This window comes from Myzus persicae, unplaced genomic scaffold, assembly GCF_001856785.1.
Source record: "Myzus persicae strain clone G006 unplaced genomic scaffold, MPER_G0061.0, whole genome shotgun sequence".
NCBI lineage: Eukaryota > Metazoa > Arthropoda > Insecta > Hemiptera > Aphididae > Myzus > Myzus persicae.
The window spans coordinates 156,364-216,805 of NW_019102520.1; the positions used below are offsets into that span (position 1 = coordinate 156,364).

General features: G+C 27.4%; 3 protein-coding genes and 1 long non-coding RNA gene across 10 annotated transcripts; 2 read left to right on the forward strand and 2 right to left on the reverse strand.

Annotated features, from left to right (window-relative positions):
* The first annotated feature begins 2,162 nt into the window (after nucleotides 1–2,162).
* On the forward strand, nucleotides 2,163–14,600 carry LOC111032351 (branched-chain-amino-acid aminotransferase, cytosolic). The gene is made up of 8 exons (XM_022312640.1): nucleotides 2,163–2,372; nucleotides 2,958–3,038; nucleotides 4,836–5,066; nucleotides 8,867–9,097; nucleotides 9,462–9,650; nucleotides 11,863–11,977; nucleotides 12,135–12,289; nucleotides 14,015–14,600. Exons 1-8 carry the CDS (start codon nucleotides 2,316–2,318, stop codon nucleotides 14,246–14,248), a joined length of 1,293 nt encoding a protein of 430 aa, XP_022168332.1. The 5' UTR covers nucleotides 2,163–2,315; the 3' UTR covers nucleotides 14,249–14,600.
* Nucleotides 14,601–20,085: 5,485 nt separating this feature from the next.
* On the forward strand, nucleotides 20,086–20,782 carry LOC111032357. The gene is made up of 2 exons (XR_002604303.1): nucleotides 20,086–20,482; nucleotides 20,544–20,782. It is a non-coding gene; the product is annotated as an uncharacterized LOC111032357 (long non-coding RNA).
* A 2,688-nt stretch (nucleotides 20,783–23,470) lies between these two features.
* Nucleotides 23,471–25,606, reverse strand: LOC111032391 (zinc finger BED domain-containing protein 5-like). 3 transcript variants are annotated; one of them, XM_022312694.1, is made up of 3 exons: nucleotides 25,505–25,606; nucleotides 23,731–24,942; nucleotides 23,471–23,564 (listed from the first exon to the last, which is right to left on the reverse strand). In XM_022312694.1, exons 2-3 carry the CDS (start codon nucleotides 24,546–24,548, stop codon nucleotides 23,507–23,509), a joined length of 876 nt encoding a protein of 291 aa, XP_022168386.1. In that variant the 5' UTR covers nucleotides 24,549–24,942; nucleotides 25,505–25,606; the 3' UTR covers nucleotides 23,471–23,506. The 3 variants fall into 3 exon arrangements, with proteins under 3 accessions (XP_022168386.1, XP_022168387.1, XP_022168388.1); XM_022312695.1 differs by lacking the exon at nucleotides 25,505–25,606 and having other exon boundaries at nucleotides 23,731–24,633; nucleotides 24,721–25,031; XM_022312696.1 differs by lacking the exon at nucleotides 25,505–25,606 and having other exon boundaries at nucleotides 23,731–24,397; nucleotides 24,491–25,031.
* A 762-nt stretch (nucleotides 25,607–26,368) lies between these two features.
* Nucleotides 26,369–58,549, reverse strand: LOC111032328 (tudor domain-containing protein 6-like). 5 transcript variants are annotated; one of them, XM_022312605.1, is made up of 37 exons: nucleotides 58,305–58,549; nucleotides 57,921–58,255; nucleotides 54,521–54,690; nucleotides 54,284–54,422; nucleotides 54,136–54,210; nucleotides 53,930–54,021; nucleotides 53,304–53,372; nucleotides 53,041–53,118; nucleotides 52,761–52,969; nucleotides 51,580–51,770; nucleotides 51,344–51,454; nucleotides 50,929–51,040; nucleotides 50,635–50,817; nucleotides 50,385–50,566; nucleotides 49,254–49,358; nucleotides 47,893–48,010; nucleotides 47,608–47,829; nucleotides 46,551–46,744; nucleotides 46,378–46,488; nucleotides 46,079–46,313; nucleotides 45,377–45,574; nucleotides 39,543–39,730; nucleotides 39,309–39,419; nucleotides 38,525–38,639; nucleotides 36,490–36,708; nucleotides 34,749–34,933; nucleotides 34,550–34,666; nucleotides 33,194–33,359; nucleotides 32,725–32,859; nucleotides 31,477–31,685; nucleotides 31,273–31,377; nucleotides 31,044–31,203; nucleotides 30,797–30,976; nucleotides 30,526–30,725; nucleotides 29,878–30,003; nucleotides 26,819–26,945; nucleotides 26,369–26,527 (listed from the first exon to the last, which is right to left on the reverse strand). In XM_022312605.1, exons 2-37 carry the CDS (start codon nucleotides 57,984–57,986, stop codon nucleotides 26,457–26,459), a joined length of 5,274 nt encoding a protein of 1,757 aa, XP_022168297.1. In that variant the 5' UTR covers nucleotides 57,987–58,255; nucleotides 58,305–58,549; the 3' UTR covers nucleotides 26,369–26,456. The 5 variants fall into 5 exon arrangements, with proteins under 5 accessions (XP_022168297.1, XP_022168296.1, XP_022168298.1 ...); XM_022312604.1 differs by having other exon boundaries at nucleotides 57,921–58,549; XM_022312606.1 differs by lacking the exon at nucleotides 53,304–53,372 and having other exon boundaries at nucleotides 57,921–58,548.
* Nucleotides 58,550–60,442: the final 1,893 nt, after the last annotated feature.

The window sequence follows — 60,442 nt, forward strand, 5'->3', positions numbered from 1 at the left end:
TTGATGACGTATACAAGATAGGCCACCGCATGGTGAACTAGACCAATATGACGTCAAAATAATATTTTACACACCTAATTCACGACTCATTGAATAATATTTATTTCACCGGATATCTACTAAATTGTTTTATCATTCTTACTATATTAAATCAACATAACTAACTATTATTTGACAAAAACATTTTATTTTGACGTAGCTAAATATTTATATTTTATTCATAGATTATAAAATTAGTAGTAGGTACTTCAAAATACTTAAACAGCGAAACCTCATTATTACGGAAACACTAGGAATTAATATAAACAAAATAAAAAATCTTTTATGTACAGTTATTATAGTATAAACAATGATTTCGCTGCATATAAATGTTTGTAAAAATATGGAATAAAAATGAGAAATATGCACACAAAATGATCAGATGATGACTAGTGTTTACTTAAAACCGGAATTCTGTAGCAATATGCCAATATACAAAAATACTGAACATAGATCAATATTTATGAGGTAAAAATATTTGATTGACTATTGAAAAAAAATATATAATAAAGAAAATAAACATTAAACATTTTTGTAAAACATCAAATGAGAGGAATAAATTAAAAAATAGCTGAAGATTCGATAAGTGATATTTGATTAAAATTGAAATCTAACTAAATTGTTGAGTGTTAAAAAACAAAATTATATGATCAATATTGCTAAAATAAAATTAGCTTTCCATGCTATATTTCTTGTAAATTTCTTAAAAATATGCAAATGATTCTCATGACTATTAATTGTATTGTGTTTGAAAAAAAATTATTATTATTTAATACTGTTTGTAATAATTTCTTCATTTTTGTAATGGTCTCTAGCCAGTTATTGTTACCGCTGGGTGTTAACTTCATCATGTCAATCATGTCAGTATAAATGTAAATCCTCAAACATGCTTATTGTAATATTTATTTATGATTGTATGTGTTAAAAATAAAAAAATAAAATTATTGTAACGGACTCGCGGATTTCACAGAACTTATTTAAATATGAAATATGAATATTCGAGAATAGAATCATGATTATTGAATAATAATGCTGGGTTATTGCGTTCTCAATCAAATATTTGATGATCAAAACAAAACTGTCAGCTTAAATGGAGCCAATAATAATCAAGTATATGTATATGGTACGTAAAATTGATATCTATGATGTCCCGTTATGCAGCCATTTTGTATCTGATGATAACAATCCAAGCCTATATGCAATAACCAATGAATAACCAGTGTATTTCAACCATGAACAGAATGTAATATATAGGTCCCTTTTAGACCATGCATGATTATGATAATCGTGGATCCGAGCTAACTATTACTAGAGCATCGAGGCAATCATTTTTCGTGCCTCGTCTATTCACTTTATGAATAAGACATTTTATAACATTTCTTTGAGGATGCTAAGATTTTAAATACATTTAAATGTCGAACAAAACAATCCGCTATGCTCCTGAATAACTGCTGCATAATGACAATAAGAACGCCTCATTATTTACCTAATTAATTTATATTATCAATCATAAATGCAATAAATATTTTTCAAAATTAATTGGAATATCAGTTAATAGATCCGTAATTTTATTTTTATCTGTACAGATAATTTATAGTTTCTTGGTTACCCTCATATTTCTTTCTAAATAAAAAATACTAATTAGGTACAAATAAAAATAATTAATGTCAACGAAACATTTTATACTCTAAAATTAAAAACTATTCAATACTATTTATAAAGCAAACTATAAATTCCAAATTATCAAACAAGAAAACTTCGACGAGTGTATATTACATAAATTATGTCAAACATATATTATCAGCTCTAAATTATTAAAATTAAGTTGAACCCAATTGCTCTCGGTCAGCATGGTATTTCAAAACGTAATTATTAGCTCTAAAAATATAGACTAAGTGACTAATTTTCAACATGCTATTGTCATTAGTATTATAATATATGTTTGAACTTTTCTGACCTTTGTTGAAGCGAACGCTTGATATACAAGTTATTAGACATGAATAGTGTAATCTCTATCGTTGCCCTATAAAGAATATTAACAACTTATACACATATTCAATAATACACAATTAAAATAACTGATAATGATAAACTGATAACTGTCTATTTATTTAGATTGCTATAAGAATTTGTTTTCAGTTCCCGACTATTGCTCCAGCATTCACATTAATATTTAATATTTACATAAATACTAAAAAGTGCGTCTCTGACAGTCATAAGTAATTTTTTTGTATTGAATAGAAAGGTTCACTAATCGTGATTATTTTTTTTCGAATATGGCGAGTATAGATGCTTGTTTATCGGTTACACAAAAAATACTCAAACAAAAGAAGGTAAGCAAATATTTTTTTTTTAAATACATTCATCAATAATATTAATTTGATGAGAAATTTTTATTTAATATTTTATTGGTAAGAACATGATTTAGGTAGGTACCAATGTGATATAGGTACCTAATCTATTTCAATACATACAGAATTGTTTGACAAACATTAGTTTATATTTTTAAATATGTAAGTAAGAAAATAAATTTATTTTTTTTATTTATGTATTTTATTTTAGCAGGTACCCACTTTTTAACAGAGTACCAATATAGTCTACATTTTGATATTCAAACAATAAAAATCAGTCGATGTGCTAAGAAAATCTTAAACTGTTAGCCATTTTTCCATGGATGTGCTTTTTAAAACTTTACGAATTTTAATTGAAATAGTTTATCATTAATATTTTCCACATTTCAAACGAAATAACCCTCCACTGACACTTATTTATGTGGTCTCAACGTTTAAAGTACCTATACAATAAAATAACTTTAAATAGTGAGTCCATACTTCCCTATACCTCTAAATCGTTATTAGAATATTAATCTCAGTAGATATTTTATATAGATTTTTAAATAAATAAATAATTTTTTCCAGACTTGCAGAAAACTTTATAGTATTCAACATCTATTGTCTAAAAGAAACCAGTCATCGTTATCACAAAATGACCCTGAAAAGGTAAATATTTAAATTTATATCACCAAACACCACTATCTCGGATTAGTAACCATAACACCATGATATATCTTATACCCGGCACCATAAATAATTAAGACGGAGACAACACATGTGGGTATAATATCCTCTTAACAAGATCAATTAGCCTGATCATTTGTTTTCGTCACACGTGGGATATAGAAATATTCAGAGATGCAATGTAACCATACATCAAAATTATTAATAACTAATCTTTAGTTTAAATTCTAGATATTACGTATCATTGGTAGAATATAAAAATGTTGTCATAAATCATAGACAAAGCCAAAATTTGAAGAAACTTACGAGTTGATTAAATAAGATAAGATATTTTCACATAGGATATTTTTATCCTCTTCTTTACTTTCTTAAAAACAGTACATTTTCAAATAATAATCTATAATTTAAAATTTTTGAAAATATTTTAAATATTTTTTTTTATTGGTCTTGAAGTTATAGAAAAAATCTGCTTTGACCACTAAGACTATATTAGTATTACATTTATATACATATAAATTGAAAAATGTTTAGATACGCATTAGTTTAATTTTACTTCCGACTTAAGACTTATAAATTATGAATATTTAACATTTCGGCGAGAGGGTCCATACACTTCGAATATTTCCTGATATATGACTGATTCATAATAAAAAATAAAATCAGCCCCCGTGTTGGTAAAAAAAATGGTACCCAATAATAATAAAATAATACAACATATTCCGAGTAAAAAAATATCTTTCTAATTTCTAATGGTTAACTGTCGACTTACAAATTATAAATTAAATAAAAAATACTCTAACTGCTAATGTTATCATAGTGTTAATAATGTATTACTAGTAAAATACATTAATTATTTCTCCATTTATTTATTGAATCCTATATGCACTTAATACAATGCTCAGGACCGTTTAGATTTCAAGTATTTGAACTAAATTCAATTCATTAAACTTTTTTAGGGTTTAGTCACCTTGACCGATTTCTTACTTGACCCTTCACATATTCCGATATTAAGCTAATATAAATATTACATAACTATAGGTTATATGTTATATATTATGTTACTTAAACTAAAATTTCAATGTATGGAGTTGCTATTTTTCCACAAATACTCTGAAAAAAATGATTAAATGTAAATTGTAACACCGTAACCCGAAATAAAGGACTTCTTGTAACAAGCCAATATTGATATTTGATGTAAATTTTTACTATAATATCTAACAATTTTTAAAGACTAATAAACATTTGATATTTAAGACTTTTTAAACAAATAGTAGGTAGTATGCATATAACATATAGTATAAACTCTTCCACCTTACAATTTGCATAGGCCCATTTTTTTAAATAGAATTATAGACGTGTTTTTATAACAATATTGTGGCAAGATCGGAAATAATCTACAATAATTTCGAATACATTATTCAATTATGTATCATTATGCATGCTTATTTCAACAGATATATTATAATATGCATTATAAGTATTTTTATTGCATCGATAACAACTACCTACATAATTCATATTTCAATGAACTCTGCTATCAATAATTGAATTAATTATTATGTATACACTATATACATGAATACAAATTACAAATATTGAAATATATAATAATAGTACTAAAACAATATGTAACTAATTAATTAAATGTACAAATCTAAATTTCACAACTAAATTATATTTTATTGAATCATAATTTAAATTGTCTGTCATACATACCTAATATTGTTATTTTATTACAAATATTTTTTTATATACGAGAGTATTTTAATAAATTTACAGTGTGTGAAACCAGATATCGATATCACATTATGCAAATCCACAAAGCTTAATGATAATGTCACCAACATTCTAAAAAGCGGCACTCAAATTAAGTTTGGCACTATTTTCACTGACCACATGCTCAAAATACACTATGACAAGCATGCAGGTGGTTGGCAGAAACCATACATCACACCCATGGAACATCTAAGCTTACATCCTGCAGCCAAAGTTCTTCATTATGCCACTGAGGTAAAATATATATTTAAATGTAAATGTTTAATCTTTACTTCTATACATTGGTGATCATTCAACAAGTAAGCAGATGCATTACTTGTTTAACAAAGTTTACAGAAATCTATTATAATATTAAAGGTCAAAAAAGTAATCTGCATGATAATCAATTTGCTATAATTAGTACTCGCCGTCTACTGTGTAACAAAATGGTGGAATAGTGCCGAACTTGTTTTATATTATTTATTATTTCAATTTGTAATATCACTAAAATTTAAATAAAGGGTATTGTGTAAATACCTACCCGGTTAAGATGACGTAACAGTGACATTTGTCGTCTCCATAATCTTACAAGTGCATAACATAGCAAATTTATACGCTCAACTGAACACGTATTAGCAAGTTAACACCAGCTTCGTTAGCTTAAAAACTAGAGTGAATCGACCTATAATGAAACTTAATGGTTAGAACACTATCTGTGTTTATATATGAATATATATGTTGGTTTTTTACGATGGTTCAATATTTTAGCAAGTTTAGCTAATATAGCGTAAATTAAAAGTTCTCATAACTCACTTAAAAATTGAAACCTTGTATAAAACCCACACACAAACACAGGTAATTTTTTTACCATCAAGTTTCATAATAAGTCGATTCACTCTAATTTTTAAGCTAACGAAGCTACACGTGATCTTCTGAGCTTAAATTTTGCTTTGTTACTCTCTTATAAGAAAGCGACCACAAATCTCAGTATCCTAGTATCCCTTAATATCATAATATTATGGTTATTTGGGGTATATAGGGTTCAAGGAGTGAAGTCTCGGAGACACCTTAGCTGGTGATTGACCATTTACACCATTTTTATTGTTATTATTATTCCATCATATTTTAACAATGAATATTTTGGGAAATCATAAGATTCTTTTATAGAAGTTCTATCGACGAATTTATTTTAATTACCATACTAAGCGTTGTGATTTATAACGAAATAAATCCCCTCACAAGCAAATATGGGTATGACGTCATCTTAAAGTCTAACGATGTGCGTATATAATTACATTAATATAATATTAAAACTCATAAGACTGAGTTTTTATGTAAAAATTGTACAACGACACATATTAGTATAATACATACAAAATTATGCGTTACAAAAACGGCCATACAATGGTTACAGTACCTACCTAAAGCATGGCTCCGAAAGTTTATGAGTAAGTGGTCCCTACATTACTCATTAGACATAACTATGAAAAAAATAAATAAAATATCATGCCTTCGCAGATATTTTTCTTGGGAGCAATAATTTCAAATAAAAGGTAACTACAGGGCTACAAATAGTAAATAAGATAGAATTACCTATACCTATAATTTATATAATAAATAATAATTTAGGTTTGTAAGTAGGTATATTGTAAATACTGATAAGTGATAACATAAATAATAATGTAACGATTAAATCTAATTTCAAAGCCTTTTCATTTTTTTAAATAATAATAGTACATTTTTTTTTCTGTAAGACTATTTTTAACTCATTTGTCAATACTCAACAATATACGTATAATAGTATATGTACCAACGTATGATACATTTCTAATGTTTATGTTTTTAATCCACTAAGATCGTTCTATAATTTGGCACAATCTTCAAGTTAAGTATATATGGTAGATTATAATGCATAGGTATTATATATATTCCATTTTAGGCGTTAAGATAGCGCTATTTGTGAAGGAGCAAAATAAATAATGTTACTTAGGCATAATAAAAATACGGTATTGCTTATCAATGACTAGTGCATTATCACTGGACTAATAAACATTATATATTTATTTCTGTAAATATTATTTTAATGCCAAATTCTAAATACAATGGTAAAATTCACAATATTTCATTAGGTAATAATATTTATATTACATGATAGAAAACACAAGAACTATTAGCTACAAAAGCAATTCCTAGAATTAATTTTTAAGTAACTAACAAATTATAATACTATTCGTATTTTAAATTAGTTTTAGTACCTAATAAATTCAGTAATAATACAGTAATTATTTAGTACATCCTTGTATTACAAGCCAAATAGGAAATTATTTTAAAACTTAAAGATAACATAATATATTATACCAACTACGAATAATTTTAATCATTATTGATTACATATAGACATGTGTGATGAGTACAATTGTTAAGATAATGTAAAAATGTATCAGTAGATAACAATCATTAGAATTAAATGCTAAAAATATAGCAAACACGATGAGTATGCGTGCTCACTGCTCACATTATAATATATGTAACTACGTCATAGTTTAATACAATCAGAGTAATAAGAAGATAACAATAAAGGACGAGCAAACACAAGCCTAATACCTAGTACCTAATAGCAAGATACCTTTTTTTTTTTTTGTGGTATCGAGAACCAGAGGGGGGACCGCGTTAGCATTACTTCCCCAATAGCAAGATACCTGTGTTAAATGAATACACAATTGTGTATTCGGCTTTCGAATTCAAATTCTAAAATGTCTATACCGTATACTAAATAGTAAATATTAACATACATTGTATGAATACCTACGAAAAAATAGTAACTAGACATTTACAACTAATAATACCAAAAATAATTATCAATAGAATCTAGATAAAAATGTAATCGTGTAAGGTACCTATATTATTTTCTGCGTAACTCATAACGTTATTGTATAAAACATTTTTGAAAACAAATGGTTTCAAAAGAAATTTATTTTAATAAAACATTGAATTACATTTTTCTCTTGTTACAAGGATATTTAATTATTTCAATATGGCAGTAAATGCAGAAGTGACCTAACCTAACCTATAATTCATGGTATGTGTGTTTTGAACAAATTCTACAATTTTGAGAGCAATCCTTTAGACTAAGGTTTTTTTTTTGATTAATCATTGCTGCAATAGCGAAGACCTAGCAATTAGATCAGCTCCACTGAGTAAAGTTCAGTGCAAGTGTGCAACTGCACCGCATATACACCCTATATTAATAATATGAATATATCCATGGTCACAGTATTACGCAAATATTAAAAAGACGATAACAAAGCGTTATAATTTATGATATAGGTACCTTATTAATAACGTATATGAAAATTGCATACACCATATATCACACTCGGAAATGGAACTTTCAACTTAAATATATAGGTTCCTACTATGAGACATGATTAATTACGTTGAAATAAATCCCGTACACTTTTAGTCAACAAAATTATATTATTAAGATGACGCTACACCCGCTAGTTGTAAATAAGTAACGTAGGACATAGCAACAACTGTTTCACGTGGAAAAGAACAGAGTAGGTTACAGTTATAACTAAGAAACTAAATTTTCATCATGAATAAAGGAAATATTTAACTGTGGAGTAGAGTTTTTATTTTTTTGATAAGACCAATATATCAAAAGTTATTTAAGTTTGGAAAACGTAAAAATATCAGATTTTTAAAAGTATTATAACTTTTGTCTTATTAAAGATATCGAACAAATAAAAACGCTGCTACACAGAAATATCATCTTCTATATTGTGCAAACTTTTGGTGTCTCTTCCAGAACTACAGATTGAGTAGTTCCACCCCCCACGCAAATCAGTTTTTGCTATATGTTGTGCATTTGTAAGACAGAAACAACACATGCGGGTGTAGCGTCATCTTAAACAAAGTATACAATTACCACATCACTTTGATACCCCTAAAGCATTTAAAACTAAAGTATGGCGATAAATAATTAAAAGTGTAAGCCCATTTTAATAGGTAATAAAAATCATAATATAATATATTTTGTTCTGTTGGTTTAGGTATTTGAAGGAATGAAGGCATATAGATCAGAACATGGTCACATGAATCTATTCAGACCGGAACTAAACTTGCAAAGGTTAAACTCGTCGGCTGAACGAGTAGGCCTACCATCAATAGACAGTGGCATATTGCTCAAAGGTATTGAACGCTTGGTGTCTATTGACAACGAGTGGTTACCTGTGTCTGCGCCGCTCAGTTTATACATTAGACCTAACCTCATAGGCACAGAAGTAAGTACCTAGTTCAATTAGGAAAATTAAATCTTTCCAGACAAAAGCATTTGTATATAATTTCACAAACAGACCTAATTGGCAATTATTTATTGCCCTTCACGCTGTACTCAAATGGCGTTATTAATTCGTAGTTTGTACCTAGACTCCTTCCCGTTGAAAAAGATTATTTGAATTACAATTTTAAACCATAAGTGAATACTTGATTGTTTTTTCATATATTGATGGTTTGATTAACTCGTTAGAATAAGTTGGCGAAGTACATTTTTAGATAACGTCACTGTCAAATGTCAATGAATTATAAATCCAAAGTTTTTGATAGACACAAAACGTATTTTATACATCTAATAAAATGAATTTTTAGGGCACACTTGGCGTAGCACAAGCAAATTCAGCCCTACTCTACGTAATAATGTGTACAGTGGGATCATATTTCTCTGATAAATTCAAGTCTATCAAACTGATGGCCAACCCGAAATTCGCCAGAGCTTGGCCAGGTGGCTGTGGTGACTTTAAAATAGGCGCAAACTACGCCACCACATTATACCCTCAGGTAAGTGCATGACGACATACACTTTAATTTCATAATAAGTTACAGTGCAAAGTAATAGGTACATTTTGTATAAGACAACTAGTACATAAATTTACAAAATTGTATTGATTCTTACACCATAAAAAATAAACTGATAATAGTTTAGGAATATTTATGTTTATGTTTTGATTAAATGTTTGATTTAATTTTTCAATTAGGTATTCAGTGTTAATCTTACGTATTATTATACTAGTACCTATATTCTAGTCTGACTAATTTTTTTTTTTAAATAATATTTTTGTTAGATATTTTGTGTTTGGACTCATCACTAAATCGTACGACTCTAATAAAAACATTATAAATTTAACTATATAATATTAAATCATAACTTTTCGGGGTATTGCCTTACAATTATAATTGGTAACATAATTTTATGTAAAATACCAACGAAAATTTCTAAGTTCAATAACATACTTACAGTAGCTTAAAAACATATAGGTATTAAATAAACTTAATAAATCAAACTGTTAATATGGAAATAAGATTCTTCAGTGTCCATCTTCAATTTTTTAGTTCGTTTTAAACTCGTGTTTTTATATTTGGTATGGGAAATAATTTTTGAGTTTTTTATTTTACTTTCTAAATTTGGAAAGGTTATGTATTTTATTTTATGAAATATGTTGTAGATGTACCTACTTTATATAGGTAATCACAAATCTATTGTTATTCAAAATTAATATTTTAAATTAGGTAGGTACCTATATATTAACTAATAATTTTATTATATTACGTAAGTACAAATAAACAACGATAAACTATACGCTATTCCAATTAAATTTAACAATTTTCAATATAATAATGCTTGAACGTTTTAGAACTTATCACATTTACTGTAAACTTGTTTAAATACTTACGATTAAAACATTAAATATAATTTAATTAGCTCACATGATACTGATAAGTAAAAAAATATACTCCATATTATCTCAGACTTAGAATATAATTGATAGAAGAATACAATTATTTTATACTGACGCACTACCATTTAAAAATTAATTCATTAATGTTGAAATAATTATTTAAATAACTATTATCATATTTTTATCAGTTTCAGTTGGTAATACCAAACTAACGAGTAGGTATGTCTATTTCATAAAAAAATTTACTTACATTTTCAAATTCCATTAAACGTTTAACATCTATTAATTTCCTAATTTGGTTTTTTCATTGTAAGAAAATAACTACCTATATTATATGCTTAAGAACCATGTTTGAAAAGTTACCAAACGTCAAACAATTTTCATTTCATAAAAATAAGGCATGTTTCTAATTTGTCTAGTGTTGAAATACACAAATTATTCAAAAAAGACATCAAAAGTAACTAATACATCACGGGTAGTAAAAAAATATCAAACTATATTATAATGTAGGCTCACTATTTCAGAAACCTATAATATCATACTTTCTGCTTTATTTCACAAGTAACTACATTAGGTTAGAAAAAATAAACATTACAGTGAAGTGAATTGAAATAATTAGACAGAAAAGTCTATTCAGTTGGTACCTACCTAAACACAGTAATAATAATAATAATTATTATTATTATTTATTAAATTGTCATCAACATTACATTAATAAATAAATGATACATAATACATTGAAAATACAATTTTATTATATCAATATATTTGTATACCTATATATAATATATATATTTTCAATTTACAAAAAACAAAATGATGCAGCCCTAAAAGCAAGCTTGTAGTAGGGGACAGCAAGTCAATTACAGTAACAATTATGCAGGCTTGAAATATTAATAACGGTCCCTTTCAAATGCACATGATGATACACACGGTCTGTGGACTATGGCTAATAAATTAGCTTATCATAAAATACGTATGGATCCTAGATATAAATTATGATCTATGGTAACTTTCCCAAACTGTCCTTCTGCCAGACCTCTTAGCACCTATGGTAAAAATTATTGCGGACAATGTAATGCAAATAACCTAACCTAACAATAATAAATAATAAGATACGTGGACCCCCTTCGGTATACAGAGGACCCCTAGGAGTCCACGAACCTCAATTAGGGAAACTCTGATCTTAAGTATGGATGTCCATTCTCTCACCCATCATCATCAATTGTTTATACGCCATATGTATTTATAAGAACTTAAGCCTTAGCAAAAGCCGATATGTATATTTTATTTTAAAATCTTTTCGATTGCAGGAATTAGCATCAAAATTAGGTTGTCACCAAATGCTGTGGTTATTTGGTGAAGACCGACAAATCACAGAGGTTGGTGCGATGAACGTGTTCATTTTTTACAAAAATCAAAATGGAGGTAATTTAACCAAAATAACATCATATAATTTTAATCCAACCTCAATTACTATTTACTATATATTTACTATTTTTTTGACATTCATTGGAAATATTATGAAAAGTATTGCTTATGAACAAAAATATAATATTATGTTTTTATAATATGTAACTTTCAGAAAAAGTATTAGCCACCCCAGCATTAAACGGTATGATATTACCAGGCATCACCAGGCGGTCAGTATTGGACTTAACTAAAGAGTGGGATGAATTTCGTGTTGAGGAGAGGAAGTTCACAATGGATGAATTAATTGAACTCAATAAGAATAACCAAGTAAGCGATTAATAACTTAGTACCTATATCTAAAATTATAATATTTTGCACAAAACTGCTCTTCTTTTCATCAGCAAGACTTTTCTCACATATATATTAAATAAAACTAGGTAGGTAAAATTAACATTATATATTTTTTGTTATAAACTATGTTTAGACCGTTGGATGATACAATCATTGAACAAGTGTCACTTACTCAGTGGCGTACACAGCTATTTTCAATGGGAGGGGCTTACATATAAAAAATTATATACATGTATATATTATACATTGATAAATCAAAATAATATGTTGTTTAACTAATATTTATTTTCATTATAAAACAATGTCTATTTTCCTGGGTTTTTGTCCCAACTCAATGACTTCTTCAGGAATTAAATTTATATCACGGTATACCGACAACATGGTCAATCCATTTAATCTATCCTGTGTAAATAATTATTTTTCAGTTTAAAATATAATGTTATAATATAATGGAATATAATTTGGAATATCCCATATCTAATAATAATTATTATTAAATAATAATTTCGGTGACGACGGTCTTCTCGCCGTACATTTTTAATCGAAACTCGATTGTGACGGTAACACTGAAATTCCCTTAATTTAATTTTGTATTTATTTTTATTAGTACTATTAAATTTTTTTTAAATTGTCATCATTTTTACTATACATTTTTACATAATTACGTAGACTGAAAAAATACTAAAGGGGGGGAGGGGTTTGAACACCCAACCCCCCCCCCCCCCGTGTGTGTGTACGCCACTGCTCTTACTACACAAATGAAAATGTATCCTAATAACTAATAAGTATAGTAGGTACCTACTACCTAGTACCTACATACACTCAATTCTGTCAACGTCCATTGATAAATATAATTCAATTTAAAAGCATATAGGCATACGGTATAAGTAAAAACTAGTACTAACTAAAACTTTACATTGTTTTCCGAATGCTTGTTCAATAATATATACACGTTTCATGTATATCTGAATCAGAATAAGACATTTTTATTTTGTATAGTTTGACAATTTTCATTTTTAGGGTCATCATTTCATATTTTGTTTCGAGTATTTTAGGGATTTTAGGGCATTAACACTAAAGTACAGTTTTTTTTTAAATTGTATTTTAATAATTTTACATAAAAAAGTAACTTTCAAAAGTGCCAGCAAGATTTTTACATAATCAATTATTACTATCCATTATTTTTTAATCATTATGTTTCAAATGGTTCCTTACTACGTAAAATTCGAGATTACGAGTGGTGTCAATTTAAATGAGAATAATTATTTTTTTGGATTAAAATACCACGTAAAAGACTTGACATTGCGTAGTTCTAAAAAACTTTTTTATTTTTAATTTAATATACAATAATTTTTGATTCAAAACTATTATTTAAAATAATAATAAATTTATTTTATTTTATATGGGTCAATTATTTTGAAACTCTTCCTAACTTTTAGGGCATTATTTCCTAACCCTTTTAACTATATTATTCTCCACTTATGACGAATAATGATTGTGAAATTTAAATAAATACTTGGCTGAATATTGTCCCTTAATTCATGGTGTTGAAACATTCGAGCCACGTAGGTACCTATTTAGCATAATTTTTATTTAATAACGTAATTACCAGCTGTGTATTTATACCCACTAAAAATTAATGTAAACGAAAGTAAAAATAATATGATTATTCCACCTTAAACTTTCTTTTTAATGTTTCAGATACTTGAATTTTTTGGAACTGGTACAGCAGCAGTCATTAGCCCGGTATCGTCAATACTATACGAAGACGAATGCGTGGAGTTACCAACCATGGAACAATCAAACCCATTGTACGGAAGGCTCTTTAAAGCAATTACTGACATACAGTACGGTCGGGTAGCTCATCCGTGGACCAGAGTAGTGGACGAAAGACCACATCTGTACGAATCTCAGAACTATAAATATGCCAACTAGAATCTATGTAATATCAATAGATCGCACGACACTTGATAACGGTCAATAGATGATAGTACAACAAACGACAATTCATGAAGCGTTTATTTTTATAATAAATGACTACTGCTATTACTACCAATTAATATAATAATAGTACGTTTAAAGAAAAAATAATAATGAGATAAATCAATTTACTTTAACAGTTGAGTCTGCTAAGTAAAAATTAGCCGAGCACCAAAATTGTATTAATTTCATTTTAGAATGTTAAGTCATTTCATTCTTGATGAACTTGTTTAGTCTGCCAGTCTACATTATCTTCAATTTAAAAATAATAATAAAATAGTTTATTTTTTTATGACAAACAAATATTTCTATAACAGTTTCAAAACCTCACTGATAAAATGTTTATATATTATTATAAATATATGTGTATGTAATTGTATATAATTGGAAGTAATGAAAATGGCTTAGAGAATAAAGTCATTTAAAATAAATTATTCCATATTATATTAATTTGTTGTACTATAGAATTTATTGACCGCTATCTATTGACGGTATAACTGTTAACTAATGTGAAGTTCATTTGTTTTGTTCTTGAAAAATTATATTTTAAATTTAAGTTATTCATCAAGAATAACGAACTATTAAACCAATAGGTACCTGCAACAATTAACTATTTGTACTAAGTCACCACTTTATACAATTTTTTTATCTCAATAAAAATGATAATTTATCATATAATTATCGCACTCATAAACACAGTTGTTTTTTATTTATTAACAACGGCAAACTATAACGAACAAATATATGTTATTCACCTGTAAATATTGGTGGGTAGCTTAAATTAATTGATCAAATATCTACAAGTTGCAGTGTTTGCACCAATGACTAAGTAATATATTGGTATACCTAGGTGTATTGCACCTATGTGTATAATATAATATATGTCTAATGTCTATATACCTATAAGTAGGTACCTACAAATTCTGAATTGTAAATAATATCAAAAAAAACATGTAAGTAAATATGACTCTGCTGTACAGTAGGTTACAAGTGGGTCACTCTAATAGATGGTGTTAAATTTGAATTCAATGATATAAAATCATTGAATACGAAAAACGATTCTGAGTGAAGACAGAACTGGTCCATCAGTCTATAATATTAGTAATTTATTATACTTGATGATATTATTGTGATGAAAGTAATTTATTTTACTAGTAAGCATTAGTACTACACAGTACATTAAATTCATTTTTGACAAAAAACAAAAACACATTTGAAAAGTCATTGCATGTATAAAATGTAAGAATATACTTTATAACTTAAGTTTCAAGTATCCACAAATAATATTTTTTTAATTTACAACATAATAACAAAAATCATTATTCTTGCATGGTTAGGTATTTAATATGTATAATTTCGTCCACGTTTGAACATAAAAACATTAAAAAAAACTTTGATTACTTATATATTTTTCGATTTTTTAGTTACAGAATAACCTACTTCCATGGAACTTTGTTTGAAATTGTCAACCCTTAGCTATAAAAGTCGAAAATTTTAAAATTTTAAACTATACAATTATTTATAAACTTTGAATGATATAAGTTTCATAAAAATTTGAACTTTAAATGATTATAAAAAAAAATCATGACTATGTATTTTTAATATTTATCAACTGATATTTTTAATATATATTAGGACCCTTGTATTAAATTTTCAAGCTTTTTGAATCAACAAATACAATTTTAATGACAATTATAGACAAAAAAAACTAAAAAAATTGAAAACTGAAAATGTTAGTAAACAGTTCAAAACATTTTGAAAATTGTATCAAGTATAGGAATTGATAATATAAACATATGGTATACATTTCAAATATCTGTAGTTATTTGTTTTTGAATTACAAAAAAATTTTAACAATCGTTCCATGAGAAATAGAGTGAATATCCAATGTTATACAAATGTCAACATCAAACGCTCGTAAAAATCTTAATTGACTTTCCAGTAGAATTTTTTTTTTTGATAAAGGTAGACAAACTTGTAAAGAATCTTGTATTCAATTTTAAAATCTTAGATATGAAAATAAAATTTCTTATGAATTTCAAACTTGTAAACTATGATTTGTACTTATTTCGTCGAAATTCGAAATACAGACACTCATACAAATTATTGTCTCCAACTACTAATGAGGAACCTTGTATTATATTTTCAAATTTTTTGAACGAACTTACATTTTTTTATAGGCGTCAAGAAAAAACTAATAATTACTTATTGAAAATGTCATATGCCTATAAATGATAGTTCAACATGAGTCAAAATATTTTGAAAATTATATAGAGTATATACAATGCAAACACAAACATTCAGTAAAAATATCATGTATCTTTGGTCATTTTTTTTAGAGTAACACTAAAAATTAAAATTGATTTTTTCAAAAACTAGTATTGCGTAAAAATTTTCGTTTTTCCTGTCGTTTTTGAAAACTAATGGGAATTTCAAATTTTGAAATCCCGAATACACCAACTAGGTGATGACAGACACAAAAATAAAAAACACAGTTAATTGTAAAATCAATACATTCATTGCTCCCCTCAGAATCTAAAATGTACTTAAATAATAGTAGACAACCGATTAAAACCTAGGCAATTTCAAATTGTTTATTTATTTCTCATACATCGTAGCTGCCGAATTACTATAATCCAGTGTTTCCCAAACTTTTTGCAATGGCGACCCATAAATTTAATTTTTATTGGGTACGCGACCCGCAGCTAAAAATATGCCGTAAATAAATAATATTTTTTCATTCTCACCGATAACAAATATTCCACAATCGTAATAAAATAATTTAAAGATTACTAAATATATATTAATATCCAATGGAAAACCGATGTCATACATTCTACAATACTATAGCTAATATTATACTAACTATAGTTGGACTTCACATTATTGTTGAGCCATAGAGGTATCAATTTGGCTGCAACTTGTTTGAGCACATTCTATAATTTTTACCTGAAAAAATCGGAATTCGTTTGTGCACACCGATTATATTAAATGTACAACTGGTTTGCGCACACAAAAATAATTATATTTTATCTCGGCGACAGATCCCCACATACAATAATAGACGTGATTCTTAAAATACAAACAGAAACAAAATTAAAAATAACATCAATCAACAAAAATATAAATAATTATCGCCGTAAAGAGTCAATAGAATCAGTTGAACATGGCATAAACTTATGGACAAAATATACATCCGGTGAAATAGACTAAATTAAATATATACAAATAGTGGGAAACTGTTATTACGGAAAATAATAGACATGTATATAATCCTACGCGTATATTTACCAATCATAATACATCACAATTAAAATTAACATGCATTTTCAACTTGAACAAGTATTAAATATTATTTATTAACAATTATTAAGAAGCAAATATTAACATACATTTTTAACCACACCTCACCTATAAATACATCCATAGACAGTCCTAAGTCTGTTAAGGGGGAAGGAAAATGTATGTAAGAACTTTAATAATTTACTTATAAATAAACAAATATTAATATGCAAAGTATTACTATCATTTTACCTCTACATCAACTGCAACCATAAATTATATCACATTCGCAGATGCAAAGAACGAAATTAAACTACACTCAAACAACAAATGGTACTCTCACTGGCGAAAACTCAGCACCAAACTCAATAAAATAAAAAACAATATAAACCCATGGAAAAATCCTTAACTCAATAGAAAAGAAGAAACCATAATAAATCGCCTCCGAATTGGACACACACACCTAACGCACAGCTACTTGATGAGCAAAGACGATCCTCCAGTCTCCACTATGTGACTCATGCAATGTACTTTTAACGGTCAATCACATCATTACAGAATGTCAAAAATATAACCAGTATCGAAATCAATACCACATCTCCGAACAAATTTGCCAAGCACTAGGATCAAACCCACAGGACGTAAAAAACTTAATTTTATTCTTAATTATAAAAACAGAATTGTACAATTTAATTTAATGTAATCATGTAAATACTAAAATACTAACAATGTAACCAAAAAATTCTTGTACTAATGGCCTAGTTGTCGATATATATTTCAGATCAATAAAAAAAAAAAAACTATTTAAGTCTAAACAGTAACTGTGCGCAAACCATGTGTATGGTTACAGCTCAACTCTCAACTGTTCCCAAACGAGTGGTAGTTTTGTGCCCAAACAAGTTGTCCTTTTGGTATTTGTGCGCAAACCAATACCTCCCATCAATTTACGGTTAATATAATCGTATCCAGGAATCGCGACCCATAGTTTGGGAAACGCTGCTATAATCGAACACCTTATTTTAAATCTTCATTTTATCTTTAGTCTTTACCCCACTCCCATGTATCACACTTAAAAATTTTTTACAATAACTAAATATTTTTCTTTGCTTTAGAGAAAGATTAAAAGTAGATATAAAATCGAATTCAAACATTTTGAAAGTAGCCTGGAATTATCAACTTTACTAGTATAAGGCGAGAATACGAGTATTTGACAGATGTTAACAATATTTTAATACCCGCTGAACTGTAGGTCTAGTTGCGCCTATAATGGCTCACACATGAATTTCGTTTTGATTGAAGGAAATCGAATAACTTGTTGTTTATAGTAGGGTTTCCATTGGTTATAGAAGTAAAATTTAAATTTAAAAAAATTATTTAAGCTGGCGTGTAAAGTGCCCATAACTCATGATACGTTTCTATGGGATTTTTTTAAATAAAATAAAATAATATTTTATCTAATTTTTGTTGTTCAAATATTATGCTTACAACAAAATGTAATGTAGGTACCAAGGTACCTACTTATGTTCGTAGCTTTGTAGAGTATCGACCACTGTAATCTACTATCAAGTAAAAATCTACTATACCAGTTTTAATGACATTTTTAGAGGTTCTTAAAAAAAATTATCAAGAAAGTTTTAAGAGTTCACCTCGTTCGAAAATATATAAAATGTTAAAAAATATAGGTATATAGTATTATAAGCCACCACAGGATTGCCAATCTCGGTAGAATTAGTTTAAAGTAAAGATATATATATCGATATTCGATGCCGATTTTCCTGTAAAAAGATACGTTGTACACTTAAACTGAGATACACTGATTAGCGCCATATTTTAAGTCAATTTTTTCCCGGTCGAAGATATAATACCTACCTACTAATACTTTTATCATAAAACTAGACGAGCGAATTTAAAAAAAAACATGTTTCTGAAAGGAGTTTAGATTGATATAATATTATAATGTGTATATTTTAGTCTTAAAAGATGTTTTTTTTTTTTATTGATCTTAAGCCCGGCAACTGTGGCCATTAGCTGTAGTAGGTATTGTAGGTTTTTTGGCACGGTAGGGGGGAACACACGTGTTTGTTTGGCAGAATTTTAAGTGGGCACCTGTAGGTACTGCCATGCCCGGGTGGGAGGATGGCGGCAATATTCTCAACATCCGCCGTGACTCGGCTGAAGAAAAATGCCGCCCAGTGGCCGAGAATCGAACCGGCGACGGCAGCGCCGCAACCGAGGCCTAGACCGCTCGGCCACCCCGTCCCCCAAAAAAGATGTTTTGAAATGTCAAATTACTCATGAAAAAAATGAATGAATAAAATATAATTAATATATAAGAACCTAAATAGTAAATATTACGATGAGACTACAGACTTTGTCGAGAAAAAATATCATATTTACAGATTTATTATTACCGATGCTCGAAAGATTGTAAATTGGTAAATCGGAATCCAGTAATATCCTTATAGCAGTGGTTCTTAACCTTTTTCGGATGACGGAACTGTTCGCGCTCGAACAATACTATTATTATTATTTACTGTGCTTATGGTTTTTTTTATTATTATGTTGGCGGCAGTGTACGTGTCAGCAACGTCTGGTCGGGCACCACTGTCCAGAATACGGCTTTCGTCCAAGTCGTCGGTTAACTTTATATAAATGTTTTTTTTGTTTTTATGGCAACTGCCGAGCAGTCATCAGCTCTAAAATCTTTTTTCTTTTACTTTTGTCGCAGCCGAGTCTGGTCAAAGCGCATGTTTTTCTCGTTCTTGTCGCAGCCGAGTCTGGTCAATTAATCAAATTTGTATTCATTATTAAAGCGTTAAGTAGTCAAATCGAAGACCAATGTGAAGCACGTTGCATTTTTTATTATTATTATATTTCATTTTTTGGTCGCAGTCACTGAAGATTCTGGTAATATTGTTCCACATTATTCTTCACTATATTCGTATTATATCATTTTCCTTCTAATTAGGTAGGACATTGTTTTTCTTGTATTGGCGGTGCCTTACTGCAAAGAGTGCATCAGTCGGAATTTGAGTCATTTATTGGGTTTGCTCTTGTCATTGTGTGGCTAGCGGTGTTGAAGCACATGTGCGGGATCACACCTGTTAATTTTTCTTATTTGTATAATCGTTTAACTACAGATCCCGGCATTGCTCAACCCATAATCATACCTGGGTAAGTGGTGCACCACTATTATTTATTATTATTCATCATATATACTATATTCATGTATCATTTGTATTATATAACAGTTGCATCTATTAGATTTTGTATTATTGTAGCAAAGAGCACTTGTCTTGTAAAAATTTGTAATTAGTGCCTACTACTATTGACAAAAAATTATCGTTACCCTATATTATTATTATTCTAATTGTGAACATATTTATTGTTATTGTCATTATATTATACTAGTCAGCAACATATTATTATTCTCTTTTTATTTATTTTGAATCAACAAAAAATTACAGTCCACTTATTAATTACTTACACACAGTTAGGAAACAGGCAAGTCTACTAATATTGTAGGCACCTGCTTTAATAACATTTTTTGGTCCGTCGGGCCGGATAGAAAATAATGATAGTGTTCTGCTGAACTATTTATAATTTATATCATATTATCATTTTTTTTATTGTAACATAAGCACTTTGTGCAACAGAGTGTAAAGCACAAACAGTGACAATAATTGTATTGTTTTTATATTCCTTTTAATATTGTTATATAATAAAAAACTGTTGTGCTTAGCTTGTTAAGGATGACCGGCACAGCAGCTCCAAAGAATAGCATACCAGAGACTGAGACTAACGTGTCTAATACATTAGTGCGTCGTAGGGTGGGTTTGATGAGAGAAATATCAGCGCATTTAAAATTTATCAGTGAATTTGAAGAATCCACTGATGCTTATCAATCAATTGACATTAGACTGGAGCAAATACAAAACACAGTCAAGCAATTCCAAGAGATCCAGGATAAAATTGAACACTTGGATAATAGTATAGAGGACAGCCAAAGTCAATATAGAATTCAATTCAATGAGTTAGTATGTAACGTTCAAGCTTCACTACTTGCATTACGGTCGAAGAAGATAAAGCAGGTGACAATGCAAAATGAAAGTCATACCAATGATACTATGCGATTGCCTTCAGTACCTGCACCTGTGTTTGATGGTAACAAGCAAAATTGGCCACCATTCAAGGACTCGTTTGATGCCATGTTTCACAACAATAAGGGACTAGCTGAGGTGCAAAAATTACATTATTTAAAGGCATGCATGTGTGAGTCAGCTAGTGAAATCATTAAAAGTTTTCCCACTACTGGTGACAATTATCAACGAGCATATGAGGCACTTGTTATGAGATATGAAAACCATTCCCTCATAATTCAATCACACATTCGATCATTATTAGAAACGCCCAAGGTAAAGAATGCAAGAGCAAGTGAACTTCAAAGGCTTCATCATCATGTCACATCCCATGTTAAGGCGTTAGAAGCATTGGAGCAACCAATTATGCAATGGGACGCGTGGCTTGTCACACTGATATGTTATAAGTTAGACAACATCNAATTTAAATCCGCTATTCTGATCAGTGGTATTAATATTATTAGGTTGTTAAAATAAAAAAATACAATGCTATACAAATACAAAACATAACAGTTATATAAAATATACAATGTAACATATTTTTTTTTTAAATAATAAGCACATATACTCATGGGATGTGTGTTTAATTTGATAAATTTGATTAAAAAGTCGTCTTCAGCACGTGCAGCGGATATTTTAACTATAAAGGTACATCTTGCCATAAACTTTTAGTTTTTACTGCATGTTGACAAAGTCACAGTTGGAACATTTCGATCAAATCACATACCCAACCGGCAAATACATAGGGATTTGAATTTGACATATTAAACTCGAAATTATTCAATTAAAAATGTTAGTTTTCGTGAAATTTTTAAAAATATTTCTTTTATGTACAAATATTATAAAAATTAAACATTCTGATATTAGTCCTATGTTCAGTATTAATTAGTAGGGTTCTAAAATGTCATAACAGTTTTTTTTTTAATATTTCAGTTTTACGAAAAATAAAAAATAAAATTGTAATTTAAAACTACAGGCAGTAAGAAATGCAGCTTTACTTATTGTTAAATTTCAAATTGAAAATGTAATAGAAATATCGCTTAAATCGTACATTATATAAATTACTATCAATCTTATTTTTATATATACCTATTATATTATTATCTTTTCTACATCGATCGGAAATTAAATATTGATAACAAGTAATCACTAATCCGATATTATGAAATCAGTCAAACCATCTGGTGACGATTTTGTTAAAAATACCAAAAAACGGAAAGTTAAAATAATTTATTTTTCAATATTTCATTGAAATATTTCAAGAAAGGTGAACATTTCATGTGAAAATATTTCATACTCATAACCCTATCAATTAGTCATTGGACATTTACCCTTAGCAAACATTAATAATGAATGATTTATTAACGTTGATAGCTACGTATTTCAGGAATTATACCTTGTTAATGGTTACAGCTTTATCACTTATCAATCAGTTGAATTAATTGTTGTATGCTTTTTGGAGCCAAATAATAGTACTAATGATTGTAATTTATACAAACGTGTTTCAGTAATGAATATGTCTTGAAAATGTCTCCTTTGTTAGACATAACAATCCAAATTAATAATAATAAGTTATAACTGATAATACTGCTATGATTTTATCAACTAATTATACATTTAAATAATTATTAAACAATAATAAGAAGGTAGCCAATTTTAATTAATAAAATACATCAAACATTTAAGTTTTATTTTTCACATAAATAAAATATTTCTGGGAGTTAAATTACATAAAATAGTCTAACCCTACATGTTAGGTTGATTATATACTTACACTCTACACCAGTGGTTCTTAACCTTTTTCGAATGACGGAACACTTAACATTTTACAAGATTTTCGAGGAACACAACTGTAAAATAAAATAGTAGTACATACATTTTTAATTTTTAAATATATTAAACAATGAATGTATAGCATAAAATTGTTTGCATGCCATACATGTTAGTGTTAGTCACTAAAAAATAATAAAATAATAAAAAGAGTTAAAAAAAATTTAAAAATTTGAAATTGAATACTTTGTATGAGATATTTGTGCCTGATGATTTTTACAGATATTTTCAATATCTGGCCGTATGTACGATATTGCTACTCTCATTTCCTCTTCAATATTTGTCAGCCTTTCTCGTTTCTTTGTTTTGATATTCGTCAGTGTTGAAAATCCAAGCTCACATAAGTATGATGTTGAAAACTGTAATAATATTGAAATTGCTTTTTCAGAAATTTTTTTAAATTCGGTTTGAACTGAAATCCAAAATTCTTCTACTGTTATTTCGGAAAATTTTATTTTTAGAGTTCGATCTGTTGTTAGCGTTATGAATTCTTCCTCTTCTTCTAACGTAAATTCATAACTTGACGTGTTGATGGTAGAAAATGGATTTCGTATCCAATCATACTTTTCAATATTCAATTCAGGAAAGTATTTCTTGATTTTTTCTTCTAATAATGCTAAATGTTCTGTTATAATAGGAATTATTTCATTATTATTTTTAATTGAAGGAAACATGTCTACCGTATTTTTTTGAATTATACGCGTTCTCCAAAAAGATATATTTTTTTTAATTGTTAATAGTTTATCCGTGGGTGTAAGAATATTTTCGTTTTTACCTTGCATACCAGCATTTACGCTATTTAAATAATTAAAAATATCAGCTAAATATGCCATTTTAACACACCAAATATCGTCTGTAAGAAAAGATATAAAAACAGTGTTACCTTCGTTTTGAAAAAACATTAACAATTCATTCTTAAGTTCCAGAATTCGATTTAGAACTTTACCTCGCGATAACCATCTTACTTCACAATGTAAAAGTAAACATACGTGCTGAGCTTCCATTGATTCACAGTTTTTTAAATAGGCGTGATTGTAATAGACGCGATTTTATGTAGTTAACCATGCTTACAATTTTATCCAATACAGACTTTAATGTAATAGGTGTAAAAAACAATGTGTAGATATGATATTAGGATTTTTTAAGGCTTATAGGTATACCTATGAGTATACACACACAATATGGTTATAAGCTCTCCTTGTTAATTGCATTTCATTATTACACCCACTGACAACCAGGATCATTTATAGATTATCCAATCTCAAGTATTCTATTGCCACAATACCACATCAAAGATCAAACTTCACGTGTTTAGTCGCGTAATAAGTAATAAAACGTATTGTTTCCAAGTACTGATTCTGAATGTTCTGCCATTGTAAATTTTCGATACAGGTTTATCTAAGTAATAATAAATATCTAAGATAAATATTTTATTAAATATATTATATATACTATAATTATTTGGTTATAATGTATATGATCAGTGTTGTGAGCTGGTAGGTACTTATTTGAGTAAAAGTATTCAAATATATTTCCTTATAAGTACTTATTTTTAAATACCTACTTTTATTTTAGAAGAATTTGTACAGTATTTTAAATACATTTTTTTACTATTGAATACTATTTTTTTATTCCTTATATTTTGATTCTGAATTCTTATCTAATTGCAATCCTTGTTCAATAAAAATACAAAGCCAACGTGGCAAAGCTTCGGCGTTATAACAACTATTATATTATTAAGTACATGTAATATATAATCGATTCATCATTTATAGACATAATATGTCGATGTCGGTTTTCGTTGTATTAATAAGTTAATTAAATGTATCTCATATTTTTCATCAACTTTACACGATACACGGAGTTAGTTATTCAAATGTCGTACCAACTGCATATATATTACTACCAAATAAGAAAGAAGAGACTTATAAACGCAATTAAAAACCTTACATCAACTTACCTACTCAGTCCAAAATCTATTATGTTCGATTTTGAAAAGGGTGCAATGATGAATGCTGCAAAATGTGTATTTTCTTCTGTCGATATAAAGGGCTGTTTTTTCATTTATGTCAAAGTATTTGGCAACAAATACAGTCCAAATATTCAAACGATTCCGATTTTGCTTTTAATTTGAGAAAACAAGCTGCACTTGCTTATATTCCAGAAAATGATGTAGTGTCCGCCTTTGAAACTTTACTCGAATCTCAATTTTATCAACAAGAAATGTTATCAAATTTAATTAATTTTCTCAAGAAAATCAAGTTATTGCGATATTTTTGTACCAACGACATATTTACTTTTGCGATATTTTTACCACAATATTGCCGCAATATTTTGACGTGTATCCAAAATAAGAAGACTTTGGAAAAGAAAATAACTTACCTGAGCAATTATTCGAAATCTCGAGACCCGGAAAAGAAGTGAACACCAGTTTTAAATTTTTTGAAAATTTTAGAAATATATAACTTAATTTAATTTAGCAAAATATCAAAAAATTATTGTTAAAAAAAAAAATATATTATTAAATAACTGTATGTTAATAACTAATAAGTAATAAGTATTGACCATTAGTGTTTTCAAAAAAAAAACTTTCTGATCTCTAAAATCTATATTCAATAGTATATTGTAATAAGGGTTACAATAAATGTTTGAGATAATCGTACTTTTACAAGAAATATTTTCTAAACAAAAACAAGTTATTGTAAGATCAAAAAAGCTCCTTTGATCTTCTTTTATTAAAATGTATAAAAACAACAAATTATTAACCCTTTAATAACTAAATTATAAAATCATTAATGAATAAAAATGTAAAAAATAAAAGCGTCTTTCTTTTAGAATAACATACAAATTAAAAAAAAGCTGTTAAGATATGGTACATAATAATATATTTAATAATAATTTGCTAAAAATTATTATAATCTTCGTGCTGAGTAGGGAAACATGCCATGAGATGAAGTTTGTTGTTCTGTACTTTTATTTTGGCCTTAAAACATATTTTTAATAAAAAAATTGTTATTAAATCTGGTGAAGTATTTTAATAATTATATCAATAACTAATAAAAATAAAATAAAATCAATAACTACATTTTAATCATATTTTTAGTGAAAGATTTAAGATTATAATACATTTATTTAAGAATGTACTCTATATAATAGCTCTATAAAGCCACAATTAAAACAAAAGACTGTAATTATTAATTAGAAAATTGTATTCTTACACATAAATTATAAAATTAAAAATACCATGTAAACCATAACTATACCAAATTTGTACCTGTTATTTTAATATTCAATGGTGGTGCATTTAGTAAGCTCCTGATATCCTCAACAATATCCTTATTATAATATTCTGTCCTCAAAATGACATCATCAAGGCCTTTTGGATTAAACTCATTAAATTCCTACCAAATAAAAACAAATATTAAAATTAATATAAATTGAAACATAGTTCATAGTTTTATACAGAACATTAATGATAAAAATAACAAATTTGAAAAATAATAAATACTATAAAACTGAACATATTTTTATGATTCAATACTAACCAAGATGTTTAACACTTAATATTTCAATGAAATTAACTACAGAAAATTATAGATATAAATTGTATATGATGATTAAACTAATTTTGTTAAGTGGACACACATCCACATGCGCATGTGTTATATCTGTGTTACAAACCCATAACATAATAAATTGAATGTTTTGAATAATCTATTTAACTCTGTTATGTTAAATTTTAGAGTGAATTGGCCTTTTAACAACTTTAAAAGTAAGAATATTATCTATCAAATAGCATAGGTTTTTTTTTAAATTTTAAATGCAGTTATGAGCATTTTGAAAATGCAGGAGGGTGTAGCGTTCCTTGAATGGTCCCTCATTATGGTTATGAGTGTTATAATTTATGCTTCCATAATTATTTCAACTGTACAAAATATGGGCCCACAATTAATCACACAATTTTTTAAGTATCATAGTGTCAATGATGATTATTCAGAAAAAAATCTACATTTTTTTTTTCATGTAAGTTCATAGAAATTATTAATAATGTAATTTCATTTAAGACAGTTGGAGTATATTTAGCACACTGCTACCTCCTTCTGAAGAGAATTTTCACATGTGTGGACGTCACTCCTAGTGGAGTAGGTTTAGCAGAGAAGAGTAGAGCAATTGGAACAAAGGTGAGGGAGAGACTATGAAATAGTATTTTTTGCACTGTGTCAGGTATGAACCAATGACTGCAAGCGTCATGGCCAGCTGTGTGACCATCGTACCACACTGCACACATATCTACATTTACTGGAAAATGTTAATACTTGTTGATGTCAGCACACTGTTGGTATACTTACTCTGGCCCATGCACAACATAGACAAAACGCAAATCATTTTTTTTATGTCCTAGAATAATCTTAAAGTAAAATCACCGGTTACAAAATCGATAATGATTAATATTTTAAAGGGAATAACATATTGATGATGTGTCTTAATATTGTCTCAAAACAATTTAAATATCATTTCAATTTTCATTTTTTTTTTTTGTAAGTTGAATACTAAGTCAAATAATAATAAAATATAAAACCAATACGTCATACCCACAAAAATATTATCTACAATTTTTGTAATAGGTGATTTCATTCTAAGGTTACTCAAAAATCATGAAAAATGATTTTAGGTTGAAGTGTTTTATCTATATCGCGTGAGTGTAAGAGAGAAAACAAATATTGAGCTGACAGCCTCTTAAGCCAATGACCAAAATGCATTATTTATCACATTACCATATTTCTCATTATGAATAGTTATACTATAAAAAATTTCCTAGGAATTATGTGAATCATCTGAACTATTATAAGCAATTTTACATAGAAAGTCTGATACATTTAGAGGGATGAGGTGTATCATCGCCAAGGAGGAATTGTTTTTTTAAGGGATTTATGAGTGGCATAATTACTTTTCAACCTACTATTTTTAATTATGTACAATTTAAGCATAAGTATTATTTAATGAATTTTATTTATAAAATATAATTTCATGTAACATGATGCTCAGTAAAATATTATTTATACAGACACAACTCTCACCAATAATAAAAAATTATTTTATACAATCTGTGATATGGTATACACAGTTACAGGTAAGGGTAACAGACTGCTACTACTGTATCCCACTAGTGCTTGAAAATCGAAATTATCCATTGAACTTATTGAATCTGAATTGTTAAGCTACTGCTTAACTTTTTTCTCATGAAATAATTAAAATTGTTGGCTAACGTAACGTTAAAACAAAATAACATAAAGTAACATGTATAAACCACTAACTAAACTATAACTGATTATCTCATATTGTATTATTAAAATAGAAGTAGACTTTGATGTTAAAGTTCAATCTTCATCATTGTCAACTCAGTAGATGACAAGTGTATAGTAGACCATAAGACAAGAATATGGATTGTTGTATTTATTGTTTAGATTTATGGTTAATACAATCTGATCATTTTTTTTTAATATTTTGAAAAAAATCGCTTTTAAAATGACTGGTAGCAAAATAAAACAGTGGTGCATGTTCTAGAAAATTGGCCATAAAATAAATGATCAAAATGCATTTTCATTTCTATAAAGTTCCAGTATAAAGAAATTTTTTGTTTTTAAATCTTAGTATAATTCAATCCATATGTCTTAGACAAATAACTGGAGCCCCCTGGTATATGACTAACAACGCACTACACTACATAAGGATCTACAAATCTCAACTGTCAATGAATTAGCAACTCATCTCATCACTACAAAAAGTTTCACTCCGAACTACACCTAAACCAAAACCTTCTCATTTCTCACATGTTCTCTTTAACCATCCCCAGCAACCCTCAAGGTTAAAAAGAAAATGGCCAAGAGACACCCTTGCCTAACACAATAGAAAAAAAAACGGTCTCCATTGAGAACCCACCATTATTAGGAGGTACTGTTGATGGACGGTTTTCACCCCTCAAGTAATTCAAGTCATGTATTATACTACCTTATCAAATTTACTTATTGTACTACTTGTTGTATAGATTGTAAATATTGCAAAAAAAAAAAATCTTAGTATAATTTTATACATTCATAGGGTATTGTCAAAAATGACTTGCACTATGTACCTATGTTAATGTTATCAAGAATTAACGGTTTCAGAAATGTTGAATAAGATAAATGAGATATCATTATTCATTAAAAAATGATTTTTTAGTACTAGTCTTCACAAAATTATAATAGTCTGCTAAATGCATTTACCAAATTACATAAACATTTATTATAGTATAACATTACGCTTGTTTATAACTATTCATTTTAATATACTTACAATAGAAAGTGTTGCATTGGGTGTGATGAAAGTTTTTTTGAAATAATTCTTGATAAGTTGAATTTCGTTTTTTGTTTTCAATGGTGGCATGTTTTGAAGTTGAACTTTTATGACAAAATTTTGAAACTAAAAAAAACATGGATTTAAAATTTAAATATTTAACACAAATAGATTAGGTTCAGAATAAACCCTTTTACCCATCTTAATATAGTCACATATTAGTGAGTGGGTTTATAAAACTATTTTGAGTCTTGTAAAAATGGCATTTTTTAGGGCTAATGATACCAATCTCATTCAACTTTAAGCTTACTACAATATTAAATACATCTCTATTTTGATGTCACTCAATTTTTAAATTGTTATTTTAATTAAAAATAATATACCTCACAAGATTCTTTGTTCCCCCAATCACAGATCCTCATGTAAAGTATTTAAAAATCGGGTGACATATAGAAATCAGTGATTTCTGGGGGCAACAATTTTTATGATGTATTGCAATAACTTAATAAGTTAAAAATTGAACAAAATAAATACCACAAATACATACCCTTAAAATCCTACATTCACAGGAACGAAATAGATTTTTAACTAAAAGAGATTAATTAACATATATTTTAATAATATCTTTAAAATACTAATTATAAATACCTTTTCTAATTCTTTTGGTAAATCCATTATGTCTTCAGCATTTACTATTTCTGTATTCCCATAATCCAGGTAAAAAACATTATATTCATTATCAATTATATTGGTAATTTGAGCACGAGAATGCATAACCACATTTAATAATGACTTTACACATACTTTATCACCAATTTTCAACATTTCTTTGGGGATGTTATTATTAGCTAAAAAATTTTAATATACACTTACTAAATATATATACTTGTCAAATAAGTTATTTAGTGCCTGTATATACCATTTCTAAAATATTTTAACATCTGTTTATTGAATGCATTAAAGTTTTCAATAAATTCATATGACGCATCACGAATAAAAATTGAATTGAAGTTCTCAAAATTAGTTATGAAAACAGATGAACCACTCTTAATAGGATGGGATGGTTTCTCCAATGGGCTTTCTTTTGTCTCCGGCATGACTAATTCAAAATTGACAATCATGAATATCATAATTTAATTTTTAAAAAAAACATAGTAAATTATTACTGATTTTTCTTTCTAATCTTCGCTGCTGAGATAACGTCTCCCTAGAAGTAGAATCATTAGAAAATAACTTCTGTACTTCATCATTCAGAGACACATTGCTTTGTAATTCTTTTAATACAACTTCTTGGTTATGAAATAGTTCAGATTTTTTATTATATTCCTGTGAATATAAAATATAGTTTTTAATTACTAAAAATATAGTGCTGGTACACTCTTAAAATAAACATACCATAATATATGTTTTCCCTTTTAATGTAGATAGATATTGTGCTATCTTAGCATTTAAGATCTTGTTTAAACCGGTAAGCACAACTCTACGAACCATTATTGGTATCTAAAAAAATATCATTGTAATTATTATAATGAAATATGTTAGACCATTTAAATTAATTAATTTTCATAAGTATTAATATTATTAGATTTTTATACTTACTTTATTTAATGAAACATAGTTAGGTAATGCAAATATATTTTTAGTTGGGATCAAATCAACATGACCAATATCAATTAAAAAACATTTAACCATATTAGTATTATCATAACATGGGATCTTGACTTTAGCTCTATAAATACCCTCATGTCTTGTAGAATATATTGCAACAACATCATTAGTCTTGGCAGCTACTGGTTTGAAATTTTCGGCTATAAAAAAAAGTCAGTATATTCATAAAAAAAAAAAGTTTAATATTTATAAAATTTACAGACTAAAAACCCCAAATATTAATAACAATTAAATCTTTATTTTATAATAAAATATATAAAATAATAAATATAATTCATAAAATCATAACCAATCTTAAGTCTGAACTAAATTAAGCCAGTTGCAAATAATGTTTAATTATACAAACGCAGTGAATAATCTTTATAACAAAACTATAGACAACGAATGATTCCTTATAACGTTAACATAACATAATAATGGTGGGTTTGCTTTTTAACTCATTAGTCAATTCATTCTCTATAGCGTACCAGTTACTCTCAATAAAGAAACAATATTTTATCTTTCATAATACAATTTACTTGCTGTTAAATTATAAAAGAAATTTTTTATGACTATATTCTTTCATTATCTACATTTATCATTGTAATATACGGTTATAATTGAATTAAAATATGTTCATTTGTCTAACATTAAGCTCATGATCACAATAATGTGCAAACATTGGTCGTGGCAAGTAAAAGAAAAACAGTGTGTTGATCAAAAAATTGCTTTAATACGTGCAAATGAAAAAGTTGAAAAAAAAGTGATGTTGGGAGACGTTTTGGATTCAGCACATTCACTGTCGTTGATACTATTTGGAAAAATAAGAAAATAATATTGCAGGATGAAACAGAAGGAAGCTCTTGTAAAAGAATAAGAAAACCGAAATTTGAAGAATTTGATCAGGCTATGTTGATTTGGTTCCAAAAACAATGTTGTAATAATGTAACTATATCTGGGCTTATTTTGAAAACTTAAGCTGAACATTTAGCTCAACAACTTAGCATTATAGATTTCAAGGCCTCAGAAGGATGGTTAGAAAAACTTAAATGTTACCCTTGATATTATGCACACCCTTTTAACTTAAGTCTTAGTTTACTAAATTACTTGAAGCACTTGTGGTCTTCTTGGAAAATTTATTATCTCAGAATTTTTTTTTAGTTTTAAAAATAATAAATTTAACAGAAAATTGAACCTTACTATTTTCTCTTTTTAGTTGGTCCAAGACATTTTTAAATTCTTCATATGATTTGATTTTTCTAACATTAATATTGTCAACATTATTTCCAAATAAAAATTCAACGAGATCTCCACTTTGCCACTCAATATTAGAACCTGAAAATTTTAATATACATTTTATTATTTTATTAATAATTTTGAATGCAATTGAAAGATACAACATGAACATAATACATTAAGATACAAAAGTAAATAGATAAAAATATAATAAATCTTAAATACATAAACAATTTCTTTAAAATAACAAAACAACTATTTTATTTTACTGTCTAATTATTAATAAATTATTGAAGCAGAAAAATAAGGCAAATAAGTGGAAAACCAACAAACTTATAATTTAATTACATAAATCAAAAATAATAATTATGTCTGTATATTATATTATATATTACACAAAAAATATGTGTATATAGTAATAATATTATCTTACCATTACTTTTTGTTACTTGAGAATTAGATGTAGCCAGTTTAGGTTTATTTGACACGTTTTCAGATGAACTATATATTTTGACTAAATCATCTACTACATCTTGTCCACTACTTTGTTTTATTAAACTTACTTCATTTAAATAATTGAAATTATCTTCATCACACCTCTATTAAAAAAAATATAATACATGTCATATTTTTAATTAAATAAATTTCACATATATTCAGAGAAGTAACAATCATTATTTAGAGTTAAGTTAAAATATCAGTATACACAACTATCTATATGAAATAAATTAGTTTTAAAATTATATGAGATAGTTATAGATATAGTTATATTCTAAGTACCTACAAAATAATATTTTTATCAAATTTAAATTATATTAAATGTGTAGGTTACAATTGTGGGTGGAAATATCACTCTTAAGCAACAACTCCAGTTTACCGTAAATTGTACACCAAAATATAATTGTCAGGAGTGGATTGACATATTGGGAATTCAAAAATTTACCCTAATGTTTAATATCAGAGTAGGTCACATAATTAGTATTTTGTCAAAAATATATTTCTTGTGAAATCTTAGTATTTTATAAATACAACTACAATATTATGTGAATAGTTTCAAATTGACAACAGATAATAAATTCATACAATCGATCCATTAAAAACATTTACTGTAGCATTACATATACATATATTTTACTGTGGTGATGGATACATTTTTTTTATGCAAAACTACTCAACTAACCTTTCTAATGATACATCTATTTTCCCTTATTGCGTATATAGGTGTAATTAGTAATTGGCACAGCAGAAAAGTACTTGGGAACTAATATATAACTAACATTTAAAATAAATTATAAGCTTAATAATAATACAGATCAACAGTTAACATTTGCATATATGTACCTTGTTACAATTGCTTCAACTCAAGAAATAATCCAAACTAATATTTTAATTGATTTGGTTTTTAAATTGCATTTGTTTAAATATTTATTTTAAAATCAGTGGATTTCAAACACTAATTTTTAATTTTAAAAGTTATTATCTACTTGATTGTTAAATTTGTTGAAAAAGTTGGAAACTTATGACCATGATTTTCAATAATATATCTCATAATATAGATTAGTTTAAGTTATTGAACAATTGAAAAGTAAAAGTATATTCTTCAGAGGAAAGCTATTCAGTCACAATATGCTTAAAAAGTTAACTCGTTAAAAAAATATATCAAGAAATGCCATATCGACTAGAATAGTTTAACATTTTATTATATTAGTAAAATTACAATTACAATTAAATAATTTGGGTACATTTTACATTAAGTAAAATTAAACAAAGAAAAAATAAGGTAACTTACTAAAATTAATGGAACTGGATCATTTTTCCACAAACTATAAAAATAATCTTTAACAGTTGTAGTTATACTAAAACCTGTTGTACCTTTAAGACCAACCTTAAGAGCTAAACCAGGAATCTATAAACAAATACATCAATGCACAAATTATTATATAAATTAATACGAAAATAATAAATTAACTTTAAAATTAATGTGTTACATTTTTTAAACTATTTGGAAGTTCAAAGATATTATTATCAAGCACATCTATAATTTTTCCAATATCCATTAAGAATACAGAATACTTCCTTTCACATTTACCAAGAACTTGAGCGCGGAAAATTTTTTCTTCAAATTTCACTCTTACTATATCCTTATACTTAGGATTCTCTTTAAGAATAATACCTAAAATAAATAAAATACTATTTAATGTTATATATAAATAATACATTTATAAGTTTACAGTATTATACAAATCACAACGCACTCAATAATCTGTATAAATTATAATTGATCGATACATACATTGTCAAGTTGAGACCATATTCATTCATAATCTAATATTTTAATTCGATTTAATAAAAATAAAAATTCTAATTGTTTAGAAAGATATTAAGATCTTATATCCGTACTGTGTTGCTTTTTAATTTTTACTAATATAATTGAGTGGGTTCAAGAATTTTTACTCAGTGATAAATGCAGTCTTACAAGATATACAATAAGTATTGTATTTATTTATTTTATTTTAGATATGCTGAACACTTCATATTTAAACAATTGAAGGATACAAGGAGTCGATTTCTGTAAATTGTTCATAATATCAAACATAAGGTTTATAGACTTCTACCCATCTAATAATAAGATTCTTTATGACTATTATTTTAGTATAATGCATAAACTTTGAAAAGTAATTGAAAAAATGTTTAGAAGTTATTTTTTTAAGAGTTTTACCAAAAACTAATATTGTTTTATCGAAGACAAATTTTGAATAAAAATTCCAGATTTTCCTCATTTTTTTTAGTTTTTCCTAGCGCTTTTGATAACTACTAAAATTTAACCTCCTGAATGTACCAACTAGATTCACTTTCCTACCGGGAAAGATGCTTAAGTTGAAAATTACAACATTAAGCATTATTTTCACTACTAATCATGTACACGGACAAAAAAATAAAAAACACATCATTGTTAAATAAATAAATTCATTACTCAGCTTAGAATCTAAAATGGAGAGTATAATTTTTATTATTCATTTAACACTGATGAAGTAGTTAACTGTTAAGAGGGCAAACCTCATTAACTGTTTCTTATATTCAAGCATGCATCAATATAATCAGTCAATGAGTCAAAAGGAGTGAATCAATTAAACTGGAATTTCAGAAATAAGTCGTTACGCTATATAATAGTTTCAAGTTTTCCATAAATTGCCATCTCATAAATTAAGTAGGTAATACTGTAATGGATGGGTTGAGTTTGATAAATCTGGTAAATTGTTGCATACAAATATGATTCTTAGTAGAGATAGGCCTCTATTTCTAAAAGTGATGAGCAATGGATATAATTTTGTGTATCGATGGTTTCGATTTTTCTAATATTGAATTGAAAATATAGTGATAAGTTAATAGTCAACAAATGTAATAAATTATTACTAATTTACATTTCCCTAGAACACGTATACCAAAAACGTTATTGGCCAACAGATAATATTATTTATAACATAGTACAATACAATTTGTTAAATCTATTGGCTAGGACCGACAAACAAAATAAAACAATTTTAATTTTGATATTCCCAAACGATATAAAACAATATCGATATCAGAAATGTGTCATAGTATAGATATTGTTGTCCATTATTATTTTCTAAGAATATTTAGTAACATCGTCCAAAATCTAAAATAATTTGCATCTGTTTTAATTTTAATATCTAAAATAATTTATGGAATTGTAAATACTATAATTACCATTTTCCATATTAGAATTTATAATTACACTAAAATTGTCTGGTATAGTATTATTTTTAGAACCTTTACAAAGGTATAGGTGGTTAAAATCTTCAAAATGAGTACAAAAAACAGTATCACCAGTTCTCAGTTCAATATCTGATATGACTTCTAGTTCAGGTGAGTATATCAACTCTGTCTTGTTTTTAGTAGTACTGTGTGGTTTTTCAATAGATTCTTCTACAAATCAAAAAAAAAAAATTAATAATATTACATAGCATAACCTAATTAAAAATTATATTTATGCTGTACACAATTAAGAGTATTCAATATCGCGATTTTCTGTATTTGTCTAACACACATGTGAGAAATAGGATTTTAAACATGTTTTTTGCCAAACATACCAACTGATCTATTGAAACGATCAGAATTCTACAAACCGATTCAAACTTGTCATCAAGACTACTTGAGATCAACTTTCCCACATTTATGATATTATCCCCATTCCTAAAAACATTACGTACAAATAAATTAATTTAAAAATGTTCATGTTATAATTTTTGGAGAAGTTGAAATCAAAAAATAAAATGTGCGGGAATATTGATTTCAAGTAGACTAATGCCAAATTCAAATCTGTTTTCTGAATTCTTATCACTTTACTATATCAATCGGTATGTTTGGTAAAGAACACGCTAAAATTCTATGTCGCATGTTTGTTAGACAAAGGCAATCACAAAGAAAATCACAATATCCAATCACCTTAAATACAGTTGATTTATTGAACAGATGTAAAACAATTTCATAAGGATCAATAATACAATATTTAAGACACATTTTTTTAAAATATATTTATTTGAATTTATTTGAAAATTACGATCTATTCATAGTACAATAAGTAATAATTAGGGCTCAGATGTTTATGAAATTGCATATTTTTTTCTATTTGTTCTATTTTTTAATTTAATGCTAACCTGGATACAAATTGTATTTATATTTTACTGAATCAAATAATACTGTTTTTATTTTGCATATTTTTGCATATTTAATGGTTTTGTATTTTAATTGCATATTTTGGGATTTTAAAAACAAAATTGCTTATTTTATTACATTTTTTTAAATAAACAATTTAAATTAACGAACTACAAAATTTCAGCAGACAACACTAAATTAGAATCATCAGGACTGACTTTGTTTAAATCAATTGAAGTTGTCAATAATTTAAGAGAAACCCTCAAAATGGCTAATGGAAAAGTAGGAAAAGAAATTTACGACAAATTTCAGAACGTAATTGAAAAAAATAAAGGATTTAAGACTTTGGTACAAATTTCAAAAATACATTCCGGTGAAGTTGATACTGTGGAAGGAATTTAAGAAGATTTGAAGGTTGAGGATCTTGCATTTTTCAAATATGCTCCAATAACATTGGTTGAGGTAGAACAAAGTTTTACACGCTACAAAAACTTACTTACCGATAACAGATGCAGTTACAAATTTGAGCAAATTAAAAAATCTATAGTAGCACAGTGTAACGCTAATAATGTAATAAATAATAATTAATAATATAAATTAAAGTAAATAAAACACTATGTTAATTTAAAAAATGTATTTTAAATTCTAGTAAAAAAAATAATATATAAAAATAACTACTGGGTAATAAAAATAAAATATTTTTGTTTTATGAATTGTAATACATTTTATTGTGCACATTTTGGTGTTTTTATTGACTAAAAATGCATATTTTATAATTTTTAGAGCATATTTCGTAATTTTTTGGTACATAAATACATGCATATTACAATAGTTTAAAGTACATAAACATCCGAGCCCTAATAATAATAATACATTTACAGACAATTAATAGGAATAAGCACATGAGGAGGGAATCACACATTTGTGACCCCAAGACACACTTTATCACTTTATAAAAAAAAAAAAAAAATAGGTAACATAAATACAAATTTGTATTTTTTATGTATTTAAAGGTAATTTAATACTGTATAGCGGACATGTTATTTATGATAGAAACAATTAAATGTCAGATTATGTCAAGACATACCTTTAGTATCAATTGACTCCTCCAAAATTTTATATAATTCATCAAAAACATCAGAATTATTATTTCTTCTTAAACTAGCTTCTTTTAATCCATTTGGGTTTTCTTCGTCATATTCCTAAAATAATTAAATTTACCAATAATCATATGTTAATTTATAATTTAATAACAAAAAACTATTTTTCAATGACAGTAAAACATACAACATAGTAAATTTGAGTTCAGCAGAACCAATTTTGTGTTATGAAATTTAATTTAATAATAAATTGACCTACAATCAAATTTAAAAATAAGAACATAATATGTGTTTGTGTTTTGGTTTTTATAAGATATATTAAGTTTTGGCATGTAATGAAAATTTTATATTAGTTTTTTTACTCTTAATTCAATTAAAAGTTATAAAAATATATAATATATTCTTTTGATATTATACCAGAGTTTAATCTAATATCAAAAGCTAACAGGGTAACAACAACAAATTGGTTCTTCTCGCAAGTGTTTGCTCAACTGTGCATATTTTGTGAGAGAAAAACAACACCAAATAATATGAAAAATATTAAATTGTTTTAACTAATAGTATTTATACATTAAGTGATAAGTAGACATGTAAGGGTAAGATTTTTATTGAAGAAATATGTTCTATAGATAGAAACGTTGTGTCGATGTCACGGATAAATGATGTACAAGGCACTTCATAAACTATAATCACTGAGCACCAGCTATCATTTCAATCTTTGTCTGTCAGAGGTAACAGATAGAATTATCAATTAAGTTCATTAATACTTACAATATACAAAAGTTGACTTTCTAACTCTTCTAGATACTTTGATACTAAATCATTGGTTTTATCAACTACTAGTGAACCTTTAATACCAATTTTTATGCACAAACCAGGAATCTAAAAAATATATAAATGATAACATAAATGTATTATAACATATAATTTGAAAAAAAAATAATAGTGTTCTTATATAAAATTTAATTCCCCAAATAAAACAATATAATATTATAAAATAACAACCTTTTTCAATTCTTCGGGCAATTCATAGATTTCATCAGCATTAACTGTTTCATCATTTCCAAAATCAATAAAAGAAATATAGAAATGGTTTTCATCAATTTGCTTAAGTATTTCTGCTCTATACATACCACCTTCAAACATTGCTTTAACAATATCTCCCATTTGAATGTTTAACTTTTTACTTTTTGCTACAATGATAAAAAAAATATTAGTTTTAAAAGGAAATGAAGAACTATATACATACACTAATATGTCATTTCAACAAGTGTATGAGTTTAAATAAATCAATAAAAACACAAAAATAACATGCATTATGAAACCCAACTAAAAATAAGTTATGAAAACAAAGCCCATAATGCTGTGAACAAGACGCTAGGAGTCAGTTCTACAGAATACTGTCAAAAACTACACAAGAGAAACTGTATGAGACATGGTCCACAACACGATTGGACGAAGATAAGCTACTTACCTTTGAAAAGTATTATAAAAAATTCACAAACCTGTTAGAAACAAAATAGGGAATATGAGGTGATAAAACGATAATCTGGAAAAGTTATATAACAAGCAAAATATTAAATTTTTCTTGGAAGTGAAACAATTGAAGTGGGCTGGCCATGTTTGGCTAGCCAGCAAAAAACTTAAAATAAATGTCTTGATCAGAAACACAAAAATGATCAAGGAGAAGACATTTCCAGCAATGGTTGGATTGGATGAAAAGGGATATTTTTATACTGACAATTAAAAAAGATTTGAATTAGTGGTTTGACAAAAAATATTTAAAAAATGATTATATTATGAATTTTTAAAGTAGAATTGTTGATAATAAAATACCCAAAAGTACTATCTACAGTAAATGTCAGTAATTGAAAACAATATCTTGTTACAAAGATAACTAATTATGAAATCCCTATAATATAATAATTTGTAATTACTTTTAATTAAGACTCAAATTCTATAGCATTTGCTAATAAAATACAACGCAGATAAAAAGAACAGAGTAGTATATAAATTAAATTTGTATTATGAAATTCAAGGATTCCAAATAAAATATTTTTATGTTACACATTTTAAACAATTTTAAATTGATGGTACCATTATTTAAGTTTTTATATAATTTTTAAAAATTTTAAGTTTTTCATGAATCATAGTTTCAAGAAAGTTTCATATAATATGTCTTATAAAAAAAAACAATTACATAATTTATCTAAGTAAGAGTAAGTGGATGTCGCTCTGCTATACATTAGGTGTCTAGAAGATCGCTGAAATGGATAGTATTAAATTGGAATTCACTAATATATCATTGCATAAAAACAATTCTAAGCGGAGACGTTATGTATGTCTAGAATATTTTGTTTGGTAATTACTTATTTTAGGCGTAGGGAAATTGGCGCTCCCATCGCCCGGTACTAAAGTATCGCAATAGCCCCTTGCTGGTGGAAAGTTCCAGGCGAACGATTCCAGCAAAGAGAGGGGAGAAATCCCCCAACCCGTTGGGCCCTCCATTAATGGGGGTTTGGCGTGAGGCTAACCACCTCACACAGGAAAAAATTATGGGTTCCAGAACAACACAAAACCAAGCCTCGGATGAAAAATTATTTGGATAAGTTTAATCTCGGAACCTGGAATGTGCAATCGCTGAACAAAGCGGGCGCACTAACAGTTGTAGAAACTAATTTAGAACGATATGGAATTGCAATAGCAGCAATTCAAGAAGTTAGATGGACAGGAGAAGGAAATTTAAAATCAAAGAAACATACTATCTTTTATAGTGGTGGACAAAGACATGAGCGAGGAGTAGGATTTATTGTTAACAATGAATACTTACCATACATAAAAAGATTTGAGCCGTATAATGAAAGACTATGTTATATCCAAGTTGAATGTAAACATATGAATTTAATACTGATAAATGGCTATGCACCTACAGAAGACAAGCAACAAGACGAGAAAGAAGCTTTTTATGAAGACCTGAACACGATATTCGAATCAATTGCCAAAAGCCAACCGAAGATTATCCTTGGAGATTTCAACGCTAAAATAGGAAAAGAAGAAATGTACAGACCAACAATAGGGAAAGAAAGCCTCAATACTCATTCTAATGAAAATGGAAACAGACTAATTAACTTTGCAATCTCTAAAGGACTAAGGACAAGTAGCACGTGTTTCCCACACAAAAACATCCATAAAGAAACATGGGTCTCACCCGGAGGTAGTACCAAAAACCAAATTGATCATATCATGACAGATATGAAGATAAACAATATTATAGAAGATGTCAAGAGCCATCGTGGAGTGTCTGCTCAGTCAGATCATTTCTTAGTTAAAGCTAAAATACAAATTAAACTACCTCGTAAATGGAGAAAAAGAATAATAATAGAAGAAAAAGTTGATATAGATGACATAAAAAACTCTGAAATGTTAAAAGAATACAGAAATAAACTAAAGAACAAATTAAAGGACGGAATAGAGGCAGAAAATATTGAAACCCGTTGGAAAAAATTAGAGGGAATAATAAAAACAACTGCTTTGGAACACCTAGGAAAAAAGAAAAAAGTACAAAAGCATAAATGGTTTAACAATAAGTGTCAAAGTGCAATTGTAGAAAGGGATAAAGCGAGATCATTGATGCTTACAAACCCAAACACAGAAAACAATAACAATTTTGCCCAGAAGCTTAGAGAAGCTAAACGTAAAATAAGAAGGGAAAAACGATTATGGGAAAAGGAAAGAATAAAACAGATTGAAGACAACAGGACGAACCCGAAACTCTTCTTCAAACAAACAAAAAAATTAAAAACGGGGTATAACCCCAGAACAGAAATAATGAAAGAAGAAAATGGAGAACTTGTAACAGAAGGAGAAGAAATTGCAAAACAGTTTGGGAAAATGTTCGAGGAACTACTCAACCCACAAACGCACCAAGACCATGCACAAATTGAGTACTATACAGCAGAACCTGAAGATGTAGAACCAACGGACGACGAAGTTAGAATGATCATAAACACACTTAAAAACAATAAATCGCCAGGTGAAGATGGCTTAGCTTCAGAACTCTTAAAGTATGGTGGTGAGGAACTAATAAGAGAAGTAGGGAAATTAATCAGAGATGTATGGCATAAAGAAGAAATACCAAAAGAATGGCAACAAGCAATAATATGTCCAATTTATAAAAAGGGAGACAGATCAAGATACCAAAATTACCGAGGAATATAGTTGCTAAATACAATGTACAAAGTATTGTCAGGTCTCATACTAAACAGAATAAAACCTTACATAAAAGATATCATTGGGGACTACCAATGTGATTTTATGAGTGGTAAATCCACCATAGATCACATTTTCACTGTTAAACAACTAGTTGAGAAACACTATGAATTCGACAATGATCTACATCTACTATTCATTGACTATAAACAGGCTTATGATTCAATTAATAGAGAAAGTATTATGGGACACACTTATAACCTTTGGGATACCAGCTAAGATAGTGAAAATGATCAAATTATGTATGAATAAAACCAGATGTAAAGTTAGATTCAATCAGCATATTATATCAGATTAATTTGAAATTAAGACAGGACTTCGACAGGGAGATGCCCTATCCCCAATACTCTTTAATATAGCTTTAGAAATGGTAGTTAGAAAAACTCAAAAAAAATATGATGGGGTAAACTTGGAAGAGAACAGAAGACAATGCGGAGTACTAGCGTACGCAGATGATATTATCATATTGGGATCAGACAGTCAAGAAGTCAAAGCAGGAACCAAAGAACTAATAATAAACAGCAAAGACATTGGATTACAAATAAACGAAGGGAAAACCAAATATATGGTAATATCTAGGCGAGAAAATCACGAGGAAAATTTAGAAGTTGAGAATTATAAATTTGAAAGAGTGCAAAATTTTAAATACCTGGGTGTTACAATAAATAGCAAAAATAATAATCACGATGAAATTAAAATAAGACTAACTGCAGCAAATAAATGCTATTACGGAGTAACGAGTATACTAAAATCAAAACAGGTATCACTCAAATCAAAAATTAAAATATACAAGGTAATTATCAGACCAGTCCTTCTATATGCGTGTGAAACATGGCCAAAGACTAAAGGAGACGAAGAAAAATTAGCAAAACTCGAAAGAAGAATATTAAGAAGAATATTTGGGCCAAAAATAAATAACATGACACAACAATATGAGAAAAGAAACAATATAGAAATACAACAGTTATATAAAGAGCAAGACATAGTAGCAGTATTAAAAAATAAGAGAATGGCATGGGCCGGTCATGTGTGGAGGTCAAATGGTCTTATGAAAGAAGTTTTAAAATGGAAACCCCAGGGGAAAAGACCACTTGGCAGGCCGAAACAAAGGTGGATCGACAAAGTGGAGAAGAACTTAGCAGAGATCGGAATACGAGATGGAGAAACAATAGCACAAGACAGAGACAGATGGAAGCAAGTTTGTGTTGCGGTAATGGGCCTCAATGGCCTTTAAAAACCGAAAAAGAAAAAAAAAAAGAAAAATTACTTATTATTTATAGGAAGACGGTAAGTTGAATGAATATTATTTTAAAATTAACAGTGATGCCTGAAAAATATTATATATACTTATGTAAAATAGGACGGTTTTGGAACCAAATTATAACAAATTGACTGAAATTATTATTTTTGGTGTTGATGTGTAATTTCATCTAAGTTTGAACTTAAAATTACTATAAAAAAATTTTATTATCCGGATATATGACTTTTCGGTAGACATTTTTATTTGATAAACTTAGACAAGCTTCATATAAGGAATTTTGTATTACATTTGAAAATCTTAAATATAAAAGGAAAATTGTTCATGAATATCTGACAAAATAATTTGCTAATTTTCGTGATTTTTACATTATTATTTTATAGAGTTACATTAAAAACCAAAATCAGTTTTTGGTAAGAATTCTAGTTTTTCCTTCATTTTTTGTTTGTTTTTCCGGTCGCTTTGGAAAACTATAGGGAATTTTATACTTTTGACTCCTCAAAGTAGATTCACTTTCTGAGCAGAAAAAATGCTGTTGAAGATAAATATTTGAAGCACATTTACTGTCCCAAAAGGTGAAGCAACAAAAAAACAAAACAAACATCATTGTAAAATCAATACATTCATCGCTCAGAATCTAAAATGGTTAGTATTATTTCAATTACAAAATACTGTTTTTTTTTTATATTTGTTTATATTTTCAAGTTATAAACACTATGAAAAGGAAATAAATGGTAGAAATAGACAATAACTTGAAATTAATCTTTATGAAATTAGATGGCACCCACAAAATAACAATTTACCTTCTAGCAATTTTTGATATTTTGCTGTGATTCAAATATATTAATCGTAGAAAATTAATACTGTCTTTTAAAATAAATATTTGTGGGGATTTTTTTACATATATTGTTGTATAAGGTCTAAAAGAATGACCTGAAAAATTGAATGGGTAACTTTTGTTCTACTCAATATTTAAAAAAAAATGTGTGTATAAATTCAAACCCTTTAACTCAAAATACAATATGCAATTTTAAATTTCTGAATACTGCAATTCTTTAGGAAAATTTCATAACAGCCAGATTACAAATCTAATTTTTAGAAAAAAATGTTTGGTTTTAAAATATTTATTGAACTCTTAGTTTATTTTTTTCATTTATTTTAAATTTCAATATTTTGTGGAGTAAATTAATTTCTAAATATAATAAGTTATTTTATGGTACATTTCAATATTTATAGGTTATATTATAATTTATAATTCTTTTTAACGCTGTTCAAAATAATTATGTTGAAATTATTAGTTATTGAAACTTACATGTATCTTTAAATGTTCTTTCAGTTACATCATTAAACAGATCTTCTTCAGAACCTCGAGAAACAAATATAGAATTTGAATCATAAAAATACCTTAGACGAACTATTTCTCTATTCTTAAGGGGCACAAGCTTGACTTTGTCGTCAATAACATCTGGTGATTTTTGGTGTTCTTCAGTTTTTAATTCAACATTCTCAGCTATAAATTAAACAAACTGTATTATTTTTAAGATTTTAAATTAATTTTAAGCCATATTTTCTATTTAAGCTTAAGTTAAGGGATACAAATGACTAGATTTTTTAATCAACATTATTAGTATTACAATTAAAATTAAATCTTTATAAACATAGTGGTAGAATATTATAAGCCTACCAAAAACAAGAATGGTCATTGTATAGAGGACGGAAAATATTGGTCAGGATAAAGTTATGTCCAATGTGCATGTAATATAAATGGTATACATTTATTAAAAATATATTTGGGCAACGCCAAGCTGGACAGCTAGGTCATGGTTTTATATAATTTTATACAGAATTATTTTAGCAGTGTACTTTGAGTCTTCATCAGGTGGTTCAAGGTTAAGGTATTAATACATTAATATTGACACATTTTCAGTACACCAAAAAACTATTTGGAGTAAGCAGTTATTATACATTTTGAATCGTTTAAAATATTTAAGCATATTTAATTTAGAACACTAACCAGTACTACTATCTATTGTTTCCTTTAATGTTTCTACATTTTCTAAATTATGAACTTTGGTGACATATGTACATTTAACATCTTCAAAATGTGTTAAAGTAGAATTTTCACAATTTTTGATAGGTGTCATTCCACCAGGTAGTAATTTCAATACTTCAGTGTTTACCAAATTACCAGACTTTAATTCTTTTAGAATTATATTTTCTGAACTATCAATATTTTGTTTTTTGTTTTCCTAAAATAAAGTTTTAATTAACAAAATAGTTTAATAATAGGTTCTCAAATAATGAATTACTTACAATACATAGAACTACACTATTATCTATTAAGTTTGTGAAGAACTTTTGAATTTCATCTGTTATTTGGGCATTTGACGGAACTTCAATAGATACTGAAGTGGGTAATATAGTCTATAAGTAAAATAATTTTAATTTGATTTAAGCACATTAATATCATAATTTTTTTGATATACCTCTTTTTTCAATTCATCTGAAAGTTCAAATATATCAGCAGAATGAACTTTCTCTATATTTCCAAAATCAATATAAGAAACATAGAAATCTTTATTTTCAATATTTAAAATTTTAGCTCTATAAAAATCACCAAACGAATGTGAATACACTTTGACAATATCTCCGATGACTGGATTTATTTTTATTATACGATCTATAAGAAACAATATTTCAATAGAAGTTGTAATGAACATAGTTTTTGATATTCTTGTAATTTGATTGCATATTGATTGATAGTATATCAAGTGAATCAAGGTTACAAAATAGTATATCGAGTTAACTCGATCTACCTGATTAACCAATGGCAACCAAAAATTTTTAAAAAATACCCAGTTCTACTAAAAAATTAAGATGAGCGGAAAATTAATCATTAATTATAATAAACATGCAAATTGTATACCTATACACATATTGTGAGGCACGGACTGTTGAACAAACACTTAGCAAAAAAATCAATATAAAATTTTTCATTTATCTTCCGATTGATTACACTGTGAAATTGGCACAAAGAAATGATATATTAACTGTTTTAAATCATAGATAGAAGATAGATGAAATGATAAGCGATAAGCGTAATGCCTCGACTAAGGGAAATAGGGATTTATTTTTATATACATAGATAAATAAAGATAGATTGTAGAATTTTACTTCTCAAAACAATTCATGTCTACATGCTGATCAAACACATAGTTGGACAGACAAAAAGTTATTGTTGCATGTTTCTATGGAAACCCGCAGGTCTCCGTGCTGTAAAATATGTTTATAGACATACAATTTGTCCGTAAACAATTTATTTTTGTTGATTTCAACCCTTTAAAATCAACATTTTGAAAAATCCTTTCTTAGTAGAACTAGACATTATAATATTAATCCATCCTCAACATTTCAATTTGATAACTCAAATAGGTTTGGCTCTACGTTGATTATTGCTAAAGTAACTTTTCTTTATATATAGATTATATTAATTTTAAAAATAAATTAAATTTTTGATACAATGTACGAATTTTCATAACTGACCTTCACTTTCCAAAGTCTTCAAAATAATAGGCGTATTATGCATTTCATAACCATCAATTACACAACTTTTTACAGCTTTACATAAAAAAATATTTTTAAAATCTTTGAAATAAGAAACAAGACAATAATCTCCACTTCTCAATTTAATGGTTTGGAAGTCATTGATTAAACTTGCATTTGATTTAATTATTGTGTCATTATTTTCACAGTTGTTTGAAATTTCTGTTAATAAGAAATATTAATCCTAAGGTATTTTTGAAATACTAAAAATAACAATTGTCTTACCATTACAAATTAATTGATTTGTATTTAATTTTAAAAACTCCTCAAAAATATTTTCTGAGTTGTCTTTTCTTCTTAAAGTAATTTCTTGATATCTACTGGGATTTCTTTCATCAAATTCCTAAAATACACAAATTAAATTATTGTTCATTTATCTTTCCAAAAACCTAAGTCTAATATTTATTTTTATTTTTAGATATTGTGCACAAAAAAAAAAATGGGAAACTGCTGTAGTAACCGTGTGGTTGGTCACTGTGGTCGATTTCAGATTTAAATGAGTTAGAATATTACTTAACAAAAAAGTTCTCAAGCAAAAGTTATCTGTGACGTGACAAATCTATGAGTAGAATTGAGCCTGTAGGAAATTTTAAAATAGCAAGAAATATTCATTTATAATTAAGTTTTGTTTTTTATGATTTTACATTGAGATAATTTCCATACATTTTATAAAGTGAAACAATTTAAATTATAGCATTTTCAATCAAATTTTGATTTTTTCATAGTATTTAATAAAAAAAAAAAATGTACACTAATATATTAATATCTGTAGGAATATCAAAATTATGAATAATATACCCAATAAAATAGAAAAACCCATTAATTTGACAAAAAGACAAAAAGATGCAAAATTAAACTTCACATACTTAATAATGATCCCTCTTTAAATGGATTTCTATGTTGATATGTATTTACATATAACTCACGAGTTACAAGACCTGGTTACTATTAATCTATAATATATATATATTCTTTTATATATTATATAAAACATGCATTAACTTTATGCACATGTAATGATCATAAATTTTAATTGTTTTGTAACTATTAATAATTTACTATTATGATATATTTCAGCAGTATTTGAACTGAGAGTTGTTAATCCAGGAGTTATAAACCTCTTATAATAAATAAACTTACATTAATATTATAACCATTATTTTTTTAGCAATTATAAATTAAAGAGCTGTCAAAATGTTATGAAGACACACGGAACCATAGAATAAATAAATTTCAATACCTCTGATTTATTGTTATACATTTCTACCAAAGTTTAAGTAATTTCAATAATAAATAAATATTATAAGAGCTTTTACTGAGAAAACAAATTGTAATAGTGTAATCACTTCTGTAGTCACGTGTGGTGACAACAGGCCCTGTATTCATGAAGATTAAAAAAAATTGTGCACATTAAATGCATCACTTTAATATAAATCAGATATACTTTTACACTAAAATAATAAAAAATATATATTTCATTTATGTTCCATCACAATCACAATAATAAAATGATAATGATTAATAAGTAATAACTCATGAATATCCATTAGTGTTTCGCATACCTAACAATATGACTTGAAACTTACCAAGTACAATGGAGTTTTTTCAACATTTTGAATAAAAACTTTCAAGTCATGTGTCTTCTTAACAAAAGGTCCTTTAATTCCAATCTTAATGGCTAATCCAGGAATCTACCAAAACAAGCATATTAATTAATTAATAATATTAATCTTTATATAATAAAGATTAGATTTGACAAAAGTGTTGCCGCATAGTGTTCTTAGTCTACAATTTTTAAAAACACAGTGAAGTTAATGATAAAATTATATTAAATATAATAAAAATTAAATAAATTTTTATATCATAAATTTAAAAAATGTATTCTAGACAACAAATAATAAGAGAAAATCAAAAATATTTAATACAACTAATTATTCATAGAAACTAACAGTGCATTTGAAGTGAAACATTAAACCGTAGGCTAACCTTCTTTTTTGTCCTCTGCTTCCAACTAAATGGGTTTGACCATCCTCGCCCCACACATCATAGAGCCTTTTCAATACCCACACCAAATATTTTTGTGGCATTCTCTATTCTGTCTATTCATCTGTTCTTTGGTCTTACTATCCCTTTTTTTCCTTTCACATTAATTTACAGCCACTCTCAGCATCTCGTAAGTGACCTTTTCTCATAACATGACTAAACCATCTCAACTTATTCTGCCTCATTTTGCTACAATTTATTCCACACACAACACTTCTCCCCTGATTAATTAATTCCTTATTATATAACCTCACTATCTGCCTTTCTATTAAACCATAATAATTAGCCACACAGAAAAAATCAAAACATAATTTATAATATAGTTAATGATATCTTACAAAATCCCATCTACAATAAGTAACGAATGGCCCATGAACATTAAAAATCTACATGCACAGAAAATTTTGCAATTGTAGCAAACAAAAAAAATCTAAGAACAATTTACCTCGGCAATCTTTAAACTAAACCATTGATAAAATAAAATAAAATACTTTAGTATCTCAAAAAGATTATTATAAATATATAAAAAAACAACAATAATTAAATCTATAAAAAAGTAAAAATGGCCAAAATATTGACCAAAAACTCTATGAATAAATCTGAAAGTTGATACAAAATTGCACATACACATATTCATATACTTTATAGAAATGTAAAATATATTAATATCTAACCTTAAATTCATCTGACAGTTCACAAACAGAACTTTTCTCCACAAATTCACAATATCCAAAATCAATATTTTGAACATATATTAAATTAGTATCAATATTTTGAATTTTGGCACGGTATTGAGATCTTTCGAGTACAATTTTAACGATATCTCCTACGTTAAACTTTTTTTTACATACAGCAGCTAAAAGTACAAAACATAGTAACCACATTTATTCTTAAAAATATTATTTGTGTCGAAAATAAACTCACTCTTGTCTACAAGAAATTTTAACATCATATCATTTGATAATTGTACATCCTTCAAAATATACACATTTTGCATGTCTTCGAAATGTCTTAAAAAAACGATATCATTATTTTTTAAATCACTGAGGTGGTTAATATTGTTCTGAATTATTGGAGTATTTTTATCAATTGGAACAGGCTCATATTCTGATTCATAAAACGATAACAATTTTAATACTATTACTTATTCAATAAATAAAATGAAAAATAGATACTAGATATAACTATAATAACTATCATAATAATAAGTAATATTACCGGATTGTATTGACGTAAATTTCATTAAATATTTAGAATTGACATATAATTCACTCTCTATATCTATTAATTTCACATTGTCTAAAGAATTTTTAGAGTTTTCATCAAACTCCTAAAAAATAATATATATATATATACATTAAAACATTTTAATTTCAAAATTATAAAGAGCATAAATATATTCTATATACCTAATACTGTTTATAAAACAATATTTATTATCTTACAAGTTTTAAATAATAATAATAAAATTGTGTGGCATTAATCAATGTTATTGTTTAATATTAACATATTAAATGGATAGATAATTAAAATTATCGCTCCATTTAACTCACAGAATAAATTATATTTTCTTATTTGTTGATTAATTACAATTATAGAATTATAAAGAATAAGTATATTATACATTACGTACAATCAAAAATGGCTTTCCAAAATTACAAAATGTTAGAAACAATTTTTTAATTTCTTCGGTAGTTTGAATATTTTTTAAATCACTGAGTCCTATTTTAACAGCTATTCCTGGCTGAAATCATACAAATAAAAGTATACAAAAATATAGATTAGACTATTCCTGTAGAAATAATAATTGTTTTTATTATTATGTAAAAAATAAATAAATAGATAAATCAAAAGTTTAAGGAAAAATACCTTCTTCAATTCATCAGCCAATTCATAAATAACATTTGATTGAACTGTTTCAATGTTTCCATAATCAATGTAGAAAACATCATAACTGCCATTATTATTTTTTAATATTTTTGCTCTATACAAACCATCATTTTCAGTTGAATAAACCTTGACAATGTCTCCCACAACAGGATAATTCTTTAATATTTTATCTAGGAAATAAAAAAATACATATATATATAAATAAAAAATGTATTAAATAATAATTGTGAATATCAATATAAGATACTTGGTTGTCTCTAACTATCATTGCTATATGATTATCAAATTAGTTAGTTTGACTACAATTTTCATTTATTTTCATTTAATTTAATATATATTTAAATACTAATTTATCAGATTGAAATTACAATATTATGTTGAATTAACTACAAAAGTAAATCATGTAAAAAATAAATTTAAAAATATAATTTTATGTTAACATACAAAAAAATAATGAAAATAAGACTTTTTTTAACCAATTTTTTTTTTCATAATTTTTATTTTATAGGGTATATTCTTACAAAATAAGAGCATAAATACATATTTTATAGTGCATATTTCTAAGGTTTTTAGAGGATATAAATCCGGGCCCTACCTATCAGTATTTTTTTCGAAACATTTTATCATAATTGATTGGTGTTTTTAACTGTATGCATTCAACAGATACTTGCTAAGACAGAAAAAGATGCTATAACATTGTTACAAAATATAGAATTTAAGAATATGTAAATAGTCGATATAGCAATTACCATAATGTTGAATAACAAAAATAAAGATGTGAAAAATGAAATAGTAATTTAGTTAATACTAAGTTAAATGAAAGTATGAAACTATCTTTAGGTTAATATTTGGATGGACTAAAGAACCAACATTTGAGAAATAGTGTAGCAAAAAACCTAGTAAAACCTACTTAAACAATAGACTTTTATCAAATTATAAATGTTAAAACTTAAAATATGTGGGTCAATAGAACACAAATCATCAATATCCTAAGAAGTCTTAGATGATTAAATTATAAGACAAAAAAATTCAAAGTAGTCTAAAGAATAAGTACCAAAAATATAACAAAACTCAATTATTTTTAATTTACAAATTTCTTAAAAGATTTTAAAAACTTTGCTTAAATGATTTGAACGTAAGAAATATAAATTTAATGTAACCTGTACTAATAGCAGTTTTGTGTAAAGTGTCAAAATCAACGAAATCATAACTGCCATCATTGTCACTTTTTATAGCTTTGCCAACATACAAACAAGTCAAATCTTCAAAATAAGTCATAATGCAATAATCTTTATTTTTTAACGGCACATTGTTAAGTTTTTCTTCATTAAAAAAGCTACCTTTTCTGGAACTACTAGATAGATATAAGCTGTAAATATAAATTTTTCTATGAACATGTTAATATCAAATAATCATAAGATAGAAAAAAAATGTATTTACCTCGTTTCGTTATTATCATGACCATTGGTTACATTATTTTGTTCCCTTATTATTTTTGAACCATTAGCGAAGTTATTGCTAGAACATATTTAAAAATAAATAAACTACAGAAATCAAAAGATATTAAGTAAAATTTAAATAACTAATGGCTCTTGCTGCCGAATTGTATTAACAGATTAATAAAAATAAAAATAAACTTAAAATGAGTTATAAATCAAGAGCATATTAATTAAGTGCAGCCATAAGATAAAAAAAATTTTTACCTTAATTCATTATTATTATGACCATTGGTTATATTATTTTGAACACTTATCACTTTACCAAAGTTAATGCTAAAACAAATTTAAAAATAAAAAAATAACAGAAACTAGTAATTACAATAGGTATTATGTCAAATGAAAATGAGTTGTAAGCCCTAGATCTTTTAGAGCAATGATGCTTTTTTTTTCAGTGGGCAAAATTCATAAAATGTTGAATTTTATCACCAATTACAAACATTTATAAGATACATAGAATCTATTTTTGACACATTGTTTCAACCTAAATTTTGGTTGCAGACAACAGGCTTTATTGCAGTAAACTTCTACAACATATAGAATATATAATATATATGCAAACAATATTAAAATTAAGGTTAATAACGGAAGTGCCTACAGATCATTATTAATTCAATTATTGTAAAGAGAAAACATTGAATTAGGTATTCCATTAAAATGAATATCACAAGACATAGAGAACAAGAACAACATACCATTTTAAATATGTATAAAGCATTATACAAATGGAATTCAAAATAAAGATTTTTATAGGTAATATTAAATTTTAACTATTCATTGCTAATAATATTTAAATATACATCAACTAAATAATATAAAAATTAATAACTTACTCTTTTTTTGATTCTAATAATTGATCTTCATTAACGCCATTTCCTAACTTTGTATCTTTAACATCAACAAGAACAGCACCTTCGTGTAGATTCTAAGAACAAATAAATAATAATAACAATAATAATAAAATATACAAAAAATAATACTATGAAAAAAAATTAATAAAAATAATATTAGGTATAAGTTATAACTCAATAATAATTACACTTTCTGACAGAAGGGGTTTTATAGAAAATATGGTTTTTTTCGGAATAAAATCTTTGAATATGACTGGTAAAGCCTAGAATACAATAGATGTTACACATTAATTTAATTTAATTTAAGCTTTTAAAATATAAATAAATTGTACTTACTAATGGTCCATACATAAAATAATATGGAAGGACAAACAGATTTTCCAACTTAGTTTGATAAAAAGAGCCATAATCAACTAATTCAATTCTGGTATTATCGGTTTGAAATTCATTGAAACTAATTAATTTCCCTCTGAACCTAAATAAACACAGTACATAGTTTATGAAAACGCGATGCATGTTGTATACAGTAGAATTTAAATAGAGTATTTCTTAATTTTATATCAAATAAATTACCATTTGCCTTCTATTTTAACAGCAACTATTTCTAATACTTTAAATTGAGTAACTTTATCATATGAGCTACTCTGTAATGAAATTGATTGCATGTCTTTCTCACGCTTTTCCATTTTATCTTTAGTTGTCACAATGTATACATTTTTTAAATCACTTGGAAGCAAAACAACCTATTAAAATAAAATAAATATTTTAATCTTTAAAAAAAATGATACTAATCGGGTAGGTGGTAGAAGTTGGTTTATAAATTTTATTCGATCTACTTAAAAAAAAGAACAATCAGAACAATTCATGGTTAATAATATAAAATAAAATAAATAAAAATAATAGGCAGCTTAGACAGACTGCAGAAGTTTCCCAGCAGAGGTACTACGACTTGGTAAAGAATTTTGTTAGGCTAGCAGGTCACGATACCACTGTCTTTTGAGTCATTTAATCGTGTTTCCTGGGATAGAAGCAGATGATAGATCATAGATTAGAAGATTCCTATGATGTGACTATTGAGTGAGACTATTGAAACGTTTGTAATAGGTGTTTGCTAGTTTAGAGACCAATGTTATTTTGAAATCAGAATGGAGGGTGTGGTTAGAAACATAGAATGGCATTTTTAGAATTGTACGTAGGGTTTTAGATTGGAATCTTTGAATGCAGTTGATGTTGGAAGTTTTGGCAGCGCCCCATAGTTGGATCCCATAAGTCCAAATGGACCTGAGGAGTTTGTAGAGTAGGAGCTTATTGGAGAACTTCATGTGCTTAGATGTTAGAAGTATTCAAAGGAGTTGAAAGAGGTCATTGCCACAAGTATATTTCTAATCTGGTGCCACACACCGAGTATCTACGGATAACATAGGTAAGCGGGACTATAAAAGTATACGAAAAAACACAGAAAACGAAAAGCCGACTGAAAAGAATTATTTGTTAATATGTTCTGAATGCCTGATAAATAATAAAGCAGTTCTTCTATGGCTGAATTATTAAAAGAGTGTATTTTAAAAATGCACTACGACAATCACGGATCGGCAGTGGCCAAAAAGGTCCTACTAACAATACCGATCCATGATCGGCAGCGGAGGCGAACGTGTTAATTGTACGGGTTTTGTAATTAGGTGAGGTTTCCAGGTGAGACGACGGTCAATAAAGATGCCAAGGTATTGTATACACTGGGCAGGAGAAAGCGGTTGATTATTGAGATAAGTTGTAGGACATATTCCAAGACGAAGTGCAAAGGTACCGCGGGTGGATTTGGTTTCATTAATTTTTACTCCTATCATTTTTGGGGGGAGGAGAGAATAATTAATAACAATTTACTGGCCCATTAAAAATGATATGTTTGCCTTCTCAATATTTTTTCTAGGAGGGATAAATACCCCCTCGTGCTCCACCACTGGTAAGTATGATTTTACTGATGATCTGTTCAGTTTGAGGCATTCATGTGCTATGTTTCTCATGTTGTTTTATTGTTTTCATATTTATTTCATGTTATATAAATGTAACATATCAATGTAATACATATACAAGCACAGACTAGTAAAAAAGAGCATAGGATGCTTCATAATTTTAAGGCAAATAACGATAAAATGACAGATTTAAAAAAATTTAACAAATGATTTTTCACCATCTTATTTAGGAGAATTATTAAGCAGTTCATGAAACTGTTCCTGTGGGTCTCAGAATTAATTATGGCATAAACCAGAGCACAAATATTACATTAATAATAAAGTAAATAAATAAAAGACCTGTTTAAACAGATTAACTTATTGGCTACTATCCATATATTGGTTATGATTATTATAGTTCATTTACAAATAACAAATCTATGATTTTATCAGAAACGCACACCAAGATATAATTGGATACACAGTAAGACGCTCATCAAGAGACTTTCTCGCATAAGACACTATTTTCCATTGGTCCCTAGACATTTCCTCCACTAGTCAGTGTAAAAATCACCAGTTCACATGCTTGGTTTCATCCATCTAATTGAATAAGATGTTCTTTGGTTCAGCAGATAACAATAAATTTTAGTAGTAGTGTGAAAATAAAAATAAAAATTGTACTCATTTAGGTACATGTACTTACTGTTCTACTTTATCGCTATACCTGTTTTATCATTACATATTAGAACAGTTTGTTAGAAGTGTACAATAATTATTTCGTTATGACTAAAGGGCTAAAACGTAAAGAGCTACCTATCAATTTCTGACAAATTCTAAATTTTAAAGAAATACAATGAAGGTTTGAAGGAGAAAAAAATTACAAGATATTGCTAATGAACTGGGGATATCTTCTCCCACTTTAAGAACTTTGTTGACAAATAGACAAGACATTGGACAAAGAGGGTTGGTATGTGAGAGCAAACGACCAAGTAAGATATGGGAAGTATGAAGAGTTTGAAAATGTTTCATTGGAGTCATTTAAACTATCCACTAAATGGTGGTATCACAGAAACGGCTATGGAGATTACCACACATCTCAACATTATCGAATTTAATGGATCAACTAGTTGGCATACGACACATGTTTAACATCATGCATTGATTTTAAACATATGGCTATTTAATCTTCAGTATTATTTTAATACTTAGAGGTAATAGAATAGTTTATTAATATTATAAATCATTGTTACATAGTAGTAGGTAAAATAAAGAAGACACCTATAATTGTAACAACAGATAGTTTTATTATTTAAAACCAGTGCAGAGTACAATAACGGAATTGGTGTTTCCAAGTGTCACCAACAGCCACTGGAGTATGATAAGTGATAACCAATGACTCAATTTTAAATAAAATCAGGTACGGAAGACCACTAGATGTACATATTTGAGCCCTTGTTGTGCCAAGTTATCTGACAAGTGTATATGATTTCCCTTACATGAATACAGACTCAAGGAATGTATATTTGTTAAAAAAACAGACAATAAAACATTCAACATTGAATATTTTTCTATTAAATAAAACAATAACAGCTGATGGGAAAAAATACTAATATATTTTATTTTTAATTAGCATATATACAATCTGTAAATTAATTTACTAATATATTTTAAAAAATTTTATATATATTTGGAAAAATGTTATTTTATGTTTGTTATTAAGTGCCTATATTATAGAAGGAAATATATGAAATATGGTTCTTCAGTTGTTGGGGCTAACTGCACACGCACCCATTACACTTGGATAAATTAAGGTCTGCAGGCCACCACAATCTAAAAACTAAGCAAGCATGTAGGTCTACTATTAAATTTTTGGAACTATCCGTGTACAACAATAATAATGATTACACAGCAGTAAAATTTGAAAATAAATATAATAATAACAATAATCAACAAAAATATAACAATTAAAATCCTCAATATTAACTATAAAAAAAAACCACAACTATTATAACTTGTGAACATACCTCGGTCCACGTGTTCAAAGGCAAGAACTCCAATACTTGTTTGGATGAAAGAGGGCTCAAAACCATTATTATGCAAGAGTATATTAATAAATATCAAAAAGAAAAAGAAAAAAGTCTACAATAATTGTTAAGTTGGATCACTCAAAAATCCAGAATGACAAGAGATGCAAAGACGGCCAACCGGCGACGGATCAGTTGTTACTTGCAGTCACTCGTTGACTCGTGGGACGTCAAACACAAAATGTCAATTAATGATACACAACTATTTTAGTTAGGCCTGCACGCCGTTAGTCGTTACTCGTTACGGCTGGTCGCTATAATCGCGCATTCTGCACCTAAAATAAAGATAACCCTGAAAATTGAAAACCACAGTTGACCAATTACCGTAAACCACGGTTGGCGGATTAAGATTTTATGTGCCCACTGTCGGAAACAAATAAACATTTAAACGTTGAATCGGAAATGTTTCGAAAGCAAAATGCTTTAAATCGTTATCAGTAATGTAACCGCTAATAAGAACGGCGGGCTATACAAGACGACGTGGTGGCCGTCTGTCGCATTCCGTAGTCATAAAAACCAAGAACTAAACAACTACATGGTAGGACACTATGACCAGAGATTATTTAATCTATTCTGTGGTATGATCGCCAAAGTCTAGATTTGCTTCAAGTCCGCGCAATACGTCACTTGCTTGCCCGTATTATCATTATCGTCATTAAATTATTACTACTATAAACTTCGCTACGTCATGTGTTTTCCGAAGGATCTGACCGTCAAAAGGTTACGATCATACCTTGTTGTGTATACCATGACACTTAGATCATATACTAATATAATATGATCTAAGCATTCTAAGCCATGACAGTAATGTTGTTCTAGAGCCACAGACCGTAAATCAGACCGTGATAACTGATAACAACAACGTTGTCGCCCGTGGTTGTCGCCTCCATAGACAATAAAGGTTAAGTTAGGTTAGGTTAGGACTTGTTGTATACTGTAGTTATCAATCAACCTTGGTTACGTGTGTTCAAGGACCTTGGCTTGTGTTTTGGTCCGATCGAAACACAATTTAAGATATTCTAGAAATTCGATGAGCTAAACCGGTGTGAAGAATTGGAATCTAGGAAGTCTCCTCCCTGAACTGTACCAAATATTAAACAATAATAATATACAATGCAAATCAATAAATGTACAAATAATTGTATAATTCATTAATACGTCATAACACTATTGTCATTTCAAAATTCACTAACATAAATATACAAAATATTAAACAATTTACAAATAACAAATGAAAATAAATAAATGTACTGTTTACGAGATTGTCTATTAAATAATATTATACAAATTGTTAAATTAATATTATATAATCAATATTACATTCAATAGGTAATACTTTCGCCGTTTCACATAACCTTTGGTTATATTGGGTAATAAATCCATAACGTGAAAGCAGGACCGTAGCTGGGCACTGGCGAGAGGGCATTTGCCAGAGAGGCAATTATACGAAAGGCGCAATTTCATCGAGAAGCATCCTCAATTCAAATATTATGACAATTTACAAAAATAAAAATCTGTCGTTTGTTTTTGCGACACGCTTCTTGTCATGCAATCGCATACTAGAACCCAAGCTAGGATGTTAATTTATATAAGGCCGTTGGAAACCGTGCCTTGACATATTATTATCCAATTATGTACATATTATTATATACGTCGAAGCATTGCATTTCCATGTTGATGTCACATGACTGTCATGACTAATAACAATATAGTGATTAAAAACAGACAACAAAATATATTTGTTTTGTATACTAACCAATGTCAATGTGTAAAATCATTTAAAACTAATAGACGTTACAAACTAATAATAACCTTTTCACTTTTAGAAACGTACAAATTTAATTATGTTTTTCTCTTTATCGACTTACATTACGACGTCAACACCACCACCACTTACAACATGATCTACTGATTGCAAAAATATCCTCATTAGTTGATCGTACTTGCTCGGGTTCCTCTTTTCTTTGTAGCACGATCGATTTAGGTCTACTATAATCTACCGTGCTTTGTAGTGAGCAATTGAAGTTTTAAAAACCTTGTTTATAGGCAATATTGTATTAAATTATTATTATTACCTATTTTAATAGCTTTAATTCTATAAAATATTATACCTAATGATATCCACGAATATATGTGTGAATATTTAAATAGTTGATAATTAAAAATAAATAACTATAAATAGTAAAATATTTTTTTTTTTTTTTATAAATGTTTTATTCAATCTGTTACAAAAAGAACAATAAGAACAATTGATGAAATTGAAAAGTAGAAAAAAAATAAAAATAAAATAACAATCTAGATATAAGTATATAACAGAGCGTAGGAGCCTCCCAGTGGAGGTACTACATTAACAGAAAAAAAAAGACATGAGTATTAAAATTTAATATTATTCAGTAGGCTTCTACGCCATTTGCGTTTTAGCCGTTTGGGAGGATTACCTGGGATAGTCAAGGAAGAGATGT

Excerpts from the sequence above, each read along its gene's own strand:
- LOC111032351 (XM_022312640.1), top strand. The coding sequence starts at position 2,316 with ATGGCGAGTATAGATGCTTGTTTATCGGTTACACAAAAAATACTCAAA. Across the intron at positions 5,067-8,866 it reads TTCTTCATTATGCCACTGAG|GTATTTGAAGGAATGAAGGC; the intron begins GTAAAATATATA and ends CTGTTGGTTTAG. Across the intron at positions 9,098-9,461 it reads CTAACCTCATAGGCACAGAA|GGCACACTTGGCGTAGCACA; the intron begins GTAAGTACCTAG and ends ATGAATTTTTAG.
- LOC111032328 (XM_022312605.1), bottom strand. The coding sequence starts at position 57,986 with ATGGTTTTGAGCCCTCTTTCATCCAAACAAGTATTGGAGTTCTTGCCT. Across the intron at positions 47,830-47,892 it reads AAATCAATTAATTTGTAATG|AAATTTCAAACAACTGTGAA; the intron begins GTAAGACAATTG and ends TCTTATTAACAG. Across the intron at positions 39,731-45,376 it reads AAGAACATTTAAAGATACAT|CAAAAAGTAAAAAGTTAAAC; the intron begins GTAAGTTTCAAT and ends TTATCATTGTAG.
- LOC111032391 (XM_022312694.1), bottom strand. The coding sequence starts at position 24,548 with ATGGAAGCTCAGCACGTATGTTTACTTTTACATTGTGAAGTAAGATGG. Across the intron at positions 23,565-23,730 it reads GCACAAATATCTCATACAAA|TTGTGTTCCTCGAAAATCTT; the intron begins GTATTCAATTTC and ends TTTATTTTACAG.